The 64,991-nt window shown below is 40.8% G+C and overlaps 2 protein-coding genes across 3 annotated transcripts; one reads left to right on the plus strand and one right to left on the minus strand.

Annotated features, from left to right (window-relative positions):
* Positions 1 to 463: 463 nt before the first annotated feature.
* Positions 464 to 18,259, minus strand: TMEM263 (transmembrane protein 263). Of its 2 annotated transcripts, XM_082740586.1 has the most exons (4): positions 16,825 to 16,950; positions 15,340 to 15,473; positions 7,913 to 7,979; positions 464 to 4,266 (listed from the first exon to the last, which is right to left on the minus strand). In XM_082740586.1, exons 2-4 carry the CDS (start codon positions 15,340 to 15,342, stop codon positions 3,980 to 3,982), a joined length of 357 nt encoding a protein of 118 aa, XP_082596712.1. In that variant the 5' UTR covers positions 15,343 to 15,473; positions 16,825 to 16,950; the 3' UTR covers positions 464 to 3,979. The 2 variants fall into 2 exon arrangements, with proteins under 2 accessions (XP_082596712.1, XP_082596713.1); XM_082740587.1 differs by lacking the exon at positions 15,340 to 15,473 and having other exon boundaries at positions 16,825 to 18,259.
* On the plus strand, positions 16,260 to 40,495 carry LOC309870199 (uncharacterized protein; the record flags this gene model as incomplete). Its single annotated transcript, XM_082742411.1, has 4 exons — positions 16,260 to 16,395; positions 16,743 to 17,434; positions 32,633 to 32,688; positions 40,096 to 40,495. 4 exons carry the CDS (start codon positions 16,260 to 16,262, stop codon positions 40,241 to 40,243), a joined length of 1,032 nt encoding a protein of 343 aa, XP_082598537.1. The 3' UTR covers positions 40,244 to 40,495.
* Between the last annotated feature and the right edge of the window lie 24,496 nt (positions 40,496 to 64,991).

The following is a 64,991-nucleotide window of genomic DNA, read 5'->3' on the forward strand; positions in this document are numbered from 1 at the left end:
AAAAAAAAAAAAGAAAAGAAAACACCAGATGTTTATATGCTCATGGATATGACCCAGGAGAAAGAGATGGAAAAATGTGAAAGAAGTGAAAGCGGGACTGACTTAGGATCAGAACAGGGACTGTAGTCCGGGGGACGGATGCGGGCACGTGATGGATAAGTGGTGTGAGAGGAGAGTCGTGTCAGGTTGTCTCTTCACAAAGGGCAGTAGAATGGGAGGGAGGTAGTGTCGGAGGGCTGGAAAGAAAAGGAATGAAATGGTTGTTTTGAGGAGTAAGAAAACGAACATAACGAGGGTATATAAGAAAGTATGGCAGGGTTCAGTGGCCATTCATTTGTAAAAAGCCTATAGTCAGGTCCAGGCGTGGAAAACCAGAGGTATTTATGGTTACAGAAATACATTTGTAGCTTACTCTCACCTGACAAGATTTAATTTTTAGAAAATACACATTCATGACCAAACATGTAATCTACTGACTTTATTTAGACCAAATCCTGTTCCATTAGTTTTTAGCCCTTGAACCTTTTTCTTTTTCCCTAATATGAAATCTTCAATGTCCACAATATAGCAAGGAGAGACATCCTTACATAAAACACTAGTCAAATATTATTTCCTCCAGGAAGAAAAGGCTCTAATAACAAAATTATTTCCCTTAGTTCATAATTACACTAAATTCATTTTGATGACAAATGTAATTAGCTGCCAAAATAAGTATGATTACCTATAAGACTTCCAGAGAACTCAAGTTAGCCTGGTAGATGAAGCGTACAGTCAGCACTGACTACCAACAGCAGAATGAAGTACTAGTTACTGAGTAGCCCCATTTCTGTTTCTGGGTATTAACTGGAGAAGGGATTTACTTGAATTCAAAAGTGATAATGGGAAAACTGCTAACACTGAAAGCCTGTTTCGTATTTGTAAAAAGAGATACTTCCGCGGTACTGATGAAATCAGATGATGTATGGACAACACCTGGCAGGTAAGTAGGCAGCTAGTATGTACCAATTTTCTACGTTCCTCCAACTGGTTCCCATCTCTCTGAATCACTTCTGTCCAGTGAGGGGTGCAAGTTGGTTCCATAGTTACTTAGGACAGAGTAAAATGCTCCCTACTAACTACATCAGATCCCAAATTGTTAACAAGAATCAGCTGTGGAGGATACTGAACTACAGGCCTGGGCCCCACCTGCAGAGATTCAGAAAGTTGGGATAAAACCTAAAAATCTGCATTTTTAATCTTCATCAGAGTTGACTAAAATATATTTGCATTTCACTGTCTTGGTATCAAAATACATATTCAAAGATGTTTTGTCATGTTTGTGCATTAGTATCAAAAAAACTGACTACTTTCTGAACTATGGAACTAAAAATTTTAATACTGTCCTGTTTTTCCTTTAAATTTCCTTTATTTCCTTAGATCTTTATGAAACATTTCATCTTTTGCAGATCATAGTGTTTATTGACAGATTTATGTATTCTTTTCCCATTCCTTTATACAAAAAAATTTTTATTCAATCACCAATCATCTTCATCTGACATTTCACTAAGTACAGGATTCATAATGCAACATTATTAGATCAGGCATTCGAGTGGGTCACACAAGTTCATCCTCACTGTGCCAAATACCCACTCAAAAGATACACTGAATAACAGATGCCTCCAAGTGTATGTATCAACCTTAGTTTCTTGAAGTGAACCAGTAATGTTTCACAGGTCAAACTGCCAGTCTACGCAAATACACTGGAGAAGACTCAAGTGTACAACTGTATGTATCATCTAATGGCCAGTTCACTGCAACAAGAACCTCTGTAACTTAAACGTTCCTTTGTACACTTCTCTGCCATCCTTGCAAAAGCCTCTCCTGAATAAAGTTATAGTTCAGAGCTAAAATGTACCAGAAGGCTTTTCTGTGGCAGAAATCACAACCATTTTTCCTCAAGCAATTTTAAAGACAAGGTTGAAAATAAATATGCAAGCACACAGTAAACTAAAGTCTGTGTTTAGAAATTCAGGTACAAAGCACAGCAGAACCTATGACTATAGAAGATAAATTAGAAATATAAACTAGCAATGAAGCAATCATTTCTTTCAAATAGCAGGAAATAAGTTCTCCAATACCATTATTTAGATCACTGTTTAGTGTTCATCAATTAACTCTGGAGTCACTTTTAAAAATCCCTTTTGCCGATTATGACATTTGACCAGATACACCACCCAAAATACCTTAAGTCATAGAGCATGAAATAAATGACCATTTATGATGAATTTTCAGTTTTGTATATAATGGTAGATTCAAGAACCTTTGCAGGTTTGCTTAAGATCCCTCCTGGTGTTTATGAAAGCTTTTAAAAAAGTAATGTTCTTATCCATTTGTTGTTCCACACTATTAATGTAAAGCTCTTAGTGGTTCAGAAAGACATTTAAGCCTTGGATGCTAGAGTGATCTGTTTTACGTTCTCAAGGATGTATTCTGACTGACTTACTCCAGAGCATCACCTCCTTTGCTACACAAACACACACTTCTGCAAAATGGAGGCAAATTTCCAGACTTAAGTATAAAGAAAACTAGATTTTTCAAACCTGGGTTATAACCCTCAGTTAAGAGGAATACCAAATATATGTGCCACTTTTAAAAATTTTTCATGAAATGGAATATGTAAAAAATGAATTCCAGCTAAGTCATATTCCTTGAGAATGAAGGACATGATGAGACATGTTAAGGAGACATGACGCACTTTATCATCCACAATCAAAAACTTCAATTCCCTGCCTGGGGTTGACTTGGAAATGGTATAAAGTCTATGACTTCTTTAAGGATTGATTGTAATATAACGTTTTAAAAGCCCATAAACCACTGACAGCACTTGTATACATATCTTACATTCAAAACTAATCTGTGGAGCCCATTTCATTCCATTTCAGTCAGCTCCCCCATATTTGTGGCTGCTTTTACTGTGTTTTTAAAAAGGGGTACTGCTAACATTTTAAGCCATCCTAAAGATAAAACTGATGTGAAGATTTTTTTATATGTGGGATGCTTTAGGTGATTCTTAAGAATTTAAAATTATCTGTTCCTCCTTAATGTGAAACTTCCAAGAGAGCTTATGACCAGCAAAGAAATATTCCTTAGGCACTGTGAGGTGTATTAAAGATGGAGCATGAAAGCAGACTGAAATGTAACGTTCGGCTGGTAACTACACTGACAGTTAACAAAACGCCTACAAGCACTACCTTAGCTGCTGAGAGCAAGAAATGCCTTTAACCCACCACTCCTGAGATTTTTAAGAGGGAAAGCTAATTTCACAATTTTAAAAAGAATCCATAGATAGTTCCAAGAACTGCACATAGTTAGGGTATTAAAAAAGATGTTTCATAAGGCATCAATGATTAAATTAATGTAATGCATATCTAACAAAAGATGATAAACACTCAGTATCATAAAACCATTTACCTCTTCTTGTAAATTTCTCTAATTCCTGCTACTTTTACCAGCTTAAATAAGAAAAGAATGCCTCTTGGCCTAACCAACTATGGTTATAAAAAAAACTAAGACATCTGAAACTATTAGGCACATCAAAGGTACAGTTTATGTAGTTCAAGGTTCCCTTCTTAAGGGGCAAATGAGTTACCTGGCACATTATACATATGGAACTGTAAAGATCATCAACTAAATTCAACTTTCACATTTTTTAGTTAAACTGAAAGACTTATAGTAAATATCAAATATACCATATCTTCAGTTACAACTGAATAAGAGTAACATTTTACCAGATAAAAAGCTGGAATTTAAGTATGAGAAACCTTCATACACTGTGCTAGTATTGGTCTCTTCTTTTTAGACAAAAGCCAGTCATCAATACTTTCAACACAGCAGTTTAGAAGATAAACGTCCGAACAGGTGACTTCGTTGTAGTCCATAATTTAGCAATTCAATGCCACTGGCATCATAATGCTGTGGAGAGCAAGTGTATCTCCATATTTTAGTCAGATTTGTCTTTCTTCTTTCCTGTTAAGGGCACTTTGTTTACAACAGCAGACCCAACAGCTGTAACACCTCCGGCCACAGCAGACACGCCCCCTTTCACCAGCCCTATTCCCATGGAAGGCACAGTTGTAACAGCTGTTTTGGTCACCTCCAGACTCTTCCCACCAATCCAAGCCACACCACCAATGGTGGCACCAACAGCCCCCTTTGTAACACTGAAGATACCACCAGTCACACGGGACAACATGCCTGGTTGCTGCTGTGGGTGATCTTTCATTGAACCTGGTAAGAAAAAACATGAAGACAGCCAATTGTAAGTCTTTACAAGAGCAGTTCAAATCATTAAGTATCCTAAGATTTCCTAACAATCAGGAGGTTGTTTTGATAAGACGAACCACAAAAATCCAAACCTGATCAAGACACTAAAAACCTCTTCCCTCAAAACTATAGTTGTACATGGTTTTAAAACATCTTGGTCCAATGCTAAGTCTTAGTATCTATGAGAAAAAATGCTTTTGGGACTAGATAACTTTCATCAAATAGAATCTAAACTTAAATGTTTCCTTGATTTATAGTTTTGTTGCTGTTAATAAAAATCTTTATATCCTAAAAGGACATGAAAATATAGGAAGACAAATATATTTAGCCGTTGTTTCCTTGACAGAATTCAATCATCTCTGAAACAACCTTCTTCATTTAAAGCAGTGGTTTTCAAGGTATGGCCTGGGACCCCTGGGTATCCACAAGACTATTTCAGGGGCTCCGCAGGATAAAAATGATTTTCATAATAATACTAACACATGATTTATCTTTTCACCTTCATTCTTTCACATTCATTCACAAGTCTACAGAATTTTCCAGAATCTAAATGATGTGCAGACTAACAAAAGATGAAACACAGAGCAGCTGTGAGAAACTAGCTCTCTTTTATTAACCCTAACATTAATGAGATCGTAAAAATTTAAAAACAAGGTCACCCAACCTGTTAAACTTTTGTTTTGTTTTTTTTTTGCTTTGGAAAATAGCTGCTTTTCAAAAACTATGTTAATCACCTTAATACGTAATAGGTCCAAGAGGGTTTTTCATATTAATTTCTCAGTTTTTATTATTTATATGGCAAATATCAATGAAGACACAAGCTTTTTGGGGTCCTCAATTTTTAAAAGTGGAAAAGCCAAAAAGTTTAAGGAACACTAATTTAAATATATGTGGGTGTCTGCTCTATTTGCATTTTGATAATGTAGTTAAAGAGCTAATGCTATGTAAAAATAGAATGATTATTTATATCTTAGAATCATGTTACTTACCTAAAATCATTTTTTACAGTGTTGAGAAACTACAGCTATACTTAATACTTTCACCACACCAGTAATTCTTACAGGAGAGAGCATGTCATTTAAATATCTAGTCTGTAAAAACTCCTTTACTCCAGAAAAGGTAATATCAATATGAAAAATTCAGATTTATTTAAGTCTTTATTTTGTTTTCTGGTTTGTTTCATTTTGAATAGTAATTCAAATAAGCACGTATATCAAACTTAGGCATAAAATAACAGGAAGATTTCATAAAAATTTGCTTGTTATCAACCTCAAACAAACACAGGTCTTTTCTCCTTTGTAATCTAATGATTTAGGCAGCAACAAGACATAAGCAACAGTGTTTATATTTTTCTAAACTTTGTGGAAAAACACTTGGTCATTAAACAGTTCAGACTTTTATTTTTATTTTTAAAAGATTTTATTTATTTATTTGAGAGAGAGACAGTGAGAGTGAGCATGAGAGAGCAGAAGACCAGAGGGAGAAGCAAACTCCCCATGTCGCTGCGAGCCTGATGCGAGACTCAATCCTGGGACTCCAGGATCATGACCTGAGCCAAGGGCAGTTGCTTAACCAACTGAGCCACTCAGCACCCAACAGTTCAGACTTTAATTACAGAAAAGGTACAACTCACACAAAGAAAAGTAAATTCTTGGGAACACGGGCACAACTAGGACTACCAAAGCTACTAACTCCAAGCAGAATATCTCAGAGAAGACAACAATAAGGAACTGGTAATATTCAATGGGAGAAAAAAATTCTAGAAATCGAGCTTTTCTAACACAGCACAAATTTACCTTAAAGATTTTCCTTCCATTGTTTGGAGGTTTTACAAGTATGAAAAGATCACTGGCTCATCAAAAAAGCTCAGATAAAGATATAGCAATGGCTAAATTTATAAAAACCAAATTCTTAATTGAAGCTATTTGAATAATAAGCATAGTTAATATAAATTTTTAACTAGGGGTGCCTGGGTGACTCAGTTAAGCCTTTGGTTCATGTCATGATCCCATGGTGCTAGGATCGAGCCCCACATCAGGCTCTCTGCTTAGCAGGGAGTCTGCTTCTGCCTCTGCGCCCACCCACCCCTGCAAGCTTGAGCGTGCACATGCACTCTCTCTGAAATAAAATTATTTGTTTAAATAAAATTGAAGAGCTGAAATAAAAGGATATGGAAAAGCATCTGAGTATGTTAATTATAAAATTATGATGAAAAGGCATAATTGGTAATTCTTTTGTAATCAAGGTCACTAACACCAGGAAAAGGAAAAAAATCCTGATTTGAGAATAGAACAGATAACTTCCTCATGCTGAATACCTTCATTAGTATTACCCTGCTATGCCAAATTTGGTGCACATGCATTTAATGAAGATGATTTTTCTTAGTCAAAGTAGATAAATATTAATGCTGTTGACACTCTTTAATTAGTGTGCTCTTAATTACCACCATATAAATTATCTGCTCTGCAGACTACTCTGGTTTAGCAGGTTCCTATACAAAGACATTACCAAAGCTTTCTCTTCCGTGACAAGTATGCTCCTGAGCAGTCTTTCTCTCTTTCCTGACTTTATCCCTACAAAGTCCTTACTGACTTTCTCATTAAGCCCTAACTTTTCAACACTCTAGAGTTCTAGACCTAAAATATAAGTCAAGAAAACAGCTGAACTAATAATTTTCCAGGATATTCTTCCACCAAACTAAAATTAATCACCTAGTTACCACCATCTTCTTTTAGGGTTAAGTACAAACTTTTCATTGTATTTTCCTAACAATTTCATTTTTGTCTACCAGCCTGGACAGTAGGTAACTGAGAAGAAAATAAAATACCCAATCACAACTTCCAGTCTCCCCTCTCCCCAGAGATACTAGTCTGCCTGCAACTCCAGTATGGTCTGCTGGCCATTTCATCGCTTTGTCCTCACTTTGATTCTCTATCTGACTGATTAGGACTGATTAGGACTGTCCTGTACAAACATACAGTTGTCGAAGGAAATTACTATTTGGTTTAAGTTTTAAAATGTTCTACACCAAAACCATAAACAGAAAATGCCTGCGGTCATTTTCTATATATAGCCAAGACATTCACATACGCAGTTAGCATTTCCAACGATTTTTGAAGTCCTAAGTAAGAAAAGGACTCGTGATGTCACAATTTTCAAGCTAAAAGAGAATTTAAATTAAGCAGACCCTAAGACTATGTATTACTATAAGAAGAAGAACTACCAATGATAAATAACAGCTTAATAACCAATCTCAAGTGGCTCTTGAATTGAGTTTTTGTATGCATTACATGAAAAGTTAAACATGGTCCATCCTTCCTCTGCACCCCATACCCATTCTTTACAAATGAAAGAATACTCTTAACTTGTGAAATGGTCTTAATAAAAGAGTAGCAACAGATCTTCTATAATACAACTGTTGCATGGTGTCCCCATTCAGCAATATATGTGCTTTCATCTTACAAGCTAAAAGTGTTTATCTTCAATTACTTTTGGAACATCTTCACTGATAAGATAAACAGACTGTTACTTTAAATTTAATAAAAACAATCAGAATTTTAATTTAGTAGGACTCTTGTTTTCATTTTTAGTATGTCAGATGCATACTTACCTTCTGGTGGTTCATCACTAAGGTATGATGGGAGTTCTTGATTTTTATCTGCCTGATTCATGATCTCCTAAAAAACACATACACATTTCATTGTAAGCTCAACCTGTGAGATGACCTCTTAGCAAATGCTAAATTAAGACTTAATCAACTTTATTCAGATAAACATTTTAAAACACTTGTCACAAAACTACATTTTTCTCCTAGTTTGTGGTGTTTAAGAAATACTTTTACTTACAATAGTAGACAATATGAATCTTATCTCAAACACCAACCAAAGAGTAACAAGCATAGTACATGCTTTCCTATGTTGTTACTACTGCTTACTAATTGTAAGAAAGTTGGAAAATCAGGGCTGGTAGACAAAAATCTTAAGTGCTTCTTCCTACAGAGTACTGGTTAACTTAACTGTAATTTATTTTATATCAGACTTAGAGAAAACCTGTATTATGACTAAAAAACATGTTTTATCTGAAAATTTTCTAAAAATTATGATGTCCTTTTATAAAGATGACATCATCAATCTGAATCATTAAGAGATGGATTTTGATTACTTTTTATTGTTTTTAGAGCTCTTACAAACACAGGTAGCAAAAGAACCCAAAATGTATGAAAAAATACATATGTGATTACCTCCTTAGTACAAGTAGTAAAGGAACCTAAGAAATAAAATAAGCTACACTGGGATGCAAAAAACATAAACTTTCTTTTCCCAATTTCCTTTACTGTCTTGAAATATTTGTTTTTATATTCACTTGACTAAGAAAAGATTAAAACAAGACTGGAACACTAGTACTCCAATACTACAAGTATTAGAATCCTACTTAAATTTAAAACAAAATATGCAGAAATCCTGGACCGAATATGCATGTTCCTTCCTAATGAAAAACTCCCATGGAGCCACGTTCTTCCCTACTGAACTGTTAATTCCAAAAGAAGATACTGTTTAGCTCGTTCCCTACTATGTTCCCAGGATCTGTATACCGTACACATACAAATCCAGATTATCTAGCTGATCAACCAATCAAGAGATGTTACTATATCATGTACAGAAATATAGAGAAAGCATATACACACATCTTACATATGTTAACTGGACTTTAAAAACAGGTGTGATGAGGAGGGGGCGCCTTACTGGCTCAGTCTGTAGAGCATGTGACTCTTGACCGCAGGGTCATGAGTTCAAGCCCCACACTGGTCATAAAGCTTATTTAAAAAACAGGTATGACAGCAATTGCCTACATTTCAAAAGTGCCTTTCTGTATATATCCCACAAATTCCAACTGAAAGACTTACCTTTTCCTAATTCAGAATCTCTTTAAAAGGTTAATTTTGCCATGTATATCTTGTAATTTAAAAGACCACCATTTTTTTTTTTTAAGATTTTATTTCTTTATTTGTCAGAAAGAGAGAGAGAGAGAGAAAGCACACAAGCAGGCAGAGAGGCAGGCAGAGGTAGAGAGAGAGGCAGGCTCCCCACTGAGCAAGGAGCCCGATTCAGGACTCAATCCCAGGACCCTGGGATCATGACCTGAGCCAAAGGCAGCAGCTTAACCCACTAAGCCACCCAGGTGTCCCAAAGACCACCATTTTAAAAGATGGGTGCTGCTTCATAAAAGACAAATGCAAATTCATTTATATAATATGAACTGACTTTATCCTTCTATGGGTAGGCAAAGGAGGGCCATGACAGTAACACTGTCAGAGCTGTGCTTTAAGAAGCTAACAGAAGCAAGAACAGATGAAGAAGGTGGGGTGCCTGCATCGCTCAGTTGGTGAAGTGGCTAACTCTTGATTTCCGTTCAGGTCATGGTCTTGGGGGGCCTGGGATCGAGCCCTGCGTCTGGCTCTGTGCTCAGTGCATCTGCTTGAGATCTTCTCTCTCCCTCCAACCCTCCTCCCTGCCACCCACCTCACGCCTGCTCTCCTTCTAAAATTAAAAAAAAAAAAAAACAGATGAAGGACAGAGAGATTAAACACAGTAAGTGGCTACTTTAGAAGTTCAGTGAGATAGAGGAAACAGTTTAAGCCCTGCCGGTTTTTCCTGTATAAATAAATGGGCAAAAATCTAGGAATCACCCTTGATTTCCCTTTTTTTTTTTCTTTTACATTCCTATCTAATCATCGGTAAATTCTGCTGCCTAAATAAACACAGAATACAACCACTTCTCATCACCTCTACTGCTAAACTATCATTTCTCTTACTTGGGCTGCTACAAAGTTATCTTAACTGGCCTCTGAGCCTCGACCTTTGCTGTTCCTCAGGTCTAGCATGTCACACTCTGCTTAAACCCCTACAACTGCTTCCTGTTTTGTTCAGAATAAAATCCAGAGTTGAGGCCTGACATCTAACACTCTGATGTTAACATTCTGCCTCTCTCTCATACCAGTCTACCAACCTGGGTTTCCCTGCTCACCCTTCTCCTGAAAGGCTCTTCCCCAAGTGTTCATGGCTTGCTTCCTTACTTCCCTTCAGCTCTTTATGTGAATGTCCCCTAACAGAGATCTTCCCAGATCACTAGATTTGCACCCTCCTACTCCCTTCCCTATCATTTTCACCTAACCCTGATCAATTTTCTTCATTGCTCATACTTTCACTTTACATATAATATATTTATATATAAACACATAGGTTTACTTTGTGTCTCCTATAATTAGAATGTAAGCTCCATGAGAACAAGGCTTGGTTTTGCTGCATCCCCAGAGCCTTTTTCAATGCCAGATGCACAGCAGACAAATAACTGAATTTTTTGTATGAAGCAGAACAGAGCTTGGATATTAATATGAGATACAAGGAAAACGTAGGATGGAAAATTTCTAGTGTGAGCATAAAGACAAGGGGCAGCGGACAAGAAACCACTTCTGAGAAAAGATGAAGGACTTTTTAACATTTTTATTTTATTGTGCTAAGCATACTTAACATGACATCTACCCTCTAAAATAGAAGTGTACATAACTGTTAACTACACATATGATGAAAGCTGGATTTCAAATGCCTTTGGGGCATCTACATGACATGTTTAGGAGGCAAATGGATTTAAGGAGTCTGAAACTCAGCTTGAAGTCTGAGTTAGAGTTGAGGCCCTGTAAGTGGTATGAAGTGATAGTGACAAATGTGGGGGGATGGGAGATATGATCAAGGAAAAGAATGAAGGGAGAAATAGACTGATAACCTTAACTGGACCGCTCGTATTTAAGAACTGAGTGAAAAAGAAGCCAGCAAAAGCAAACAAAATACAAAATACATCTGAAAAATGTACAAATGTACAAATGACTACAGCCTCAGAGAAGGCAAGAGATGAATTTATAAGCTTCCTAGAGACACACAATGCAGACATTAAGATAATTTATGAAGACCAAATACTATGTGGAAATGCTAATGTTATATTCAGAGAATATAAAATGCATACATTATATAACCCAATTTTTTTAATGCATATGAAAAGACTTTAAAAACGAAATATACCAAAATGTTGACAAAGACTGCCACTAGGCGGTAGAAATATATAGCAAGAGAAGAGACAGAGAGACCATGCTACACAGAGAAAAAAATCTCTTATGTATGTAAATCTATATGTAGTTATGTATGTAAATCTATATGTAGTTATATAATATAATATATATACATATATATAATATATATACAAATATGTACTTAACATCTATATTTTCAGTTTCTTTTTTTTTTTTTAAGATTTTATTTATTTATTTGTCAGAGAGACAGCGAGCGAGAGCGAGCACAGGCAGACAGGGAGGCAGGCAGAGTCAGAGGGAGAAGCAGGCTCCCTGCGGAGCAAGGAGCCCGATGTGGGACTCGATCCCAGGACGCTGGGATCATGACCCGAGCGGAAGGCAGCTGCTTAACCAACTGAGCCACCCAGGCGTCCCTATATTTTCAGTTTCTACCATAAACATGTATTGCTTTCATACCTAAAGAAAATTATATCTTTTTAAGCCTTAAAATCAGTGATTCATTAAAGGGTAATTCTGAAGATTTAGCAGTTCATCTACCTAGTTCTTATCCTAGTTTTTTTTAGGTTTTTATCCTCAAATCAAGGTTATCTGAAAAAACAAAAACAAAACTTAAATCACAAAATGCTGATATGAAGAAAATGACATTGGGTTTAATTCTCAGTTATGTCCTTAGTAAGCAAACCCTGACAAAGAGCCTTATGCAGGCTATTTAGTACACTATACTGCACTGTAAAGAAATTACCTACTACATCACTCGATAGCTCTGATAAGAAGCTCCACATAAGGAGTTTCTTCAACGGTATTCAGAAAAACTTTTGTTTCCGCAACAGATTCAGAAAACTTTCTTCTTTCTGAGAGCTATGCACTTTCCTTAAAAGAAAGATGTCTCTTTTCTCCCTTTTCTCTTTGGCTTCCAGGAAGCTTACAGGTAAAATCACAACTTACCTGGGCAGGTGCCTGATGCCTGCCTAGTTGTCCTAATTTCCCCCAACTCCATGCCTCAAGATCCCAGCTCTCACTGCTATTCTCCCTGGTTGGTTTGCAATTTGAGTATCTTATTTACAATCTTATTATTCTGTTAGAATATGTTTTTGTTGTAAGCGGACACACAGTATTTGTGGACTAAGTGGGATAAAATTATCATCTGTATTATGTTTATTTTAAGCAACACGAGGAAAGATACATAGCAATATATGGTCCAAATTTTTGGTTAAAAAAAAAAGAATACTTTAAGCTAGAATTGTGCTTTCCAAATGTTTTTAAGAGAAAGCAGTAGTACACCAGAGGCTTCAAGAACCACAGTAGAGAGATAATGCATGCATTTTATACTACACAGTAATTTAAAATACTTTTTGTGTTTACATATACACTAATTAAAAAGACTACTGAAAAGTGCTTGGGAGTTTTTTAGAATAACCAGACTCTCAAGAAATTTCCTTATTGCTTAGAATTTCTTCAGGATATACTCTCAGATTTACCACCTCTCTCTTCCCAGCCCACAACACTCCCACCCCTATTCCCTATGAATTTATTCTGCTCTTCAGTTAGATGTACTTTTGGCAGAAGAGTTTGAAATGTAGGAATCTAGATACTATTATACAGAAATATTCACAGATACATTTAATATTGTTAGTGATAGTTGCCAAAAGGATTATCAATAAGCAGAAAAAAAGAAAATGTGGAGTCCTGCCAGGCTAGAACCAGGGCTACCAAGAACAGAGGAACTTGCCATTAGAGGGCTCTGAAGTCCTAAGAGGCCACAGGGATTGATTTTTGTTTTGATGATATATTTTTTAATGTCTGAGTTTCTTGTACATCACTGGTGTTTAAAGCAAGTACAAAGTATTAAAATTCCTCCAGAACTCATAGTGTAATAAAAATTGTGTAAAAGTGCAAGTATTTGGAATATTGTTGTTTTCTGAATTCCTAATTTGATCATAAGGCATCAAATACCTTGTAGAAAATATTTTTGCTAAAATCCTTAACTATCTGTAATGCCACCTGCACTTTCTACTCAGATAAATCACTCCCAGCCCCTTCACAGATATATGTGCCGAACTTTGAGTGATATTACCTTTTTACAGGTACTATCACTTTATCACTAAGGAGAATTATTTTTTATATTACCACCTTGTAATATAGTGATTGTCATCACTACAGCCGTCTTATTTCTTTTAAATTGTGAATTCTAAAAACAAACACACTTCTAATCTCTTAAAACTGGAAAAGATAATCTGCTTTTAAAATTTAAAAGTATACACATGGAGACTAGTAACAAATGGCAGGAAAAGTGTCAAAATGACCATTTAAATGTTACCCTTAAACAAAATTATTTCATTCTATGCAAACCATCTGCCCTAAACTCACTGAATTATTAGTTCAATATATAGGTGGGTCCCTACTATGTGCCAGCCACCGTGTCAGGCTCTGAGATTTCAGCATGATTCAGCACACATAAGACTTCTCTAAACCAATTTACCCAAAGGGGACACATTTTCTTGGCATTTATTAATTTATTTCATGCAAAACTCCAAAAAATTATCTGCTCTCTAGGAACTCATAATATACGTAAGTTTCTATTTTCTAAGGAAGGCAATAAAAACAGAAAACAGCCTTTATGGAGAACCTGGGTGGCTCAGTTGGTTAAGTGTCTATCTTTGGCTCAGGTCATGATCCCAGCTTCCTGGGATGGAGCCCCGCCCTCATCGGGCTCCCTGCTCTGCAGGAGCCTGCTTCTCCCTCTCCCACTCCCCCTGCTTTTGTTCCCTCCCTTGACGTCTCTCTCTCTCCGTCATATAAATAAAATCTTTTTAAAAATTTTTTAAATAAAAACTAAAAACAGAAAACAGCCTTTAGATCAGGACAAATAACTGAACTACTTCTATGGACATGAATCAGTTTTACCCTAACATGTGAACAAATTTAGAATACCAACTAAAACTGGTTGTAAGTGTATCTTTTTAAGAAATTGTGAAATGTGAAAGACTTCTTTGCTGTAGACTAAGATTCGCCAGTAGTTACTTTGGGCATTTTAGGCCAAGGAGAAATAATTCTTGTCCTGTACAATGGTATCATAGACATAGCAGCTGGCAAATATATAATGAGCAAGGATTAATAACAACACTATTCCCTAGAGGGTAATTTCTTCCAATAATAGAAATAAGTAAACAAATGCCTCTTAGGAGCCCCCCCCCTTTTTTTAAGGAAAACAGATGAATCAGTGTTGTTTGTAGAGATCTACATTTGATACATCAAGTTTTCATTAATGGTGAAAACAGTATACAAATTTGCCTATGGCTAAACACCCCCTTTGTGTACTAAAGGAAGTTAAACAGCACATTATATGAAGCACATTATAAACACATTATATGAAGCCTAACTACAAAATACACTACACAACAGTTTACCTTCAAAGCCATTTCAAAAACCTATTAAATAGTACGTGCCAATTTCCCATAAGAAAAAGATTATAAATGAATTATCTATACTCTTCTACACATTCTATATATAGGAACTTTGCCACATCCTCACTCCCGTTTTTAGCTTCTTTGCCAAATAACTACTAAGAGTTTCAAAATACGTTTATACAGAACTTTAACAGACATACACCAACAGGCAGTGTATATTAAAACACCAGCTTACTGTGTTTAGGCTTCTCTAGTTAACCAACTATCCTGAACAGGCTGCTTTTATACACAGCCCGCCCATTAAATCAACAGAAAGCAGGCTACAAGAAATGCACTGAATCTGGCAGGGAAGAAAAAGTAATCTGTCAGTAAAGCTTTTAAGGGACCACCTTAGGGACAGCAACAACCAACAGTATCAAAATGACAACTTTTTAAGTGTGGCCTTTAAGTGAAACATTAAGCAGAATTACAATAAGCTAAGATAACCAGTATACCAGTAATCTTCACCAAATTATACCTCATTAGTTCAACAGATATTTGTGTCCCTACCATGTCACCAGACACTGTGTTAGGCACGGAGGTTGAAACTAGAACAAGCAGGTGAAGGCCCCACTCTGAAGGAGTTTATATGTAATCCAGTGAGCTATCTTCAGGAAGTAGCAAAAACAGCAAGTACTCAATGACTGAAACAAAGACAGGTAAAGATTTTCCTTTAGTTAAACACACACACACAGAAATTTTCTATCTATCCTTAAACTTTTCTAACAATATTCTCTATATATAGACATATTTTTATTGAACTTGGTTTCTGGGACATCTGCCATAACACAGACTAAAGAAATGAAAGCGGGGGGGGGGGGGGGGGGGGGTCCAAACAGAGTGCAAATGAGTTTATTAAACATTACTTCCCTAGTTCTTTGCAAAAGCAGGCATGGCCACACACACGCAAACACAGACCTGTTGATGTGGTATCAGTATTCCTGGGAGCCCTCTAGAGTACCCACACCAGTGTATGTTCTAAAGGTTAAACAATCGCATATAGCAAATAAAGCATTTTCATCTGGAATTAGCGCAAGTGTTCACAAGAGCCTAATAAATAAAATAAGGACTCTCCACTTTAGGTGTTTCTAAACCTTTCCCATTGGCCCCTTCTCCCCCCACTGATCTCTTTAGTCATAGCAAGTCTTTTTCTTTTTTTCTTTAGCAGAGGGAGTGACGTGGCAGGAGAGGCAGAAAATGACCCTGGAGAAGCCGTGACTAGGGCCAAGCTCAGCACCTCCTCCCTCTGCTCCACGTTGTATATCCAGCACACCACCACTCCCACAGGGTTCCAGAAATCTCACGTCTTCTCATATACAAAAGACGATCTATTTAGGCGGGGATCTAACTGGAAGTGGGAGCTTGGGGACCAGTCTCGAAGCTGCGTGTGCACACCCGGCACGGTTTTGCTTTAGACTCGGGAGGCAGTGATGGCACTGACGGGTGCTCCAGCGGTCCCCAGCCACCCCTGGTGCCGGCAGCGCCTCTCTCTATTCCACACTTTCAGCTTTAGGTTAGGCGTGAGAGTAGAGCCCTTTCTACGTGGGAAGAGCACGGGGGCCCCAGGCTCGTTTGCCTGAACCCACGAGAGCGGTTTATCAACAGGTCAGGAGTTAGTGTGGTGGGGAAGCCCAGCACACTGCCGCATCCCTCTCCTCTCCCAAGCTGCTGACGCCCTCCCACCCCCATCCCCCCAGGCTGACACCCAAGGAGCGAAGAAGTGAAGCGGAGGCTTCCAAGGAGAGTCCCCGGCCACAAACCACCGATGGGGAGCCCAGGACACGTAAAGAATAACAACCCAGCCCGCGAACCTCCGTCCGCCCCCAACATCACCCCGCCCCTCCCCCTTTCCCGCTCAGTCCCCCCAAAAGGCTCCGCTCGGGGAAGCCAGGCCCGGGGGTGGTGAGGTGCAGGAGAGCTAACAGAAGAAGGCGACAGAGAGGAGGACAGGAAGCCAGGACGGCGCCCCCCGCCCTCCCAGCCCCACTTACTCACCTCCGGGGTCGAGGGTCGGCGCCTGGCGCTGGGGCTGGCGGAAGGAGCCGGCTGCACGGGAGAGCGCTGCGGTAGCTTGAGCGACTGGCACAGCCCCGGGCAGCTGCGGGTTCGGGAGGCGCTTCCTCAGGCTTTGGAGCCAGAAGACTCCGTTGGCGACGACGGCAGTAGCGGCCTCTGGCTGCGGACGTGGCGCCGGACGCGACCCGCCCCCTCCGCCGCCTCCTCAGCTCCCGCCTCCTCCCGCGGCTCCGGCTCCGACGCGCAGGCGCACCCCAGGCCCCTCCCGCGCCCACCCGGCACACGCCCACCCGTTTCTCGAACTGCCTGGCCCTCCCAGCAGCCCCCTGCCGGCTGCCTCCGAACGTGCGCACGCGCGGCGCCCCTGCGGCCTGCTCCCGCCCCCTTGGCCCCCGGGTACCTCCGCGGGAACCCCTGGCCCGCCTGCGCGCGCGCCTTGTCCAGGGGGGGGCCTCACGCCCCCTTTCCTCCACCGTCCAATCAGATCGGGCGAGGGGAGCGGAGCCCCGGGAACGCGCTGGCGGCGGGCCTCAGGGTTCAAGCGCTCGCCCCGCGGCCCAGTGAAGCTTTCGTTCAGCTGCGAGTAACGGTCGGTCGGAATTGAGAACCTTTCCCCTAGGGACGGTGGGATGGTGTCCAGTTTTTCGGGCTCTTAGCCCCCGGGCTTCAATCTTCGTCCCTCCCCTCCTGCTCTTCAGAATAGTGACGAGCTAGGCCTTCTGTCAGCCTTCACTGTGAGGCTCTTGACGCGCGCCCTGACTGTCCAGGTGACAGCGATGGCGACAGGGACGTTGGGGTCGCTATTATAAAGCCGCCCTGGCCCGGAATTGGCAGGAAGAACTGCTGCGGTTGGTGCTGGTCGCCGGCCTCCTGCAGTGTTGCGGGCTCGCCGGGCGCTCCCGGGAGGAGAGAGGGTGTCTGCTGGTGGAGAGAGAAGGGAGTCGGAAGTTGGAGCCCGGGCGCGGCGCCCTTCCCTCGGCGCGGGCCGACTCGCGCGTGCCTCTTCTCGCCTCCCCGCCGCGGCAGAAGCTCTGCCTGCCGTTCTGGACGGTGTGGAGACGCGTGTAGCGCTGGGACGACGCTGTCTGCCCCTGAGCTCTGGGCGGTGGGAGGCGTCTCTTACTGAAGGCGTCGTGGCGACGCCGGGAGGCGAGGGGCGCAGAGGCCGCTCGCGTGGGAGGATGGGACCCGCTGGCCTTTCTCTGCCCCTCCCCCCACACCGTAACGCGAAGAGGAGAGGAAGTCCATCGTAGGTCTTTTGAGAGTATCAAGAGGTGGTGGGTGTGAAAGGGCTCTCCAAAATGTGGATTCCTGTACAAGTCCGAGATCTTCCTTGTCGGTCCGGGCGGCGAGACGGAACGCACGCGAAGCAGCCAGTCAATAACCTCCCACAATGTTTTGTTTTGGTTTCTCCCCCCGCCCCCGAATGCAAAATAGAGGGATGCAGCCGAATACTAACTGTTGACCAGGCTCAGAAAGGGACACGCTAACCCAAGAGAGCAGCCTGGAAGAAGCTAACTTTGACCCAGGTCATAAAGGTAGTGAACTAAATATAGTTTATGGTTTCAGCCGAGTCATTGATTTATCAAAGCAGTAAATCGGATCCACTTAGACTATTGATCTAAGATTATGAGGACATTTTAGTTTCCCAGAACTTAAAGGGGAAATTAAATAATATTGTCACTTAAAAAAATATAATTTGGACAGGGCGGGCTGGGAGTGCCTAGGTGGCTCAGTCAGGTAAGTGTGGGATACTTGATTTTGGCTCAGGTCAGGATCTCATGATCCAGCCCCTGCCACAGTGGGCATGGAGCCTGCCTAGAATTCTCTCTCTCTCTCTCTCTCTCTCTGTCCCTCCTCCCTTCCCTTTCTAAAAAAAAATTACAAAAATAAATAAAAATATGATTTGGATGATTAGCAGGCTCTGAGGATTGTGGTATTTACCCAAAATGTGAAGAGCTGAGTACCTACTCTATTATTATCACAGAAACCTCTGTCCCTAATCCCTAACTTTTTCAGGGTAAACACTAGGCAGAATTACAAGTGGACAATTACACTGTGCTTCCCTTGCACTTCTTTCTCTTTGCAAGAGAATTTAATATTAAAGTATAAATGATTAATAAAACTGAGGTCTCTCCTGGGAGATTACATTTTTACAGTTATTTAAGTCTTAATCCACAGCAGTGGTTAAAAACCACCACATAAACCAACCAAGATGGAGGGAAGCTTTTTGGGTTGTTGTGAGTCCGCTAGAACCTTGTAAAACTACCAGTATAGATAGTCATGTATTTTTTGTAAGGCTGACACCATCATTTCTTACTGCCTCGGTTTTCAAACTTGTAAAAGTGAATAGCACAACTTGGTGCTCACCCACCACTAGATCTGAAATGAAAATATTATGATCATGATGAAATGGATTCTACAGAGAATTCTCTCTTGATTTGAAGTACTGTGGTATGGCAGAAGGAGTCTCAAGAACTCAGGCCCACTTCATTTTATAGACTGAATCCACTCAGGTCTTTTCTCCTGTTCTGTGAAATCTCATTCTCAGATTATTTAAATGAAACCATTTCTAGATGTTATTTTGAAAGACTATTGTCTTAAAATGATGAGTCCTTGGAGCCTTCAGGCAATAACTTTCTTTTAATCAAACAAATTCTTAAGGCAACCTTTATCAGTTATCCAGTTTCTTAGATCACTGTTTTCCTCTGGTTGGTTACACACAGATAGCCTTCTGCATTATTGAAAAACTAGAAATTAGGTGTGATATTGCATGCTTAACAAGAGGGGGCATTCAAAAAGTAAGGGCCAGAAAGAAGCAAGCTGTACACCAGAAACATGAAAGCAAAAAAAAATAATAATAATTTATAGACATTGAAGTTGAAAGGGATCCCAATCCAACTTTCTATCCATCACATGAATCTGCCTCCTAGCATAGGCATAATAATAGTTTTCGTCATTGAGTTGTTGACCACTCTTCTCAGTGCTTCTATGTAAATTCACTTAAATGACAAATTACTTGGTGTAAGGTCCACATATTTTCCTATGTTAATCATATTTTTATGAATGTATTGCATTATCCTGGCATTTTGAAATGAGCTGGACAGTTAACAGCTTTATATAGATTATCACCCAATGTAAATTATTTTGCTTTTCTATTCTAACTTTCTTACTGTTCTTTGACTTTCCTGAACAATTACCTGGACTATTCTTGGTTTTCCTTTCTGTGCCCCAGTGGCTTTCTTAACCTTTTGTGTGATAGAACAAAGGTTTTTTGGCAGAAGTTGTGTTTTTGGTTTTTTTTTTTTAAAGATTTTATTTATTTGTCAGAGCAAGAGAGAGCACAAGCAGGGGGAGTGGCAGGTAGAGGGAAAAGCAGGCTCCCTACTGAGTAAGGAGCCTGATGCAGTACTTGATTCCAGGACCCTGGAATCATGACTTGAGCTAAAGGCAGACACTTAACCAACTGAGCCCCTTGACACAAGTTTTTAGTGCATATCTCATTCCTCCCAATAATCCAATGAAGCAAGTACTGTCATCCCCGTATTCATATGAGGAAACTGATACATAGAGAAGTTAAATAATTTATCCAAGGGCCCACAGCCCTGAGCAGATCCTGGAATAAAACATGTTTTTGTTTTTTTCCTCACTCTAGGGCCTTAGTTCTCAACCACCAAATTCTGAGAGAAAAAAATAGTCCCTGACATCAAGAGGATGACCTGGTGCTATCAGCCCAGGTCTTGGTGTTGCTAGGAGCTGGCCTGGCATAACTAGGCCTTGATGTCTCCTATGGAACATAAACTGTTTCAGAGAATGTCAACATCAGAAAAGGCCACTGTATAACCATGATGGATCAGGACAAAAATAAGACTATTCCATAACCATTTCTGGACATAGACAGAAACATGAACCTATCCAAGCCACCAAATAGAAAACGCAAACTGAAAATATCAAATAATGTGAGTGACTGTTACCAGCTACAGCTTTAGCCTCGTGCTAGTCTTTCCACTTTCCACAAAAGATTAAGATACCCAACCATAGACTTACCACTGCTTCCTGACAGCATACAGTTTAAAGTTCCCCAAATGAGCTAACACAAATCCAAATCTTAATCTTAAGTCCTTCCTCTTACTGAGATGCCTCACTGCTGCCCATAGTGTGTGCTCTACCTCACTGAAATGAGTAATAAGGTGGTGCCTCAGTGGGTTAAGCCTCTGCCTTCAGATTAGGTCATGATCTCAAGGTCCTGAGATCAAGTCCCGCATTGGGATCTCTGCTCAACAGGGAGCCTGCTTCCTCCTCTCTCTCTCTGCCTGCTTGTGATCTCTCTCTGTCAGATGAATAAATAAAATCTTAAAAAAAAAAAGAAATGAGTAATAAGTGTATGTTGTTAAACCACTGATGTGTTCCTGGTGATCCCTGGCTAGAGAGCACTGATAGTTCTTTCTGGACTGTCCTATACAATGCATACCTACAGAGCAGAAAGCACGCTACTTACACATCTCTGCCAAAGAAAGTGGGAATTCTTCTCCTATCTCTAGCCATAAGATTGTCAGCTAAATGCTGTCCTTCACTTTTGTAGATTCTATATAGAGTGTTTGATAGATAGAATCATACCGAAAAACAATGAAAAGAAAAGAAAATGTTGGAATAATTGAACATTATTTTGCAAGAAGAAAAAAACAACCTGTCAACCCATAGTACTTGCTTCATGGATTATTGGGAGGAATGAGATATGCGCTAAAAACAAAATAACTGAAAATGGGTCATAAATCTAAACACTTTCAGAAGAAAACAGGAGAAAATCTTTGTGATCCTAGGTTAGGCAAAAAATTTCTTACACCACCCAAAGTTCCATTAAAAGATTAATTTAGAATAATGTCTGCTCTTTGGATATCAGTGTTTAGAAAATGAAAAGTAACATACTGAGAGAATATATTTGTAAAACATATTTGATAAATGACTGTATCCAGAATACATGAAGAACTCCTACAACTCAATAAAAAGAGCAGTTTTTAAAACATTGGGGTACTTGGGACACCTGGGTGGCTCAGTTAAGCATATGACTTCAGCTTAGTTCATGATCTCTAGATCTGGAGATTGAACCTTATGTCAGGCTCCCCACTCAGCAGGGAGTGTCCCTGCTCCCTCTGCTCCTCCCCTTGCCTTCATGCTCTCTCAAATCTTTATTTTTAAGATTTTTATTTATTTGATAGAGATCACAAGTAGGCAGAGAGGCAGGCAGAGAGAGAGGGGGAAGCAGGCTCTCCGCTGAGCAGAGAGCCCAATGTGGGGCTCAATCCCAGGACCCTGAGATCATGACCTGAGCCGAAGGCAGAGGCTTAAACCACTGAGCCACCCAGGCGCCCCAAATAAAATCTTTTTAAAAAATTGGGGTAGTTGAATGATCACCACAGGAGATAAATGGATGGCAAAAGAAATCATTAGTCATTAGGGAAATGCAAATCACATTGAAATACTACTCTTTGGTCAAAATAAAAATAATTCCAGGGGCACCTGGGTGGCTCAGTGGGTTAAGCCTCTGCCTTTGGCTCAGGTCGTGATCTCAGGGTCCTGGGATCAAGCCTTGCATTAGGCTCTCAGCTCAGCGGAGAGCCTGCTTCCCCGTCTCTGCCTGCCTCTCTGCCTACTTGTGATCTCTCTCTCTGTCAAATAAATAAGATCTTTAAAAAATAATAATTCCAAGTGCTGTTGAGGTTATGGAGCAACTAGAACTCCCAGACATTGTGGGTGGGACTGTAGGAAATAGTAGAATGACACTTGAGTAAAATTTGGTATTTTTTTTTTAAGATTTTGTTTATTTATTTGATAGCAGGGAGCCTGATGGGGCTTGATCACAATATGACTGGGCCAAAGGCAGCCGCTTAACCGACTGAGCCACCCAGGTGCCCCAATCAGGCAGTTTCTTATAAAGTTAAACATAAGCTTACTATATGGCCCAGCAATACCATTCCTAGATATTTACCCAAGAGAAATGAAAATATGTTTACACAAAAACTTGGATGTACTTTTTATAATAACCAAAGACTGGAAACAATCCAAGTGCCTTTTAATTGCTGAATGGATAAGCAAATAGTGGTTTGTATATACAGTGGAATGTATTCACAGTAAAAGGAACAAACTACTGATATAACAACATGATCTCAAGTGTATTCTTCCAAGTGAAAGATGCAAATTCAAATATCTATATACTGGTGTTTCCATGTATATGACATTCTGTAAAAGTCAAAACTATATGGAAAGAAAACAGATTAGTGGTTGCATGGGAGTTGGGAAGTGTTGACTATAGAGGGGCTTGAGGGACTTTTTAGGGTGAAGGAACTTTTCGGTATCTTGAATGTGATGTGGGTTACACATTGTATCTTTCAAAACTCAAGAGTTTTGGGGCACCTGGGTGGCTCAGTTATGCACTTCATGATCCCAGGGTCTGGGGATTGAGCCCCACAGCAGGCTCCTTGCTCAGCAGGGAGCTTGCTTCTCCCTCTCTCTCTGCCTGCCACTCCCCCTGCTTTTGCGCTCTCTCTCTCTCTCTCTCTCTGTGTCTGTCAAATAAATAAATAAATAAATAAAATCTTCTAAAAAATCACCCTCAAAGAGTTTTGAAGAAATCTTAGAAGCAATTTTATTGCATGTCAATTATATTTCAATAAGCCTGATTTTAGAAAAATGTTGAAATGGAAGAAAAGTTGAGATGAGGTAGGGCCACGGGGCACTATGAATACAAAGACAACAGTAGCCTACCTGATAATAAATTCTAAATCTTAAAAAGATAAATTATTAGTGCATAATCCACATTATGAAACAACTTGTCCTTTTTTTCTTGTAGAGTAAGTTCATAGTACGTTGAAATGTTTTTGTAAAGGGGTGCCTGGGTGGCTTAGTCAGTTAAGCATCTGACTCTTGATTTTGGCTCAGGTCATGATCTCAGGGTCCTGGAATCAAAACTTGTGTCAGGCTCCCCACTCAGTGGGGAGTCAGCTTGTCTTCCTCTCCCTCTGTCCCTCCCCCATGCTTGTGCTCAAGCTCTCTTTCTCTCATATAAATAAATCTTTAAAAAAGGGGGGGGGGAACTATTTGGTTTATAATAGAGTAACTTAAAGCTGCAGTTGAAAGTCACTGCCAACTAATTATGAATCAGAAATTAAGATAAAACATCTCTGAAACTAAGAACTGTGGGAAAATATATTTGGATTTCAAAAACTCTGATTTACAGCTTTGCAGGAAGATGTTTATTGCAAAATGAGTTTCCTAGTGCTGTACTGTAGAGGTAAAGGCATTTGAGAGCCTACCAGGGCCACTAGTGGTCAAGTAGGCAAAAGTAGGTAAAAACGTGGAAGCAAATTGAGCATCTTTGAACTCGGCTTGTGTCACTGACGGGATGTTCATGAAGTGGGCATGCTACGAAATGCTCCCCTTTAGGAGCATATGTGGCTGCTCTCCTTTGGACCTAGGAAAAGGGAATAAAGATGAGAATATTTGCTTATCCATTCACCAATTAAAAGGCACTTAGAGTGTTTTCATTTGGGGGCTCTTATAAATTGTGTGTCCAGGTTTTTGTGTGAACATCCTTTCATTTCTCTTGGGTAAGTATCTCGTTTAAGGAAGATTTCAAATGCGCTAATACTTTTATAACCTCTAACATGTTATGTGGAGATCTAGCAGAGATACAGGTGGATTAATCTGAGATTAATTTCTCAGTCCATGCTAATGGCCCATCCTGGATGTCACCCACTAGTGTGCAGAAGGCCTCCTTTTAATGGACTTTCTCATTTCCCTTTTCTACAGTGGCAGTGGTGGCCAGGGTCTTCATTCTGCTTAAGTCCTCCAGGTGCCTTCTAAGAAGCAGGTAAAGAAGACTGCACAGTACCTGGAAACCTTCCAGGCTGCAGAATTCAGCCTCACTCATAGTTCCCTCGGTGAATATGAAACTTCTATCAGATTGCCATAGAGTTGTCTGCTTAAAGGGTCTCAATGTGCCAGGTTGGTTTATCCACCAACTCTTCCAGCATCAGTAGCTACTGTTGACTTTGCTTTCCTGAAGTATCTTGACAGCAATTCAAGAAATTTTTCCTGAAGGATAAAAATTTTGGAGTCAAGCACTTCATATCCAGTATGTCTTTGGGGTCAACCAGTTGTACTTTCATATCTATCATAAAGTCATTTTTAATTTGTGTATTCCTAGTGAGGGATTCCATATCATCAGATTTCCCTGGCATCGCTTCTTTCTGCTCAGCTATAGTGAATTTTAAAGAAAAATCTCCTTCTGACTTAGCCTCATTTTTTTTATCCCTGAATTCAAGTTCCTCTTTGGCATTTGTCAATTCCTTTTCCTGTTCTGCAGTTCTGTCTGAGTTTCCTAACCCAGAACTGGGACAGAGAGTCTATAATTGCTTAAAGATTCTTTTATTTCTTCAGTCAATTGATCTTCTTTTCTTCTTGCAGCCACTGAAGTTTTGTCTGGCTCTTCTCTCCTTATATGACTTAGAATTTTTTCAAGCCCAGTGTAGTCTGCATTTTTTTGCAGTCTCCCCGCCCCAGCCCCTCCATGGTCAGAAGAGACAGCACAGGCTACAATGTCTACACTAAAGGTAGTGTTTTCTCTTCCCAATAGTTCCAAAAAGGGGGGAATTCAATTATTGAAAAGAAAATAACAAATTTTTTAAAAGATTTTATTTATTTATTTATTTTAGAGAGAGAGAGTGAGAGCAAGTGAGGAGAGGGAGGGGGGAGGGAGAGGGAGAAAGAATCTGAAGCCGACTCTATACCGAGTGCAGAACCCAATGCAGGGCTGGATCTCAGGACCCTGAGCTGAAACCAAGAGTCAGATGCTTAATCCACTGAGCTACCCAATCACCCCAGAAAACAATTTTAATAAAATTTATGGTGGGGCTGAAATAAAGTGGATACTTTAATAGGCTATCTTGATCTTAGCGAAGAACCATTTTATTGTAGGAAATTGGTTTTTAGAAAGGGATCATTTTGTTGTGAGAAAGAGAAACCCATTTGAGCTAGAGTTAAATCCTATAGCTTGATTCTGCTGCAGGCCCTGCCCTTCCTATGGGCTGTTTGGCTTTGGTTTCTCTTTGAATAGTTTCTCTTATTAGTTGAGGGAACTGCTGTAGCCTTTGTTTCTTGTAACCAGAAGAATCTAACAAAAACATTGGGTGTTTCTTACATACCATCCGTGTGTTTAGCACTAGAAGATAGGTGATACAAATCTTATCCCCAAGTAGTTCACTCTTAAGGCAAGACATAGGCATTTATAAATCATTGAAGAATAATACAAATAAATGTCAAATGAGTGGTCTGACAGTGAGGACTGAATGAATACGGAAAAGAGAGATCTGGATGTAGCCTGCAGAGAGCTTCTAAGATAAGGAGGTGGGAGAAAGTTATTTCTTAGTAAGTAGTAAGTGCCTACTTTCACGAGGACTTGAGCTGGAGTGGATTGATTACTATTTTCCACTCACATCCAGTATAAATATTAGACCCACAAAGGGAACTAGAAGTAAAAACTTCACCTTGGGACAAAGCACCCAAAATGGTAGCAGAGTTCACCTGACAGAAGCCTTTTCAATGATAAAGAGTTAAATGGCAATGGGTGAAGATGAGCAAGGTAGAGCTTTAAGAAAAATGCATAGTAGAGCAGCATAGGGTCTTTATTGTCATCAGTAATAGGTTAAAAGAACCTGTATGTTTACCCTGGGATGGGGGACTTACTGAGTTAACATTTTCTATTTGACCCAGAGCATGGTTGTCTGGGATTAGTGTGATCTTCAGTAAGAGAGCCTCTCAATTAGGCCTGTGTTTGGGAACTACTTCCCACCTATGATTTAGGCAATACTGAATGCATTATAAAGGGTATGGTTTCTCTTTTACAGCTGAAGATAAAGAAAACCCTGAGGATATCTAGGATCTTAAATCCTCTATAACCAGGGAAGACAGATTTCTCCTAACATGAAATACTAATATCAAACAATATGCAAAGGCAAATGAATTCCAAGAGAGGAAACCCTGTTTTAGAGCAACTTTTGAAATCTGTCATATATACTCACATAGAATTTGAGGGAAATAACCACAAATCCTTCACCAAAGTGTGAAGGAGCCAACATTAATCTCTCCCTAGGTCTAAAAAACTGCCAAGCTAAAATTTCTTATCACTGACTCCTTGACCTACTTTCCTTCTTTGCTTTGAGGGCACATCCTTACATGGGGTCTAATCATTTATTTGCCAAGAGATTAATTAGCTTTTCAGAGCCTCTGTGCTAGTTAATACTCCCAAAATAGACCACTAGTCCCACAGCCCATTGCTTCCTAGGAAGATGGATTATAGGAGTGACAAAATTTGAGCAAACTATATCTGTCAGTGCCGCTATGCTTATGAAAGATGTGACCTCCAACCCTTTCAGCTCAATTGTTCTCTAGTGTGTTGTTTTAATTATGCTCCCCCTTCCTTCAAGATTCCTGGAGCCTTGAGTAGATAAACCTAAGTTTCAAGGTGATGTGACTAGCAATATGATACGGTCCAAAGTCCAGGTGCTATAACAGACTTGGGTTTTAATCATGACTCTGCTTCTTTGATCAGGTTACCTGTCTGGGCTTCTTTTCCCTGATCTCTAAAATGTAGACTGATTGATAGTCCTCATCTCCTAGGATTGTGATGATGCTCAAGGAACAATGTATTAAACTGCTTACCCACAGAGTAAATATTCCATATATAGGAGCTGCTTGTATTGTGATGGACAGTTGAAGGCACAACATCTTCTGCCTTCAAGCTATTGAGGCTTGAGGGCGCATTGGATCCACTGGGGCTGTCAGAGCTTCAGGGGAGCTGAGAAACATGGATGTCTTTGACTAAATTGTTGATCAATGTAGCAGAATCTGAATTTTTCCTACTATACCCAAATGTGAAAACATATAGCCCTCTATTCGTATAACTTGCCTTGATGCTCTGATTCCCTCTGGTGGCAGAGGAAAAATCATAAATTGCCAGCTCTTATAGGTAACTCAGTCTCTTTCCATAATAAAGAGTCAATTTAGAGTCTACTTAGCCTCCTTAGGGATAAATGCTTAGTTTTTCAGGGTGGTCTTCCCCACCATACCCCTTCACAAAGGGGCTGCGTGTTGTACATGATGACCTCATGGCAAGGTAGAAGAGGTGGCTGCTCTGTGAATGGGTTCTTGGGCTCTCTACTAGGTCTTCACTGGTGTTTTAGGCTCCATACAAATCTCATGTTTTAGTGCCTTCTCATCTTGATTTCGAAACATTAAGTCGCAAGGCTCAACTCAGGCTTCAGATATCTTAATCAAAAGTAACCCCCTAGGGGCGCCTGGGTGGTTCAGTAAACCTGTGTCTTCTGCTCTGTAATCTCAGGTCCTGGGATGGAGTCCCGCATTGGGCTCTCTGCTCAGCAGGGAGTCTGCTCCCCCCACCAACCCACCTGCCTCTCTGCCTTCTTGTGATCTCTGTCAAAGAAAGAAAGAAAGAGAAGTAACCTCCTAGATTGAGTAACTTTAGTTACTCCTCTAGTTCTTGTATCGTGGCTTTAAATATTATGTATAGGCCAGTTACTCCTAAAGTAATACCTCTAGTCCAGACCTCTCCCTTGAACTCCAGGCTTGTATATATAAGTGCTTGTCTATAGAAGTCTGCAGTTAAGAAGTCTGCAAATAAGACTAGGCATGACTGAAAGCACAGTTAGGGGCATAGAGATTAGAAATGAGAAAAGAAAAGGCTAGAGCAATGGCAAATAATAAAAGACGGGCAAAATACTTAATTCTCCCCTAAGAAGAAAAGCAGAACAGCAGAACATAAAAATACTTAAAAGCAAAATTTTTAAATATATTTTTTCTGGGAAAAAAACCTGAAATCTACATTTTAACTGATACATAATAATTTAGGGAAAATTTGCTCAATAATGCCCAACACAATATTTTATTAAAACCATTGGACATTAAAAGATAAAGAATACGACTTCAAGAAGAAAAGAGCATAAAATACTCATGATCTTGGGTTAGAAAAAGTACAACACCAAAATCACTTCCAGAAAAGATAAAATTGATAAACTAGACGTCATCAAAATAGAACTTTTGCACTTCATGATACACCATTGGAATAGAAAGACAAACCTCAGAGAAAATATTCCCAGATCTTCTATCTGATACAGGAGTTGTATCCAGAATATAGAAAGACCTTAATAATAAAAAAGACAACACAATTAAAAAACCCAATGAGCAAAATATTTTATTTTATTTTTTTTAAGATTTTATTTATTTGACAGAGTGAGAGATCACAAGCAGGCAGGGAGGCAGGCAGAGAGAGAGGGTGGGAAACGGGCTCTCCACTGAGGAGAGAGCCTGATGCGGGGCTTGATCCCAGGACCCTGAGATCATGACCTGAACTGAAGGCAGAGGCTTAACCCACTGAGCCACCCAGGCGCCCTGAACAAAATATTTTAATAAGCATTTTACCTGTAAAAGATATATGAATGACTAATAAATACCTGAAAAGATGTGTAAAATCACTAATCATTAGGGAAATGAAAATCAAATCTATTGAGATACCACTTCACACCCACAAAAACGGCTATTATTAAAAGATAGGCTACAATCTATGGTGATTTTACTATAGTCCTAGAGAAACTAGAACCCTCAGACATGGCTGGTGGGGGTATAAAATGGTACAACCATTTTGGAAAACAGTTTGGCAGTTTTTTAAAAAGGTAAACAAACTTACATATGACCTAGCATTTTCACTGCTAGGTATCTGCCCAAGAGAAATAAAAAGCAAATATTTTCACAGAGACTTGTACACAGAGGTTCCTATGATTGGCAATAGCCTAAGTGTAGAAATGACCAGAATGTTCATCAGCTGGTGAATAGATAAAATATAGTAGTCAATTCTCATTATTCATGGGTTTCGCATACGCAGATTTCCCTGCGTGCTAAAACCTATTTGTAACCTCAAATCACTCGGAATTTCCAGGCCATTCTTGGATATGCACATGTGCAAAGTGGCAGAAAATTTGAGCCACCCAACAAACATGTTCCCGCTGAGGTCAGACAAGGTGACATTCTGCCTTCTCGTTTCAGTCCTGTTCCTATACACAGTTGTCCTTTTGCAGTCTATTTAATGCCATGTTTTTCACTTTTTTTTTTTTTGGTGCTTTTTGTTGGTGATTTTGTTTAAAAAGGCATCCAAGCCTAGGGCTGAAGTGCTGGCTAGCATTCCTAAGCACAAGAAGGTTGTGATGCGCCTTGTGGAGAAAAAGACATGTTAGAGAAGCTTCATTTAGGCATAAGCTATAGTGCTGTTTTCCATGAGTTCAGCGGTTTTTTTTTTTAAGATTTTATTTTATTTATTTATTCGACAGAGAGAGAGCAAAAGAGCACAAGCCAGGAGACAGAGGGAGAGGGAGAAGCAGGCTCTCTGCTGAGCAGGGAGCCCAATGCAGGGCTCAATCCCAGGACCATGGGATCATGACCTGAGCCAAAGGCAGCTGCTTAACCAACTGAGCCACTTAGGTGCCCCCATGAATTCAATATTAATGAATCAACACTAAATAGTAAATATGGTGTCTTTAGACAGAAACATGTACAAAACAAAGTTATATATTATTAGTTGATGAAAATGACACGTTGCAGGAACCTAACCCTGCATTTCCCCTAAGGTCAATAATTCAGTATTCGCTAAATTCAGTGTTTGGAATGATTTTGTAGAACATAACTACCAGGAATAATGAGAATAGGCTCTGTATCCATACAATGGAGTTCTGTTCAGCAGTTAAAAAGGACCAAACCACTGATCGATGCAACAACATACATGAACCTCAAAGACATGCTATGTATGTAGGAAGAATGGGAAATTGAGACCCAAAGGAACATGACAATTCATAATATACAATTAGATAATTTTATTTTTATTATTATTTAAAGATTTTATTTATTTATTTATTTGACAGAGATCACAAGTAGGCAGAGAGGCAGGCAGAGAGAGAGGAGGAAGCAGAGTCCCTGCTGAGCAGAGAGCCCGATGCAGGACTCGAGCCCAGGACCCTGGGATCATGACCTGAGCCAAAGGCAGAGGCTTTAACCCACTGAGCCACCCAGGCACCCCGGATAATTTTATTATTGAGCAAAAAAATACCATAATGTAGACAAGTTACTCACAAGTGGCTACAAAGCTACAGTGGATTTTTAGTTCTATTTATCTGGAATTAAACCTAAAGTTGTTATACAGCATTCTTTTTTTTTTTTTTTTTTTTTTTGGTCCTGCGAGGAGCCTGACGCAGGACCCTGGGATCGTGGCCTGAACCAAAGGCGGTTGCTTAACGGACTGAGCCACCCAGCTGCCCTCCCCCCCATCTTATTTTTAATAGATAAAGCAATTTTTTCAATTTGTGTTACTCGATATATTGAGCTTACTCTGACATCATCTTTTTACAATTCTTTATCAGGCTTACTCTGACGTCCTGATTTTCATAATCAATCAGATTTACTTTCATATTCTGTTCTTCATAGCTTTTATCAGCACCTCCTCTGGCTGCCTCTGCTAGTGCATCTGGTACATACAAGCCATTACATGCTTCAACATTCCTCAATAACATTTCCCACTTGTGAAAGAATCCAGATGCAAAAGACTACACATTACATGATCTCATTTCTGTGACTTTTCCAGAAAAGGCAAATCCCTTTTGATTTTTTAAAATTTTTTCAAAGATTTTATTTTTGAGTAATCTCTATACCCAACCTTGGGCTCAAACCCACAAGCCTGAGATTGTGCTCTATTGACTGACCCATCCAGGTGCCCTGGCAAATCTCTTTTTAAAACTGGGATATAATTGGCATGTACTGTTGTGTTAGTTTTAGGTGTACAACATGATGTTTCAATAGATGTATAGATTGTGAAGTGATCACCACAAGAAGTTTAGTTAACATCCATCACCATGCATGGTTACATTTTTTTCTTATGAGAATTTTTAAGACCCACTCTCCTAGCAACTTTCCAGTGCACAGTACAGTATTGTGAAGCCTGCTGTACCTTAAATCACAGGACTTACTTGTAACTGGAGGTTTGTACCTTGCACCACCTTCATCCATTTCTCTTGCCCCCTCACGCTCCACCTCTGGCAACCACTAATCTGTTCTCTGTATCTGAGTGGCATTTTGTAAAACACTTGTTTGTTTCTTTAGATTTCACATGTAAATGAGATCATAAGATATTTGTCTTTTTCTTTATGACGTATTTCACTTATACTGCCCTCAAGTTGCATCCACATTTTTCCAAATGACAGAATTTCCCTTTTTATGAGCAGTTTTCCATTGTATATGTATGCCACATTTTCCTTCTCCATTGATGGACACTTAGGTTGTTTCCGTGTCTTGGCTATTGGAAATAATGCTATACTGAATAAATGGGGGTGCAGATATCTTTTTGATAGTGATTTTGTTTTCTTTGAATCCATAATGGGGTTGCTGAATCACATATTAGTTCTATTAATTTTTTGAAGAACTTCTATAGTCTTTTCCATCGTGGCTGTACTAATTTATATTCCCACTAACAGTGCCCGGGGGTTCCTTTTTTTTCCACATTATTGCCAATACTTGTTAGTTCTTGCCTTTCTGATATAGCCATTTTAGCAGGCATGAGGCGATTATCTCATTGTGGTTTTTATTTGCATTTCCCTGATGATTAATGATATTGAGTGTCTTTTCATGTACCTGTTGGCCATCTGTATGCCTTATTTTTGAAAAATGTCTCTTTCAGATCTTTTGCCCATTTAAAAAACCAGGTTGTGCCTTTCTGCCTGTGGACACTGCCAGGTAAGCATTGTTAAAATCTCCCCTCCCACCGCCATCATGTGTCAGTCAGAGTCTCCCACAGACCCTGAACAGCTGCGGAAGCTCTTCATCGAGGTTTGAGCTTGGCAACAACGATGAGTCTGGGGAGCCGCTAGGAGCAATGGGAACACTTATGGCCTGTGTGGTAATGACAGATCCAAAGACCAAGCACTCCAGAGGCTTTGGGTTTGTCATGTACACCACTGTAGAGACGGTGGATGCAGCCATGAAGTCAGGGCCACACAAGGTGGATGGAAGAGCTGTGGAGCCAAAGAGGTCTCTCTCAAGAGAAGATTCTCAAAGACATGGTGCCCACTTCACTGTGAAAAAGATTTTTGTCAGCATTAAAGAAGACACTGAAGAACATCATCTAAGAAATTATTCTGAACAGTATGGAAAAACTGACGTGACTGACATCATGACTGACTGAGGCAGTGGCCACAAGAGAGGCTTTGCTTTTATAACATTTGATGACCATGACTCTGTACCCAAGACTGTCATTCAGAAATACCACACTGTGAATGGCCCCAACTGGGAAGTAAGGAGAGCCCTATTGAAGCAAGAGGGGGCAAGTGCTGTATCTGGCCAACGAAGTCTAAGTAGCTCTGGAAACTTTGGTGGTGGTCGTGGAGGTGGTTTCGGTGGGAATGACAACTGTGGTCATACAGGAAACTTAGATGGCAGTCAAGATGGTGGTGGATATGGTGACAGTGGGGATGGATATCGTGGATTTGGTAATGTTAGAAGCAACTCTGGAGGTGGTGGAGGCTATAATGATTTTGTCAGTTATAATAATCAATCTTTAAAATCTGGACCCATGAAAGGAGGATATTTTGGAGGCTGAAGCTCGGCCCCTGTGGTGGTGGAGGCCAGTACTTTACTAAACCATGAAAGCAAAGTGGCTACAGTGGTTCTAGCAGTAGCAGTAGCAATGACAGTGGCGGGAGGTTTCCATTGCTTCCAGGAAGCAGAGCTCAGTGGGAGAGGAGAGCCAGAGAAATGACAGGGAAGCTACAGGTTACAACAGATTTGTGATCTCAGCCAAACACAGTGGTGGCAGGGCCGAGCTATTACAAAGAAAACATGTTTTAGACAATACTGATGTGTATGGGCAAAAAACTCAGTGTCTATATTTGTGACTGATTGTTTAACAGGTTATTTTAGTTTCTGTTCTATGGAAAGTGTAAAGCATTCCAAGAAAGGGTTCTAATGTAGTTTTTTTTTTTCACCCATGCTGTTGATTGAAAAATGTAATCGTCTGATCATGATGCTGAATAAATGTGTCTTTAAAAAAATTAAAAACAAAAAATAAAAAATAGATCATTTTCCTATTGGGTTGTATGAATTCTTTATACTTTTTAATATTAGCCCCTTATCAGGCATGTGATCGGTAAACATTTTCTTCCAATCTGTAGGTTGCCTTCTCATTTTGTTGATGGTTTCCAGAAGCTTTGTGGTTTTATGTAGTCCCACTTGCTTATTTTTGCTTTTGTTACCTTTGATTTGGTGTCAAATCCAATAAATCATTGCCAAGAGCAATGTCTAGGAGCTTACTACCTATGTTTTTTTCTAGAAGTTTTATGGTTTCAGGTCTTATGTTTGAGTCTTTGATCCATTATGAGTTAATTTTTGTGTATGGTGTAAAGTAGTGCCCCAGTTTTATTCTTTTGCAAATGGCTCTCCAGTTGTCTCAATATCATGTATTGAAGAGACTGTCCTTTTTTCATTATATATTTTTGATTTTTTGTTGTAATTAATTGACCACCTATGCATGGATTTATCTCTGGGTTTTATTCTGTTCCACTAATCTATATGTCTGTTTTTATGCCAATACCATACTATTTTTATTACTATTGCTTTGAAACACAATTTGAAATCTGGAAATGGGATACCTCCAGCTTTGTTCTTTTTTTCTCCAGATTGCTTTGGCTCTCCAGGGTCTTCTGTGGTTCCATACAAATTTTTATATTTATTTGTTCTATTTCTATGAAAAATACCATAGGGATTTTGATAAGCACTGCACTGAGTCTGTAGATTGCTTTGGGTGGTATGGACTTTTTAACAATATTAATTCTTCCCCAAAAACCCAATATTAATTCTTCAGTTCATGAGCATAGAATGTCTTTCTACCTTTTTGCATCTTTTTCAGGTTCTTTCACCAGTGTCTTATAGTTTTCAGTGTATGGTCTTCCGTCTCCTTGGTTAAATTTATTCCTAGGCATTGTATTTTATTTTATTTTATTTATCTTAAAAAAACATTTTTTTAATTTTATTTATTTATTTGACAGACAAAGATCACAAGTAGGCAGAGAGACAGGCAGAGAGAGAGGAAGGGAAGCAGGCTCCTGGCCAAGCAGAGAGCCCATGCGGGGCTTGATCCCAGGACCCTGGGATCATGACCTGAGCCGAAGGCAGAGACTTTAACACACTGAGCCACCCAGGTCCCCCAATTTATCTTAAAATTTTTTTTTAATTTTTTTCTTAGTAATCTCTATACCCAATGTGGGGCTTGAACTCATGACCCCGAGATTAAGAGTCATATGCCAGCCAAGAATCCCCTCTTCCTAGGTATTTTAATCATTGTGATTCAGTTGTAAATAGGATTGTTTTCTTAACTTCTCTTTGTGATAGTTCATTATTCGTGTATAGAAATGCAATTGATTTTTGCATATTGATATCGTATCCTGCAACTTTACTGTATTTGTTAGTTCTAACAGTATTTTTGGTGGAGTCTTTAGTGTTTTCTATATATAGTATCTTATCTACAAATAGAAATAGTTTTACTTCTTCCTTTCTGTTTTGAATGGCTTGTATTGTTGTTGTTTTTTTTTTCTTTCCTAATTCATCAGTTAGGACTTCTAGTACGATGTTGAATAAGAGAAAAGGCAAATCTTGTAAGGATAGAAAGTAGATAGAAAATAGAAAGTTAAGGTGTTTGCCTGGGACAGGGAGTTGTGAATAGAGAGAGATTGCAAATGGGCACAAGGGATCTTTTTGGAGTGATGAAAGTGTTCTAATAATGGATTATGGTAACGGTTGCAGAACTATGTAAATTTACTAAAAATTATTATATCGTTCACTTAAAGTGAGCAAATATTATGGTATGTAAATTATTCCAGAGAGAGGAAATAAGGAATTATTTAGGCAGCCAGGTAAAAACATCAAGTCACTTTTTTTTTTTTTTTTTTTTTTTTTTTTTTTAAAACAAGTTTTCTGCCTTTATTTTATTTTATTTTATTTTTTTTTTTTTAAGATTTTATTTATTTATCAGAGAGAGAGAGGGCGAGAGAGCAAGCACAGGCAGACAGAATGGCAGGCAGAGGCAGAGGGAGAAGCAGGCTCCCTGCCAAGCAAGGAGCCCGATGCGGGACTCGATCCCAGGACGCTGGGATCATGACCTGAGCCGAAGGCAGCCGCTTAACCAACTGAGCCACCCAGGCGTCCCCATCAAGTCACTTTTAAGGGAAAGAAAATTGGATTCTCCTTAGAAACATACAGTTTCTCACAGAAACATTCAACGCCAGAAGACAATGAGACAATACCTACAGAACACACAACAAAAGAAATCGAACCATATCGTATCATATCGAACCAGTCTTTTTCCCATATCCCATGATCTTCTGCAATGTGACCTTGCTACTCTCCCGTTAAAAAGTGGGTCTAATTTTTCTCCCTTGGAAATTGGGTGGGCCTTAAGGACTCTCTTGTAATCAAAACAAGGAAGTGAAAGTGATGTTGGCGACTTCCAAGTCTAGGTTAGAAGAAGTCTTGCGGCTTCCGTGTAGGTCCTTTGTAACACTCCCTCCTCCCTAGAATCTCTCTCAAGATGCTCCCTTTAAGAATCCAGAGAGTGGGCTGTGAGAAGCCAAACCCCCATGGAGATGCTCTGGTTGACAGCTCCAGCTGAGCGCAGGTTTCAAATCATCCCAGCCCAGGTGCCAAACTGAGTAAAGAAGACTCCAGATGATTCCAGCCCCCCACTGTTTCAGTGCCCCCCCCCATCCTGCCACAAGAAATTATAGTCTTTTCCCCAGCTGAGACCCAAACCTCACAGAAACACAGACAATTCATTTGTCCTGCACCTTATGCAAATCATGACCCAGAGAATCATGGTTTTGTTTCCTGCTACTAGCTGGGGGACGCTTTGTTAAGCCAAAAGAGATAACCAGAACAGCAGTATGACAGAAGTGATACTGTGTTCTTTGCATTTCAAACAGTCATTTGGCTCATGATTTCAATCTGTCTCATTACTCATGATGTTTATTTATTTATTTTTAAAGATTTTATTTATTTATTTGACAGAGATCACAAGTAGGCAGAAAGGCAGGCAGAGAGAGAGAAGAGGGGAAGCAGGCTCCCTGCTGAGCAGAGAGCCCGATTCGGGTCTCCATCCCAGGACCCTGAGATCATGACCTGAGCCGAAGGCAGAGGCTTAACCAACTGAGCCACCCAGGCGCCCTGACTATCACTTGTCTAAGGTGGTAGCTACTATAACATTACTCTTCCTTTTGAAATAGTAAGTATTTTGTGCAGAGGTATTGTGAGACTTTGTAAATATTCCCATTCCTCATCAAACATTCAATTAGTTTATTTACTTTAATCAGTATGAACTAATGGGTTTCTCTTTTATTCAGTAGGTTATCATTATTTATTTTGCTGCTCCGATTGGCCTAGATTTGGCTAGTGGGAGTCCCTTTTAAGTTGCCTCTCATACCTTTTGACATGTCCCCATAACTCTCGAGCAGGTTCTAACTTCCAGTACAAGATGTCCCAGCTTTATCTACGGTATATGGGAACCAAGATCTGGCACTGGGTAGGCTCATTGCTGTAAGGTTGTACAAACACATGAATTGATATGTTAGTAAAATCTAAAAATTAATAAATACAGTCTCTATTTCTGTATGTCTATATTGACAACCATAAGTTTACACCACTACCTCTGATTTGAAATGAATGCCACAAGGTTCATTTTTGCCTTCTCCTTCTCCATATTTATTTGTCTTTTCTCTGACAATGAGACACCTGGTTCCCATTACCTTAATGTATTTACTTATTTGATTAATCACATTTTATGTATTCAATCGCTCATCGCCAGCATGGCCCCAGCTTCCGTGTTGGGGCCATTCCCTTCCACTTGGGCTTCTGTTCCACGGGAGCGGTCACCCTCCTACACTAACATCTTATTCACTCCACACGGACTGTGAAATCCCTTATTGCTCCCACCCCACGTGATCTTCCCCCAACCCTGTGTCCTCACCCTGCTTGGAAGCCCACTGTGGCATCTAGCGGTCTTGGACTGAATTGTCACAAAGGAAAAGGGACATAACCGGGAGAAGGGGAAGAGAAAGAAAAAAAGAAAGGGGAACTTATCTAACTTTTTTTAAAGTTGTGAAAATGCATGTTTAGAAAGTTTTTAAGTATATTACACAAAAGCAAACAAGCTTATCCTTAAAAAACCAAGTATCACATCCGTAGCCAATTACAACTACATCTTAGAGCAACATTTGTCTTTGTTTACAAATACAGCAGCGGGTGATAAAACCTAACATCTCAAACAGATTGCTTACTGTTTATAACACAAACACATGGGTATGTCTCAATTCATATTGTAGGCATTTTAACTTAAAGTGCATAGAGAATCACATACATTAAATTTGTCATTAAAAAAGTTAATTAGATCACAATTTCAAGAAAAATCAAGGACTGTAGAAGTCAAGGTCACTTGTAAGAAATTGATTTTTTTCAGAAATCTTTGTCAGTGAAACTATATAAGTATACAAAGTAATGAGATGTTTTCCTTTCCCTTTTTTCCGGGTTGAAGGCGCACTGTCACTGCTGGTAGCTGAAGAGCAGATACTGATTTGTTGCCAGTAAGTACACTTGATGCAACAATATTACATACTGCATCTAAAGGCAGAGTTGACAACTTATCCCAATGTAGGACAACCATGATTTACATATATATTGACCTGGATTTTTTTTTTTAAAGATTTTATTTATTTAGCTGACAGAGATCACAAGTAGGCAGAGAGGCAGGCAGAGAGAGAGGAAAGCAGGCTCCTTGCTGAGCAGAGAGCCCAATGTGGGGCTCGATCTCAGGACTCTGGGATCATGACCTGAGCCAAAGGCAGAGGCTTTAACCCACTGAGCCACCCAGGCGCCCCCTGTTTTGTTTTGTTTTTTTTAATGTAGTTTCCATAAATAGTAGATTTTAGAGTTAAATACAACCCAGTTGTCTTAAAACAATACAAATCAGGAATAACTCATGAGTTTACTAACTCAAAAAAAGTTCACTAATCAAAGCTCAAGAATAAAAATAAACGGTGTCAATGAACTCAATACCTGACAACAGCTATTGGCAATTTCAGTTACTGATAAATACTCCAAAACATAACCTCAAGAGGACCACATTTATTTTCTCTATATGGCAATGTGATTATTTTCAAAAGTGTGTATTTAGGGAAATAGCAATTATAGAAAAATAGTTGAATTAATTTGCCAATGAAGTTGCAAATTCTAACTATAATCCACATCATCTTAGATATTAAGTATATGGTTTCATAGAGTAAACAAATTCTCTCAAACAGCAATTCAATATAATTTTTTTAAAGATTTTTATTTAGGTATTTGACAGAGAGGGAACACAGCATGAGCAGGAGAAGGGGGAGAACCAGGCTCCCCGCTGAGTAGGGAGCCCGATGCTGGGCTCTATCCCAGGACCCTGGGATGATGACCTGAGTCAAAGGCAGACGCTTAACCGACTGAGCCTCCCAGGCACCCCACAATTCAATATAATTAATTAAAATAATTGCTTTAAGTTTGCATGAAAACCAATAAGTATCACATTTGAATGATTTTATATTTACATTTTTTAAATCTGGCCAGCATTGAAGAGGTTGACCAGGTTTTATATTTCTCACAGCAGAGGCTTGGGCAGTGGAATGTTACGTAGGGCATTTGTCATCAAAAATTCTCAGATGGGGCGCCTGGTCTGCTCATTTGGCTAAGCAGCTGCTTTCAGCTCAGGTCATGATCCCAGGGTCCTGGAACCAAGAGCCCCAAGGTCCTGGGCTCCCTGCTTAGCAGAGAGTCTACTTCTCCCTCTCCCTCTCCCTCTGTATGCGTGTGCTTTCTCTCTCTCTCTCTCTCTCTCAAATAAATGAATACAATCTTTAAATAAAAATTCATCAGGCATTTTTCTAACAAGAGCTTAACTCCTCTTCCCAATTGAAGGTGTGCTTGGTTCCCAAAGAGTCAGGTATGAAAGGGGAGGAAAAAATGTAACTTTATAGTGATCAAGGTTAACATCATCAGTAATAAGTCAGGTTGATATCCTGTACCCTTAATATGATGTGATGAGAATGACACTCTACTTCTGTGATCTTCCAGCAGCCCCAACCCCCAGTCTACAATGAGAAAAACCCCAGAAAAACCCCAATGGAAGGATATTCCTCATAATACAGGAGCAGCACTCTGGGACGCAGGCCATCAAAAACAAAGAAAGGTTGAGAAAATGTCACAGTCCGGAAGTACCTGAAGGGGCACAAAAGTAAGTGTAATGTGGTTTCCTGGATGAGATCCTGAACAGCAGAAGAAACATCAGAAGAAATCGAAGGAAATCAAAACAGAGTGTGAAGTTTAGTTAATGGCACTGTGTCAACATTCGTTCCTTAGTTTTGACAAACATACTATGGTAATATAAGATGGTACCCACAAGGTAAACTGAGAGTTACACAAGAATGCTTTCTGCTGTCTTTGCAACTTTTCTGTAAAACTAAAACTTATAAAATTAAACAGTTACAGGGGAAAATGAAGCGATCAAATATTAGAAAAAAGGTGAGTGTGAATTTCTCTGTTGGGAGTGGGAGACATTTACTAACTGCCTCAAGACTGAGACACACTAAGGAAAAGACTGATAAATCTGGCAAGCTAATACACCCAAGTGTATTACAATGTGGTGGCTTAAGCAACAGGACAACTTGGCTTAAGCAACAGAAACTTGACTTTTAAGATCAAGCTGTCAGCAGGGTTGGTTTCTTCTGGGGTCTCCCTCCCCAGTTTATAGATTACCATCTTCTGTCTGTCTTTACATGGTCTTCCCCAGTATCCGTGTTCTAATCTCCTTATAAGGAAATCAGTCATAATGAATTAGGGCCCATCAATATGACCTAATTTGAGCTTAATAACCTCTTTAAAGGACCTTTCTCAAGGTACAGTCACATTCTGAGGCGGCTGGGTGGCTCAATGGGTTAAAGCCTCTGCCTTTGGCTCAGGTCAGGGTCTCAGGATCCTAGGATCGAGCCTGCATTGGGCTCTCTGCTCAGCAGGGAGCCTGCTTCCCCCTCTCTATCTGCGTGCCTCTCTGCCTACTTGTGATCTCTCTCTCCCTCTGTCAAATAAATAAATATAATCTTAAAAAAAAAAAAGGTACAGTCACATTCTGAGGTACTTGGGGTTAGGAACTAACATTGGAATTTGGGAGGAAAACAATTCAGCCCATAACATAACAAACTGCATGACAAAAACCACAGTAAGTAAAAATAAAGATGGCAAACTGAGGAAAATGCTTGCAACTGATATCACAAAGGGTTAATATCCTTAATATATTAAGAATTTCTACAAGTAGAAAAAATAAAGACCAAGGGTCATATTAAAAAATGAATGAGAGATATTGAATAGATTCTTCACAGAAAAAGAAATACAAAGGCATTTGAAAATATCTCAACCTGTCTCATAAGAAAATCTCCTTTTCCACCTATCAGGTTGGCAAAAATCCAGGAGTTTGACAATTAGGTTATATCAATACACACTTCCATACATTGCCACTAGGAATGCAAAATGGCACAAGCCCATGGAGGAGAATTTAATCATATCTAGCAAAATTACATGTGCAAGTAAGCATCTGCCTTTGGCTCAGGTCATGATCTCAGCTCAATCCCTGGGATTGAGCCCCTCAAGGCCATGGCGGGCTCCCTGCCCAGCAGGGTGTCTGCTTCTCTCTCTCCCTCTGCACCTCCCCCTGCTTGTGTGGATGTGCGCACTCTCTCTCCCTCTCAAATAAATAAATAAAATCTTTAAAACAAATAAACTTCTCATATATTTGTGTATCAAATCATCACATTGTATACCTTTAAACTTGCACAATATCACATGATAATTATATCTCTAAAGACACTTTCTTCAAGGGAAAAAAGAGTCTTTATAATTTAGTACCAACTGTAATATTTTATGAATTAAATAATACATATAATGTCTGGGATTTGCCTAAAAGTAATCTATAGGTGGGGTGGTGAAGATAAATATAGATGATACAAGACTGGCCGTTAGCTAATAATCATTAAACCTGGATGACGTGTTAACCATTTTTATTTAACTTAAAAAAAAACTTGAACCCAACTTGAAGTGATTCTCACTTGTAAAGATAGAACAATTTGAACATTAAAAAGATTGTAAGTGGGGCGCCTGGGTGGCTCAGGGGGTTAAAGCCTCTGCCTTCAGCTCGGGTCATGATCCCAGGGTCCTGGGATCGAGCCCCGCGTCGGGCTCTCTGCTCAGCAGGGAGCCTTCTTCCCCCTCTCTCTGCCTGCCTCTCTGCCTACTTGTGATCTGTCAAATAAATAAAATCTTTAAAAAAAAAAAAGATTGTAACTGTTCATATTTTTTTTTAAGATTTTATTTATTTGTTTGACAGAGAGAGAGAGATCACAAGTAGGCAGAGAGGTGGGGCAAGGGTGGGGAGGAGCAGGCTCCCTGCTGAGCAGAGAGCCCAACGTGGGGCTTGATCCCAGGACCCTGAGATCATGACCTGAGCCAAGGCAGAGGCTTTAACCCACTGAGCCACCCAGGTGCCCCCCCCTTTTAATTAACATATAATGTATTATTTGCCCCAGGGGTACAGGTCTGTGAATCATCAGGCTTACACATTTTACAGCACTCACCATAGCACATACCCTCCCCAATGTCCATAACCCAGCCACCTTATCTCTACCCCCCCATCCCCCAGCAACCCTCAGTTTGTTTCTTGAGATTAAGAGTCTCTTATAGTTTGTCTCCCACCTATTCCCATCTTGTTTCATTTTTTTGTTTGTTTGTTTCATTTCTCTGTTTTCCAGAGTGGCTGCACCAGCTTGCTTTCCCACCAACTGTAACTGTTCGTATTTTTATCTAACATGATTCCAATCAAAATAGCAACCATTTTTAAAAATCTAGGCAAGTTAGATCTGAAGTTAATATAGAAAAATAAGCAATACTTGCCGATAAAACTCTGAAAAAATAAAGCAATGAGGAGAAACTAATCCTATCAAATATTACACATGCTATAAATGATGAAAACAGTGTGCACTAATGCACAACAAACCAATGGAGGATAATGGAAAATTCAGAAGATCCAAATATATATGGGAATTTTCTGTATGATAGAGATGGCATCTCCATTTTGTGGAGTAATAATGTTTTTGTAAAGTAAATAGTGTTATAACAACTGGGTAATCATTTGGGGGGGAAATGGATCCCTTCTTCACAAAAGTACAAGAGGGAAAATGAGTGAAATTTTTATCATCTTGGATATAGGAAGGTATTTCTTTCTTTCTTTTTTTTTTTTAAGATTTTATTTATTTATTTGGCAGACAGAGATCACAAGTAGGCAGAGAGGCAGGCAGAGAGAGGGGGGGAAGCAGGCTCCCTGCTGAGCAGAGAACCTAATGCGGGGCTTGATTCCAGGACCCCGAGATCATGACCTGAGCAGAAGGCAGAGGCTTTAACCACTGAGCCACCCAGGCGCCCCTAAGAAGGTTTTTCTAATTGTGACTCAAAATTCAGATATCGTTTAAAATTTGATAAATAATGGCTATCTAAAAATCTAAAACCTCTTCAAGTAAAAGAAACCATGGTCAAGGATAAATAGTAAACTGGGAAAAATATTTACAAGCCAAATTACAGACAGAGGAGTTAATCACTCTACCGATCAACTTACTATGTAAAGAGCTACTAGAAATTAAGATGAAATAAAACGTCAACACAATAGGAATAGGAAAAAATGGGCAAAATATAAGAAAAGTTCCAAAAGAAAGAAGACACAAGGAAGGAAGGAAGGAAGAAGACAAATGCCTCTTAATCATGAAACAATGTTGACCTTCACTCCTCATTCATAGTAAGAGAAATGCAAATGTGAACTATACTAAGATACTTTGTGCTCTATCAGACTAGTTGCGCAACAACACCTTCTCTTGGAGATGTTTGTGGAAATATATGCTGTCTTGCTCTCTACTCATTGAATGCCAAATGATAAACTCCTGTAAAGGGCAATTTGGCAACATCTAACACAATTACAAATACATTTACCCTTCAACTCCGCAATCCCACTTTTGGGAATTTATCCTTAAGATCCACTTGCAAATGTATGAAATATTGAATGTACAAGGTTATTCATTACAGAATTATTTCAATAGGGAAATAATTAAACTATGGTACATCCCACACAATGGAATACTATGAAGTTGTTTAAAAAAAAAGAATGAGCAAACTCTATGAACTTGTTTGGAAAGATTTCTAAGATGTATTGCTAGGTTTGTTTTTTTTTAATTGTTTTTGTTTTGTTAGATTTTTATGTTGGCTTTAGACGTATAGAGTTAGTGAATTTAAACTTTCTTTGGAGTTCTTCATTAGCATACTACATCAAATTTGCAGCCACAGACTAACATAAAGAAGGAAAAAAGTTAGAAGACCACTGAATTTGAGTTAAGTTAAAGAACAAAAAAAGCAACTGGCCAGAAATCGTAAAGCTGATGTGTTCAGTGTAGGAGTTTTTATTTTACTTTACTTAATTAATTAATTAATTAAGTTTTTTGAGCAAAGCAATAGAAGTTTATTAAATGAAGATACAGAAAAAGCTCTCAAAGAGTAAGAGAGGTCTTGAGAGGGTTGCCAGTGAGGGCCTTTAGGGTTGGTCGTTTATAAAAAGCTAACCAGGGAACTTAAATCCTTTTAACATCTATTGATAACATCTTCAATGGCTTACTTCCTTTTTAGGGTCTGGTTGTTCTTTTTTGGTCACAAGTGATTATTATATATATATTTTTTAATTTATTTGGCAGACAGAGATCACAAGTAGGCAGTAGAGGCAGGCAGAGAGAGAGGAAGGGAAGCAGGCTCCCTGCTAAGCAGAGAGCCCAATGCAGGGCTTGATCCCAGGACTCTGGGATCATGACCTGAGCCGAAAGCAGAGGCTTTAACCCACTGAGCCACCCAGGCGCCCCACAAGTGATTATTATAAAGACACCCACCCCACAAGCCTAGGGCAGGTGGTTGGAGGAGTTTTTATATTATCTGTATAGCTGGGCCTCTTTTTGTTTTGTTGAAAACAGTACATGTTGGTAGATGATATTCCCAGAAGCATGAATGTACTAAATTGTCTGCAGTCCTTTTATCTATGAGGCAAAAGTGGATGTTACCAATTCATTAACTCAGAATCAAATCTTTCTTGATCATCCCAAGACCATAGATACTGTTTTCGAGTTCTCAAACATGATTTGAATTCTTTGTTGGCTAAATTGGTTGCTTGGTGTAAACATCTTCCTGGTAGGGGTTCTGGTCTTTGACAGACACAATCTTCTGGATGTTATTTTTGTGTTCAGGGGTGATCTTTGAAGGCCTGCTGTCAGGGCTGCTTTCATCCAACAGTAGGTGTGGACATGGCTGATTTCTACATGTTCCTACCTTTGCTTGCTGTTCTGTGTCCTTCTCCTCACTCATGGACGGTTTCTCAAATTCAACAGTCCAGGGACATGTGGACGGTCCTTGCTTTGGGGGGGTCCATCGCCATTGCTCCATCTTTCACCATGACAAGATCGTCCAGATGGACCAGTGTCAAGGCTCTTAAGGTGGGTACAAAACCATTTCTGTTAAGGTCTTGCTGCCCCTGAGGCTTGTGTGGGAAGAAGCTTGGGTTCCTGTACCTCCCATAGAACTGAAGACCCATTAGTGATTCCAGAATAATCTGTTACGTGAAAAGCAAAATACAGAAGGATGAGTATATTGTAGTCATCTCTCGTAAAACAAAGGAGTTGAAAATAAGTGATTTATGAAAATCACTTGTATTTTCATAATGAAATGCTGGAATGATATAAGAAACTCTTAAGTGATAGCATCAAAGTGGGTAGACAGGAGCAAAGGCAGAACAAGACCTCAATGTGTACCATTTGGTATAATTTTCACTTCTGAACCATTCAAATGAATTATCTATTCAAAAGCAATAAAAAACCTTGGGACACCTGGTGGTGTAGTTTGGCTCAGGTCAATATCTCAGGGTCCTGGAAGCAAGCCCTACAACTGGCTTTCTACTCAGCAGGGAGTCGGGTCTCACTCTCCCTCTGTGCTGTCTCTTTCAAATAAACAAATAAAATCTTTTAAAAAAATATTCAAAAACTAAAATGTAGCATATTCATCCAGTTGAATCTATGTATTAGCTTTCTAAGTTAATTATTTTTAATATTTTTATTATTGATATTATTTATTTTATTTTTTATATTTTATTTTAATATTTTATTATTTTAAATTATTTAAATAACAATTATTTTAATTATTATTAAGTTTTATAAGTTAATTATTTCTAGTTAAAATAATTAACTGGATCTATACATATGGACAAGTGGAGACTTCAAAAGCAAGGTAAAGGGGTGCCTGGGTGGCTCAGTAGGTTAAAGCCTCTGCCTTCGGCTCAGGTCATGATCCCGGGGTCCTAGGATCGACCCCGCATTGGGCTCTCTGCTTGGTGGGGAGCCTGCTTCCCTCTCACTCTGCCTGCCTCTCTGCCTACTTGTGACCTCTCTCTCTCAAATAAATAAATAAATCTTTAAAAAACAAAAAAACAAAAGCAAGGTGAAGAAAGCAACTTGCAAAAAGATACAAACAGTGGGTACCATTTATATAAAAAATCTTAAACGTATCCAAAACATTCTATATATTGCTGTATTTATGTATTTGTGTGGGAAATATAGAAATTCACGCACCCAAAAGGTCACACAAGATTCTTGGTGGGTCTATCCCTGGAAAGGAAGGGATGATGTTGAAACTGAAGAATAAAACAAAGGGAAGGTATTAGCAAATGTTATTGTTTTACAAGGTATCAGTGAAGCAATTCTTTAGAGATAGGCTGAATGTTTTTGAGCAAGGTGATAGTATTACTTGAAATGTCCTTGGGAAGAATGATTTTATAGCCCACTATTGGATAGATTAAGTGAGGAGAAACTAAGAGAGACCAGTTAGTATCAGTAATTTAGATGAGAAAAAGTGAAGCATTGCATTAGAATGAAAGCAGTGGGGGCGCCTGGGTGGCTCAGTTGGCTGAACGTCTGACTCTTGATTTTGGCTCAGATCATGATCTCAAGGTTGTGGGATTGAGTCCCACGTTTGGCTCAGCACTGGGTGTGGAGCCTGCTGGATTCTCTCTTGCTCTGTCTGCCCCTCCCCCATCTAAAAAAGTGATTGAAAAGCAATAGTATCGGGAAGGAGTGATGATATGTTAGGAAAAACAGTGACCTCTAAAAATGTCCACATCCCAGCCGCCAGAAACTGTGAATGTGTTCCGTTACATAACCGGTGGCGTTCAAGTTGCAGATGGAACTGAGGTATGAATCAGCTGACCTTCAGTTAGGGAGGTTATCCTGGATTACGTGGGTGAGACCAATGTAATCACAAGGATCCTTAAATGGGGGAGAGGGAGGCAGAAGATTCAACACGTTGTTGCTGGTTTTAGCTGGAAGGGACCCCAAACCCAAGGAATGCAGCAGACTCAGGCTTGAGGAACTGGACGAGGTAAGAAACAAATTATCTCTTAAAGCCTCTGCAAGGAATGCAGCCCTGCTGACTTATCTTAATTTTAACTCAGTGAGACCAGTTTTCGACTCCTGACCTGTAGCACTGTAAGATAACATATATTGCTTGGGGCAAAAATTTGCGGTTATTTGTTGTATCAGTGTTGGGAAACTAAAATGTGGCAAAGACATTTAATGGGAGTAATGATACTGTGGGTCTCATCAGATGTCCAGGTATCAGTGTCTAGGAGGAAAATATAAAGTGAGTCTGGGTTTAGGGGAAGACACCAGAACCGGAGAGAGACAGCTGCATCTCCGGAAGTTTATGTGATGCCAAAAAATACAAGTGTAAAAACAGAGAAGGTGAAGGAAAAACCACAGGAATACCTACATTTGGGGGCCAGAAGGAAAAAGGAGCCATTAAAGTAGGATGATGTGCAGAGGCAGGGACGAGTCCATTAGAACCGCACAACCTCAGAAACCAAGGAAAGAAAAGCCTTTGAGAATATGGGAGAAGGAAATCAGTAACAGTTTTAAATATACAGAAATAAATATACAGAAATTCCAAAATGACACAGTTGTCTGCTTACTTTGCACGTTGATGGCTTAAAACAACAACAACAACAAAACCCCCCAGACACCCAGGCACTGCCCCCAGACCCCAGACCATTTAAATCAATCTCTGAGGCTGAGAACCAGAACCCAAGTGATTTCACTGTGCAGTTAGGGTTGAGAACCAGCGGTGGAATTGTGAAGCGGGCCTTTTCTGTCGCCCAGGCATTGACACTATGACCTCCGCTGCAAACTGTAGACTCCTGGCTCTCCCCCAAGAGAGGCACCAGCTATGGGGGCTTGATCCTTTCAGTGGTGGAAGTAGAAATGGGGAGTTTGTGTGGGGAAAAGCTTTCCTCTCTCCAAACCCCCCAAATCACTTGTAAATATCAGGGTGCCTGGAGTAGGAGGTTAATATCTTATTCCCACTCTTTCATCTGCTTAGAGAAGGACTTGCCGGTCTGTCCCTGTGCCTACCTGAGCAGTGGGGAGAGAATGGAGAGGCCAGGTTTCCTCTCTGCGAAGCCAAGAATTGCTTGGAAAGTTGGTTGTGGGAGTATAGGTGTGGCAAGGGTGGGGAGTGGGGAGGGCAGCCAAAACGTTACATAAATTGTCCAAATCTTTCTAAACACCTCCACAAGACAGCTTCTCTGGTCTCCCAGTGTCCTTCTCCCAGTAGCTTCCCTTGTCACCTGTTCTGAAACAGTTTTCAGAACGGAATACTTCGGAGTACTTATTTTAGCGTGATTATTTGTCCTCTTCTTTGAGACTGTCAGCTTCACAAGGGTGGGGGGTCATATTTTTGTTTTTTATTCTCCTCCCTTGTATCTCTGCCTGGCACAAAGTAAACATTTGCTAAATTCAATTGGATAATTGAATGAGTTTTTAAAAGGAAAAAGGGATCTTTTGACAACAATTACATATTAAAGTACAAATAGGTATACAATGTAAGCCTTAAAAATACTGAATAGAGGGGTGCCTGGCTGGCTCAGTCAGAAGAGCATGTGACCTTGGTCTCGGGGTCACAACTTTGAGCCCAACATCAGGTGTAACAATTACTTTAAAGTAAGTAAATAAACTTTTAAAAAATCGGTAGATACACACAACATGTTAACATTGATTTCACTTTAGTCCTAGGGCTTCAAGTTATTTTTATTTTCTTTGTGATTTATAAAAATTCCTACAAAGATTTTCAATACTTTTCTAATCAGAAGCAAGGAAATCAATACTATAAAATACACCTGTGGGTGTATCTGTTCATGCTGGGCCCTAGGCTCTGTCAGAGAGGACTGGGCTTGAGTTCTGCCTCTGCTACTTACCGCCCTGTGACCTGGGGCAAGCTATTACCTAGTGACATTCCTTTCCTCATCTGTAGAGTGGGAACAAAGAATCTCTGCGTTAGGTGACAATGACGAGTGAAGTAGGAGATCACCTGTAGCATTTGGTACTGGATGCTTGAGAGTCGAGTGTTGTTCTTACCTGGGGGGGAATGTTTCTTTCCCTTGGCACTCTAGTGAGTTTCTGCTGTAAATATTTGTGTAAATTCATTAGGTTGTAGTGAATAATATTTAAATGCTAAACTTCAGCTGTGACCAAAAAAAATCAAAAAATAATTCAATGCATCACCAACAGGTGGCAGCATATTACAGTTTTCCACAAGGATGGGCCTGCTGTGGTGTCCTGGCTGGACCACTGTCCTATAACAGTGTGTTTTAAAAGGAAGAGACTTTAGAATTTATCTAATTTATCTCCTTCAATTGACCTATGGAAACCTGGAAATGAAGTTAAAACAACAACAACAACAACAACAAAAAAAACAAAAATCCAAAGATCACAACCTACTCATTTTCCAGGCAAGTGTGGGTTTGGGAGAAGAGGTGGTAAAAACAGTCTGTGTACTTCCCATTGAATGAATTTGGGTTATTTCCACAATATCCCTTTTAGCTAACCTTAGAAAACATTCTCGTTTTCTAGTTCTTAAATGGAAGCATCACTTTGGGGAATAGAGAGTATTATTTCCTAGTTATGCAACGTAAATAGTTTGGTGAGCCTTAAAAAAATAGAGATTCCCCTCCCCCACCTCCTCTTTTTTTTTTTTTTTTTAAAGTGTTTTCCAGTTGACAGAAGCATCACCCTTTGTTATATCAGTAGATCCTCACAATCTGGTGTAAGGGTTATCATTTCTATTTTACAGACCAGAAAAATACAAGTTCAGAGAAGAAAATACCTTTTTATGCGGGGAACACAAATTCAACTCCTGGCCATTCATTCATTCCATAGTTAATTCACTGAAAGCAAGAATTTATGAAGTTCCTGGTACTTACCAGTATGTGCTAGCTGCTGGAGCTGCTTAGGCTAACCAGGAATACGCTTCCAAAAGATCTTAGCCTTCATCCCAATAGAGTTACACTGTCTAAACTGCACGAAACCAAATCCCTGCCTTTCCCTGACACATCTGCATAAGGGTCTACACACCGAGTAGGTACCCAACAAATATCTGTTACATGGAGCAGCCTGGGAACATCCCCAAAGGCGCTTGAGACCATGGAATTGCAATGAGGGTTTTACTGTTGGTCAAATATTACAGGCTCAGAATTATTAAAAATGTGTATTCAGTTTAGACTTAAAAAAAAAAAGTTCACACATTTCTCCCATCTCCTACCCCCCACCTCTGGTAACCCCCATATTTATGAGCATGGTGTTTTGTTTTTTAGATTCCACGTGGAAGAGAAATCATATGGTATTTGTTCTTTCTCTGACTTTTCACTTAGGGTAATGCCCTCCAGGTCCAGCCATGTTGTCACGAATGGCAAGATTTCATTCCTTTTTGTGCCTGAATAATAGTATATACATCGCAATTTCCTTATCCATTCACCCATCTATGGGCACTTAGTTTGTTGTAACATACATCTTGATGATGGTAAATAATGTTACCATGAACATAAGGGTGCGTAGATCTTTTCATATTAGTGTCTTCATTTTCTTTGGATAAATACCCAGAAGTAGAATTGCTGAAGCACATAGTAGTTCTATTTTTAATCTTTGTGAGGAGCCTCTATACTGTTTTCCATAGTGGTTGCGCCAATTTATATTCCCACCAGCAGTGCACAAGAGTTCCTTTTCTCCACATCCACAGCACTGACTTCTTGTTTTCTTGACAGCAGCCATACTAACAGGCGTATGGTTATATGTATATTGTTTTGAATTGCATTTCTCTAATAAGTGGCATGGAGCATCTTTTCATGTACCTTTTGGCCATCCGTGTGTCTTTTTTGTATAAATGTCTATTCAGATCTTCTGTCCATTTGTAAATCAGATTGGGGTTTTTTGCTATAGAGTTGTATGAATTCTTTCTATATTTTAGTTGTTATCCCATTATTAGTATATGATTTGCAATTATTTTTTCCCATTTAGCAGGCTGCCTTTTCATTCTGTTGATAGTCTCCTTGGCTCTATGGTAGCTTTTTAGTTTTATGTAGTCTCTCTTGTTTGTTTTTACTTTTGGAATCAAATTTTAAGAGGCATCACCAAGACCTAGGTAAAGGAGCTTAACTGCTTATGTTTTCTCCTAGGGATTTTATGGCTTCAGGTCTTATGTTCAAGTCTTTAATCTAACTCAAGTTAACTTTTGTGTCCGGTGTGAGATAGTGATGCAATTTCACTCTTTTGCATGTGGCTGTCCAGTTTTTCCCAACACTATTTATTGAAGATACTCTCCTTTCCCTAATTGTATATTCTTGGGTCTTTTGTAGTAAATTAATTGACTATATATGTATGGGTTTATTTCTGGGCTCTCTATTCTGTTCCATTGATCTATGTGGCTGTTTTTATGACAATACCATACTGTTTTAATTGCTATAGCTTTGTAATATAGTTTAAAATCAAGGAGTGTGACGCCTCCAGTTTTGTTCTTTTTTTTTTTTTTTCTCCAGACTGTTTTGGCATTTGCGTCTTTTGTGGTTCCATACAAATTTTAGGATTGCTTGTTCTATTTCTGTGAAAAATCTCAAATTTTGGTAAGGATTGCTTTGAATCTGTAGATTGTTTTGGGTAGTATGGACAATTTAACAATATTCTTCCAATTCATGAGCATGGAACACCTTTCTGTGTATTGGCATCTTTTTCCATTTCTTTCATCAGTGTCTTATAGTCCTCAGCGTACAGGTCTTTCAACCCTTTGGTTAAATATATTGCTAGATATTTTATTCTTAAAAAAAAAAAAAAAGATTTATTTATTTATTTAACAGACAGAGATCACAAGTAGGCAGAGAGACAGGCAGAGAGGTGGGGGGGGGGGGAGCAAGCTCCCTGCTGAGCAGAGAGTCCGATGCAGGGCTCGATCCCAGGACCCTGGGATCAGGGCCTGAGCTGAAGGCAGAGGCTTTAACCCACTGAGCCACCCAGGCACCCGATATTTTATTCTTCTTGATCCAGTTATAAATGGGATTGCTTTCTAATTTCTTTTTCTGATAGTTTATTAGTGTATAGAAACAACAGATTTTTGTGTATTGATTTTCCGTCTTGCAATTTTACTGAATTCGTTTATTCTAGTAGTTTTTTGATGGACAACTATTTTTTAAATGTCTAAGGATTTGTTTATATATTTATGCTTTCTCATGCTCCAGAAAGCACTTAGGGGCTGCAAGATGTCTGCATAGCCAATGAAGTCTTTGTGTTTTGCATAATAGCCCACAGACCTCTTTTCACAATGCCAGAGAAAAGCTGGACCCACATGGTCCCCTCTGGCCTGCTAGATGGCAGTAGTAGCACACGCTGTTTTTAGATTCTGGTTTCTAAATCTCGCAGAAAAGAAGAGGTTTCGGGAGTAGCTGGTCCATTCTCTCCCATTGTATAGCCAGGAGAGCTGAGGCCCCCAGAGAGGAAAAAAATCTACAAGGCTAGGTAGGTGGGTAGCCAAATAATCAAAATGGTATACACATTGCTGACTTCGGTGATGTAGTATTTGCAGGAAAAGTTTCCTTATGAATTTATTGAAAAATGATTTTAGATATTTGGTATAAAAATGGTTTTGGGTGGGGGAAAACAATAGTGCATAGAAATAGGTTAAGAGTAAGTCTATCTCGGGGCGCCTGGGTGGCTCAGTGGATTAAGAGTAAGTCTATCTCTCTCTCTCTACCCTTACTCCCCCAGGTAGCCTCCCCAGGAACCCCACTATTACCAAGTTCTTAAACAATTATCCAGGGATAGATTTAATTAAATGCACGTGCACATACACATGCACCACACATGGCAATGGTGCATTTATAATATCTAAATTCACGTGTGTGTATGTTCAGATGGACGACGTAAGGTGTTCATGGAGTATAAAATAATATGAACAAAAGTGGGAAAGCTGCGGACCTCAGGGAAATGTCCCCTTCACCCTCCCAACCTCTCCTAAAACAAAACAAAATAAAACAAAAGGCAGGGGAGGTGGGAGTCCATGAATTGGCTTCCAAACTCTGGAGTGGCTTTATTTTTACCATTACTCTGTTGACTTAACAGATTAAAACGCCACCAGCGACACCTCTAGTACAGATCTTTGTCAACCCTGCCTTCTGAAGCTCTCCGTGCTGTAATTAAATTACTGTAAATACAATTAGAAGACCCCTCTAGGTGGTCTGTGCGACACCAGCCCAGAAGGATTTGTCTTGAGATATTTGAACCAAAAGTAAAGAGCAAAGTGGCAGAATCCCCTTAATCTCTGGGGGCCAGTCCTCTGGGGATTTGCGGCCAGCCTATACCAGGCAGTCAGTTGTAGACCGTGCAAGTGGCTCTTTCGGGAGGACTTCTTCTCAGCCATCACTGGTCTTCAGGGTCCGGGTGGGGGGCTCCAGCCTCCGTTGCCAACTTCCTGCCCCCTCCCCAATTCCCAGCCGTCCCCCAGTCTCTACCAGTGATTTGCAAATCCTGCCACATCTAGAAGCGGAGAATCTGGGTAGTTAGTACTTTGCATCCAACACCTTTTGCATCGGGTTGGGAGCTGTTGCTATGTGGCCCACGTGTGTTGCTCAACAAGCTTAAACTTTGCACAGCCCGTGCTAAACTAATTTGCGTCAATTTGTTTACATCATGCCAACAATCGTTCTGAGAGCCTTGAATAGAACATACAAGACCGCTGATAAAGGCCCTAGGAGCAGATGCCACCGGCCATTCTGTAGGGCCTCCCCGTCGCTAGTTCTTCACCATGGTTTCTTCATATCCTAGTGACAATGTTAGTTTTTCCACCCTGGGGTTAAAACTTTTTTTTTTTTTTTTTAAACAATGGACAGTCCCATACAACTGGCACTCCAGACTTTTTTTTCCCTTCCCTTTCTTTCTTTCGCTCTCTTTCTCTCTCTCACTTTCTCTTTCTTTCTCTCTCTCTTTCTTTCTATTTTTAAAGAAAGACATTGGTGGGACTGAATTCTAGCCCCAGTGCTTCCTAACCACTTTTCCCCCACTAGGTTTCAGAGAAAGCTAGTAGAGTTAAGTGTTTTGGAAAGGATTTGGACAACCGTGACAAAGTGTTTTCTAATCTGTCAGTTGTGCTGGACTAAAAATTTAAGCCTAAAAACCAGTAGCTTTTTATGGAAAGATGTATTTCTGGTAAATAAGAAATTAACATTCAGACTAAGGACAGCAGAAGCAATATGAGACAACCGAAGTAATTTGTGCCAAATGAGCTCCAGGAAATAATTTCACATCTAGGAGAAACTTGCACTTTTTGTTTTTCAAAGCCAGGTCTGGAAATCTATTGACTTGATCCATCTGGGGAAGATACCAGAGACCCAGGGAGCTAACTGAATTTCTACAGGAAATCCACTCAGTTCATGGCTTATTCCCATTTTGTCGCTCTCTAATGGCTCTTCCTATGTTTAACCCATTAGATATGGGTTAAAAACTACCCTGAGAGAAAAGCTGGTAAATGTCCAGTTGTTTGCAATTAAGTATTGTATCAGGAAGACATAACACTTGAATAGTGTAGAAAAAACTAGTAAGGATTTTTTCAATTCAACAAGTGATCACCGAGTACCTACTCTGTGCCAGGCCCCTTCCCAGGCACATGGGGGTAGAGCATTGACATGTTCTTTGCTACTGTGGCCCCCAGGAAATAGACAGTAAATAAACGAAGCAGTAAACATATACCATAACAAGCAGTGGGAATGCCAGATGGTGGAAGGTACTAAGAAGAAAACATAAGCGAGGGAGGTGCCTGGCTGGCCCATTTGGAAGAGCATGTGACTCTTGATCTCCAGGTTGTGAGTTCAAATCCCATACTGGGTATAGAGATTACTTAAATAAACTTTTTAAAAATTAAAAAAAAAAAAAAACTTAACGGGGGGAAAGTATTCAAAGAGCTACTTTTTTAGATAAAAAGGACAGAGAAGATGTCACCAGTGAGTTGACATTTGAGTAGAAACTCAAGGAGGGAACAAGCCTGGAGAATGGTTGTTGTTCCAGGCAGAGGGAGGAGTGAGTCAGAGTGTCTTGCTGCGGGAATGGCTTTTCATGTTCACGGCCGCTGCAGCTCAAGAACAGGGAGCTAGGAAGGCAAGAAGGGAGGAGATGAAAAAGTCCCTGGAGAATGAACAGGAATGACGAAGGTGATAGCATCATGGGCATCTCCATTATTTAGTGTCTCAACGAATCTAGATGTCCGCAGACTGCTTCCTTGCCTCTCAAGCTGATTTTGCAGAGAACCCTAGAGAAAGGCACCTGGCTGCTAGGTCAGAGGGAGTATTTGAGCTGACCAAAGCTAACAGGCACAGGATGAGCTACTTCCAATCCGTAGTAATTGTTATGGACTGAAATGTGTCCCTTCAGAATTCCTACATCAAATTCCCAACTTACAGTGCGATGATTTTAGAAGAGCTGAGGCCTTTGGGAGGTAATTCAGTCTTGAGGGTAGAGCCTTCCTGAATGGGATTAGCTCCCTTATAAAATGGACCCAAGAGAGCTTTCTGGCTGGCTCCACCATGTGAGGACACAAAGAGAAAATGGCCATTTGTAACCTAAGAATGGGCCCTCGCCGGAGCCCCAGCATGCTGCCACCGCGATCTCAGACTTCCAGGCTCCAAAATCGTGAGAAATCTGTGTTGTTTATAAACCCCTCAGTCTCCAGCATTCTGTTAGAGCAGCCCAAACAGACCGAGACAGCAATTTTTTAAATTTGCAGTTTAGAGCAGCAGCGAGATATAACTTTTCAACCAATGATCTGGTAAAACTTAGAAAGCTGAATAATGTCAAGTGTGGGCAGAGACACAGGGACAGTGGAAGCCTCATGGATGGCTAGCTGCACTGATGGTAGGCGGGTTCAGCCATCCTGAGAACAATCTGGGATTACTTAGGCAAATTAAATATATGAGATATCTCTGACCTAGCAGTCCTGTTCTTAGTATTTACATGCTCCGTGGAAATTCTGTTGTGGAAAAAAGGCCACAGCCTAGGAATTTAAAGACAGGACTTTCTAAGAACTGCCCTGCAGGAAGAAAGGGAGGAGGTGCTCACCAACTGGGACCAGAAGGACACCACATTTCAGATCGCTTTACAGCCTGTGGTCCCTCCAGGATTTGCCAGTGCCAATCTCCTACCTACTGACGGGCTGGGCCATGTGCCTTCCAGCACCAAGGTTGACTGTTATTCCTTCCCGAGTCCCTCAGAAATTAGTCCCCCTCCCCAGCATGCGCAGGGTTAGGGAAGGGGTACAAATGGAGGCCTATGTACCGTGTCTGAATATTTAATTTGTAACTCAAACAGTGTAATAGGTTCTATCCTTCTGCCTTGACAAATGGACCTTTGTGACCGTCTAGAAGGCAACATCTGGAATTCAAATACTGGCCTAAAAGCCTCCTTCTCTGCTCTTCCCGCGCTGGACTCCGTCTTGTCCCAGGAGGAGACCAGAGTGGACACACACGGACAGGGCGGCTGCTGCAGAGCCATCCCTCAGACCCAGCAGTGGTTTTGGCAACCCACCCCCCCCCCCGTACCCCCAGAAAGACCTAAAGAAGAAGCCTACACAGGTCCTGTAGATGAATTTGGGCTGTACCTTGTTCCAGAGTACCCAGGGGATCCTGTCCCTTTGACACCCTAGACTCGGTCCCATGATGTGTGACACAGCCAGGAAAAGGCCGGAGGGGAGCCCTCAAAAGTAGGGGAACAAGTGCAGAGGCCCCTCTTGCTTGGGTAGGAAGGTGCTTTTTGAGAGGCAAGCAGGGCCAAGTTGTGGTGGGACCATGAATGCCATGCTGTGGAAAGCAGACTTTATTTTGTGAGCAGTAGGGAGCAAACCTGAGTTTAAAGCAGAGTCTATGATAATAAAACGAGACCCAATCGAAGTAGAGGGCCTTCTGAGGCCATTAAAAATGAACCTGCCCAAAATACTAAAATACCACTTACTAGCTACGGAGCCTTGGGTGGTTCTCCGGAAACTTTCCAGCCTCAGTTTCCCCATTTGTAAAACAGGTGGATTGGACAAGATTAGCCATCTCAAAAGTCCCTTCTGTCAGGACCTCTGTGTTTCTTGTCCGTATTGTCTATAAAAGTAGCGGCTTGAACCAGGTCAGGGATTCTTAATATTTTTGGTCTCCACTGAGGGGTGCTACCCCTCCACCCTACACAAGACCCTCTAAGCCAGGATCTAGTTTTTGAAGTTCCCGCAGGCAATTCCAGTTGCGACCAGGGTTGAGAACCCTCCCAACCCGCTGACACTCTCCAAGGTCCCTCTCCTGCCTCCAGCTGTAAAATGAGCACGTTGGGCAATAGCATGAGTCACCTGGCTTCTCTTGTTTCCTTCGGGGATGGAGATCTTCTTGGGAACAGGGCTTCATCAGGGGCGGCACCACGGCTCCGAGGGAGACCTTTGGTCCCGGGGTCACCTGCATTTGTGTGAACTTCGGGCGGCCACTGGAGTTCGAGGCCCGGGCAGACAGGTGCCGTTGATGAGAACAGGCTCCGGCGGACGGAGCTGCCAGGGCTGGGACTTGGCAGAAGGGAGGCCACTTCTCAACCAGCGTGAATGGCCTGACACTTCCTGGCAGCTCCTCGGTGCCGCAAGGCACCTGCAGCCCAGGGCTTCTTGGCAGGTGAGGAAGAGCGAAGAGAATAGGGCTTTTCTCAAGCTGTTCCCCAGAACAACATCTCTTGACATCTGGGGGGATGAGGAGTGGCAAAGACAAGCCGCTGCGTGTTCCCCTCGGCCTGTGAGAGCCTTGCAGGTGGGAGGGGGTGGAGGACAGGAAAGAGCGTTTGTGCCCAAGTGCCACTTCCCAGCCCTACGTCCGGAGCTTAGCATGTTCCAGGCACCGTGAATGAGACCGGCTGACGCTTTGTATCAAATGTAAAGTGGCCTCTTTTCACAGGGCTGGCACCGGAGGCCGATGACCACTCGGGCAGGATCCAGGGCTCTCCGGGAGCTTGGCAGGGCTGAGCGCGAGGCCTGAATTGCGGCTCTGTAGGGCAGCAGGGACAATGCCGTCCCCCTAGAGCAGGATTCTCAAGCCTCAAAAGGAATAAGGTTCTTCTGTTAGGGACCAGCAAGTCGCCTCTGCCACTGTCCACCTCTCCTGGGGCCCAGGTCTCTCTCAAGGGCGAGGACCACAGATTCCCCAGCAGACTCGGGGAGGCGAGGCGTCCGTTCTGAAGGTCGGTACCAAAACATCAGAAAGTCCACGATAATCCAGGCGTGTCCATGAACAACAGGAGAGAATACTGTAATAAGGGATTATCTTGGAATATTTGAGGTTCAAGTTAAAGTAATACTTAACCACTTTTTTTAAATGAATTAAGCAGAAATTTTATTTCCAAACTCTTCAAAAATTATTACACGCATAAAGTATTTTCAAAGTGTCCCAACCTAAATCAAAGGCACATCATCAAAGGGAAACACTAGTGATGTTGAGAATTCTTTGGGGTTGTAATATTTTCACATTACTTTGTTTTTTAACCACTTGCAATGTTCTGTAGGTCCCATTTTAAGCATTTCTTAAAAGGCATGAATTTTTTTTTAAATGTGCAACCACAGCTATAAAGGAGAGGAACTTAAGACAAAGATCAGATCCCTTTCATACACTGGATGGGGCAATCTAATAAGACCGCATTAATCTTCCCAAACAAGTTTGCAAGGAGACAGCTCCCATATTTAGTGTTTTAAAATAAAATAATCTCATTGAGAAAACCCAAGACCCAATTTGATTAGTAAAGCCTATTCTTCCCCCAGTTTTATATTTGTCTGCATTTATAGATTATAAATCCATGAGAACAGAGCAAATTCTGTTGTGGGATAAAAATTTTAGGACCAACAAATTGCAAATATTTCATTTAAAAAGAAAGGATAAAAATGTCTTCCTTCCTAAAACGTAAGCATGTAGTAAATCAAACATACATAATATTCCAGGTATAGAAACACCACTCACTGATTTACGAAAGAGAAATCTATTTTTTTTTAAAGATTTTATTTATTTATTTGACAGACAGAGATCACAAGTAGGCAGAGGCAGGCAGAGAGAGAGGAGGAAGCAGGCTCCCTGCTGAGCAGAGAGCCTGATGCGAGACTCGATGCCAGGACCCCGAGATCATGACCTGAGCCGAAGGCAGCGGCTTAACCCACTGAGCCACCCAGGCGCCCCAGAGAAATCTATTTTGACATGTTTGGTTATAAGGTTTTTATTTGTCAAATATAAAGCACTTCACCAGAAGAATCAGGTCAATATTATCTAAATGTTTACTCCTTTGCCTTGTTTCCCTATCTGAATTGACTCACTGATTGATGGAGAATTTTGACCATAACACCAGGCTGCCGGAAAAGTCTGCGATATCTTAAAGTTACCTGGCTAGAGAAAAGTGTGTTCTGGAGTCATGGAAGCAGTCATTCATCACTTTGTGTTTCTGAGAATTACTCCGTGAATCCTTCACAGTCCTCAAAGCAAAGCCCAAAATCAGGGCTCCGGAAGGTGTTGCTTCTTTCTGGGTGGAGCTCTGACCAGCAGACAGGCATTCTGCACGCAACACTGGTGAGGCTCTGAGACCCTGGTTTGAGCTGCTCCACCAGGCGGTTGCTGGGCTGCCAGTGCCGGGGAGCAAGACTGGGCTGAGCTTTGACGCCTTCCCCCCTTGATACCTTCTCTGTGCTGATTCATCTTCAAAGATCCTTAAATAAACATCCTGCAGTGGTGTTATGGGCTGAAGCGTGTGCCCCCAGTTTTGAAGTCCTAACCCCCAAGACCTCAGGATGTGTCTGTATTTGGAATTAAGGCCCTTCAAGAGGTAATTAACTTAAAAGGAAGTCATTAGAGTGAGCCCTAATCCACTCTGACTGGTGTCCTAATAAAAGGACAAGATTAGGACATAGACACAGACAGAGGGATAACTGTGTAAAAGACTGCCATCTAGGAGTCGAGGAAAAGAGAGGCCTCAGGAGAAACCAACCCTGCCGACACCTTGCCCTTGGACTTCTAGCCTCCAGAAGTGTGAGGAAATACTTTTGTTGTTTAAGCTGTATCATCTGTAGTATCCGTTATAACAAATTGTCAAAAATGGAGATATTTCCATTTAACGGCTGAGGTTGGGGAAGGGAAGCTGCTTGCTCAAGTCTGTAGAGCCATGATTCAAACTCTGCTCTAACATCCAAACCCAAGCTTCTTCCACTAAGTTATGCCTCCTGCAAATCCAGGGAGCAGCTGGGAGAAAGCGTGGGGTGCACATGGAGAACCTGATCCTAAAGCAAGACAAGGATAGAAGAAGTTGGTTCGTGCTCCTCTGACCCACCATGGAGACATTTTTCGTGTTTGAGACTTCATAAATATTACTGAGGCTTCCTGGGAAGGTTTTGAAAAGTGAGAGATAAAAGAGTCAGATGGATTTCTTTCTTTCCTAATCAGGGCGCATGTGATTGCCAGAGACAAAAACCTATTCTCCCGGCTTAATCAACAAAGGTATATGGAAAGGATATAGGAGGCATCTCATGGTCTCCAAGGGCAAAAAATAAATAAATAAAATAAAAAAGAAAAAGAAAACCCCCCAAAACCAGAACTAGAAACTGTGTTAGCCTCTTTCCTCCCCTGAATTTAGTAGATGGCCTTCTTCTGATGGCCTTCTCTATCATTTTGTGATGCCCAGAAGTAGCCTTGTCCGAGCAGGTGGTGGTGGGTTTTTCCCCCAGAGGAAGAGCTGGGTGCACAGAGAGGCTGAGTACACCCAAGACCTGATCTGATTACTGGCCTTGCGGAGAGGGGATACTGATGTCCTAAATGCTGGTCCAGTTTTTGGGGTCTGCCAATTCTACCTTCCCTTGCTCTCAATTCCTTCCATAGGAGCTGGAGCTCTCCAGACCACTTCCTTCACACTCAGCCTTCAGGAAGGGTCTGATGCTAGTGAGGAAGCAGAGTCCCAGAGCTCACAGCCACCTGGGCACTGGAAGAACCAACAGGAGCACAAGGGTTTGGCCCAAGAGCTGTCGGGGAGGACTCTGCTTTCGGCATCATCTGAAATGAGGTCTGGGTACCTCAATGACCAAAACTGGAAGCTCTGGAAAGCGGATGAAGGGGAGAGGATGGGAACAACAAGAACTTGCACAGACCACTGGAAAGGGCCCAGGTTGATACATCTACTTTGGAAAACCATTTGCCATTATGAACTCTGTCGGAAACATTCCTGTGCTATGGTTCAGCGTGTCCGTACAGCTCGGGGTGTTTGGCCTACAAAAGTGAGCCCCAAACTGTCAGAAGATCTGCACAAGAATGTTCATAGGAGCATTATTTGTAATAGGCCCAGTCGGGAAAGAATCCAAATGTCCATCAGCTGCAGAAGGGGGAAACTGTCGTGGTCATGGAGTGGAATTGCCCACGGTAATGCAAACGAGCAGCCCACAGATCCATGCAACAGCAAGGATAAGTCACAAACACAACATTAGAGGAAAGAGGCCAGACCCCGAAGAGTTCCTAGGCTTCCATTTATATAAAGTTCAAAAATAAGCAAAAATATATCACTCTGTTTAGGGATGTACACTAGGAGAGTAAAATTACAGAGAAAAACATGGAGATAATTGGAGTCAAGGTCAGTGATTACCCTTGGGTAAGGGGTGGAAGGTTTCTAGAGTGCTGGCAGTGTTCTAATCTTATGACTTGGACTGTCACAGGCATGTGCTTAATGACAGTTCATGAAGCCGTACCTTTGGGTTTTAGGTCTGTATCCTGTTATGCCTCCGTCCCCGCCCCGCTGCCCCTTATCCACACCCCTCCCTGCCCCGGCACACATAGACTCTTGTATGTCGCTATGACCAGGACTAGTATTTGAGTCTGAATCTTCTGGATTCTTCCACCATGCCAGCTCCCAGCCATGGGCTTGGGACCTTCTGTCTAGATTCCTGGCCCCCAGGGTTTCTTAACCTGGGGCCTCTGGTCCATCTCCGGAGTCTGCAATGCCCCCAATGCTGCCTGTCAAATCGTGTTTACTTGCCTTTTTCTGTGGGGTGGTTCTACTGTTTTCTTTGGATTCCTAAGGTGATCTGTGACCCACCAAGGTTAAGAACCACTGCTAGAACCCACTGCACTGGCTTACACAGACAAATGGGTAGAAGTACCCCAGACCTTGAACAAGGTCTAGGGCTCTGGGGTCACTCCCCATGGCCCTCTGTCTGTCCCATACTGTGTCTGGGCTCTGCCTCTGTCTGTGCAACCAGCCAGGAGCCAGGGCTGGCGCATATAGGGTTAACTGGAATTAACTGGAAAGGCTCTGAGTGTGGCTGGGCAGGAGCAGGGAAGCAAGCCAGGGTTTTGAGGGTTTCGGGGTTGGAGGCTGGGCAGGTATTTGGAAGTGCGGGGAAGAATGAAGCACCCAGAGAGCTTGGGGGCTTGAGGAGCTTGTCCTTTGAGCTGGGGCTTTCCCAGTCGACCCCCGGATCTCCTTTTCAGCTCTTTCCTGTTTTGCAATGAGTCAGACAAGCATGCGGAAGCCTAGGGTGACTGGTGCAGGGCTCGCACCTGCCAGGAACGCTCCCCCTGCCCCAGGGCTCATTTGCATATGACTTTCCACAGCTCCTTTTCCCCTTGGTTCCAGCTCACCGAGGGTCTGACAGCTACTTTCCCAACACACACACAGCCCACTCTTCCAGGGCACTTTCCCGCACGCCTTCAACTCAACGATGGCTTTCTGGTCGGTTCATACTCCCTCTCCTGGGATCCTCCTAATTAGAGGAGCCTGAACTTGAAATCCTGGAGTGGAGTTTTTATAAGCTCGTTTCTCAGTGTGAGCTTGCCAGGTAGAGCCCGAGCTGTGGCAGGGGTCCCTGGAGGCCTCTGACATTGGTTGCATCTCACTTGGGTTCTTTTGATGGTTTTCCTTAAGTGACTATGGACAGATGACTTCTCTGTCACAGGGCTGTGTCTTTGAAATCGGTTCCAGTTTTATTCTCTCCGCTTCTAATGCTTTTCTGGAACTCAGTCCATGGCAGTTTGACTGTGTTATGTAGTGGTCTCTGAGAGGCGGCCCAGGATTGTATAGGTTCACGGTCACTGTGGGAAACAGGCCCGACTGGAGAACCATGAACTTCTGCTTATTAGCGCACGTTCTCCATCCCTGCCTCTCTTTGTCAAGTTTCCTTTCCTCCGACCTGCTTTCTCCAGCAGACTGGAAACACGGCTGGAAGAAATCTTCGTGGCTCCTATCTTTTTCATCAGAGAAAAATTGAGTCTCTCTCCCCACTTCCACTCAGGAAGTTCAAGGGCTGTATCAGCTGGGCCAAACAAAGATATGCTGCAGAAACAAACATCCCCCACAATCTCAGTGCCTTAAATATTGGAGGCTTATCTCAGGGCACAGGCCCCACCTCTTGTGATACTTGAGGTCCCGTAGCAGAGATGGATCAGTGAAGCTGGTCTCATACTGCAGCCTGCCCAGGGCTGCTCAGATGGAGACGAGCACACGATCCTGTGGGGAAAATGTCACCTTGGGGAGCCAGAACAGAGTGACAAGGACACTTTCTTAGAGGAGCTGATGCTTGACTTGAACTCTGTAAGACGACAGGAATGAGCAAAGTGCGGGTGAGAGGGAGTGTTCTGGCTCCGGTTAAGGAAAAGGCACCTGCAAAAGTTTGCCTGCAAGAAAGACCTGGAACATCCTGGAGAGAGTAAATAATTCACGGAGGCTCCCCAGGCCCTCTGCCTAGGAGACGTGCCCTTCTGAACAAGCCTCTGTTTCCTCTTCTATAAATCAGGAACAGTGATGTGCATTTTATATGGATAGTTTGGAAATACTTATTCCAACCCTACAAAAACCTTAAAAACCAGCAACATCTTACAAGTTTTTTAGAATTGTTGTCAAATTTGAAAAAATACCAAATTCCTGTCATGAAGGAACTAGAAGATGTCAGGGTGTTTCAAGTTTTCTTGCGCAGCGACTGCTATTAAATACTCATTGAGTTAATGATACCATTGAGTATATCAATTATTTATTGAAATGATGATGCCCAGATGTCTTTAATGTTCTTATGGTAGTGTGTATCATATTCTCTTTATAGTTGTCAGTATTTCTTGACAAATCAGTAAGAAATTCAAATCTATTCCCAATATTTTTCTGTTTCACTTTTCATTAATTAGATCTGTCATCCAAAAGCCAAATTTTTATTTCTACTTAAAATGTGTCTCTTCTCAATGAACAAGGGTACTTTGGATTTTCTCTGAAATTGATTTTGTTATTCTTCTCAGAGTCAGAATAATTTCCTTCGATTTCATTGCTCATCTTTATTTGTTTTTACTTCATATGCCATATTTTATATGAATTTCCTCTAGAGGAAATATATCATAAATGTATTTTATTTTATTTTTTTTAAAGATTTTATTTATTTATTTGACAGACTGAGATCACAAGTAGGCAGAGAGGCAGGCAGAGAAAGAGGAGGAAGCAGGCTCCTTGCTGAGCAGAGAGCCCGATGTGGGGCTCGATCCCAGG

The sequence above is a fragment of the Mustela nivalis genome (genome assembly GCF_964662115.1).
Source record: "Mustela nivalis genome assembly, chromosome: 7".
NCBI classification, from domain to species: domain Eukaryota; kingdom Metazoa; phylum Chordata; class Mammalia; order Carnivora; family Mustelidae; genus Mustela; species Mustela nivalis.

Excerpts from the sequence above, each read along its gene's own strand:
- TMEM263 (XM_082740586.1), bottom strand. Across the intron at positions 4,267-7,912 it reads TAGTGATGAACCACCAGAAG|GTTCAATGAAAGATCACCCA; the intron begins GTAAGTATGCAT and ends TTTTCTTACCAG.